The sequence below is a fragment of the Apteryx mantelli genome, unplaced genomic scaffold (genome assembly GCF_036417845.1).
Source record: "Apteryx mantelli isolate bAptMan1 unplaced genomic scaffold, bAptMan1.hap1 HAP1_SCAFFOLD_34, whole genome shotgun sequence".
NCBI classification, from domain to species: Eukaryota; Metazoa; Chordata; class Aves; order Apterygiformes; family Apterygidae; genus Apteryx; species Apteryx mantelli.
This window is the reverse complement of record NW_027118693.1, coordinates 2,455,003-2,526,157: the sequence shown is the minus strand read 5'-3', so window position 1 is coordinate 2,526,157 and position 71,155 is coordinate 2,455,003. Positions and strand designations below refer to the sequence as shown.

The 71,155-nt window shown below is 47.6% G+C and overlaps 4 protein-coding genes across 4 annotated transcripts; 2 read left to right on the top strand and 2 right to left on the bottom strand.

Moving 5' to 3' along the window:
- Positions 1–17,138: 17,138 nt before the first annotated feature.
- Positions 17,139–18,113, bottom strand: LOC136996323 (olfactory receptor 6M1-like). The gene has a single exon (XM_067317253.1). The coding sequence runs from the start codon at positions 18,111–18,113 to the stop codon at positions 17,139–17,141; it is 975 nt and encodes a 324-aa protein (XP_067173354.1).
- A 7,789-nt stretch (positions 18,114–25,902) lies between these two features.
- LOC136996322 (olfactory receptor 6M1-like) lies at positions 25,903–27,039 on the top strand. The gene has a single exon (XM_067317252.1). It carries the CDS (start codon positions 25,903–25,905, stop codon positions 27,037–27,039), a length of 1,137 nt encoding a protein of 378 aa, XP_067173353.1.
- Positions 27,040–44,981: 17,942 nt separating this feature from the next.
- LOC136996380 (olfactory receptor 6F1-like) lies at positions 44,982–45,869 on the bottom strand (the record flags this gene model as incomplete). The annotated part of the gene is made up of 1 exon (XM_067317304.1): positions 44,982–45,869. A coding segment is annotated over one exon (888 nt), but the record flags the coding sequence as incomplete, so codon positions are not given.
- Positions 45,870–60,418: 14,549 nt separating this feature from the next.
- Positions 60,419–61,306, top strand: LOC136996383 (olfactory receptor 6F1-like; the record flags this gene model as incomplete). Its single annotated transcript, XM_067317307.1, has 1 exon — positions 60,419–61,306. A coding segment is annotated over one exon (888 nt), but the record flags the coding sequence as incomplete, so codon positions are not given.
- Between the last annotated feature and the right edge of the window lie 9,849 nt (positions 61,307–71,155).

The following is a 71,155-nucleotide window of genomic DNA, read 5'->3' as shown; positions in this document are numbered from 1 at the left end:
ATGCTGCCCTGCTTTTCTCCTGGGACATCCTTGCTCCCCACAGAGCTTTTCCCCACGTGCGAATGTCCACGCTGGCCTGTCCAGCCCTGCCTGCACCCTTCCCTGGTGCTCCCCGCAGGACCCCACGCTGACACTGCTGCTCTGCAGCGTGAGCGAACTGTGGGGCCACAGGGGAACTCCTGACTCGGCACTGGCCATGCTGCTCAGGTGGCAAGCAGGCCCAACCACACAGGGATCACCACCACTGACACCGCTGGCATGTGCCTGTGCTCATGGACAGTGCTCAGAGTGACCCCAAGGTGTCTGCAATGGCAGGAGATGTGTTTGGGTGGGCACTAACTCCAGCCTGTGGTGTTTCACGGAGGGTGCACGAATCCCTCTCCAGGCCCCCTTCCCGGTGCCTCCTGGCTCCCCACTGCCTCTCCGCGGGTTGCAGAGCCCTCCTTTCCCTGTGCATACCTGGATTTAGTGCTGTACATTCTGGTTACTCCACCATGGACTGTCTCTCATTTTGTAAGGCTCCACTCACTGCCCACCCACAGGCACACATTGTCCCTGGAGATCCCCTGAGCTCTCCTGGGGGCTCAGATTCCCCTCCAGAAGAGTGGCCGTCTGCCATCAGCACTGTCACCTGTGTGATAGCCCTGGGTGGGCAACTCAGAGACCATTCTCCATCTCCACTGGCACTGGTCACTGAGGAATGAGCCCCAAATCCAATCCGTGGTCCCTAACAGATCACTTGGAGACTCTGAGCTTGTCCTCCAGAGCCCATAGAGTTCACAAGCAGAACAGCAAGCCCTTTTGTGGTGCAATCCCTTGGGAGTATTCTTGACCCCCCCTTCTGAAGAAAGGCCAGACTTCAGGCACATCACAGAGGAGATCCCCTTTTATTATAGAAATGTTGCTCTGGAGGCCAGCTCTGGCATAAAGGTGCTCAAAGCCTGCTCCTGCCTGTCTTCACAGGAATGCACAGGGAAGCACAATGCTACCGCTACCACGTTAGGAGAGCGCTTAGCCCATATAGCCACACTAGAGCACAGCAGGATCAGGTGGAAATAGGGAGACTAGCCCTGAAAGGAAAAAGTCCTGCTGGCTTTGCTGCATGTGTCTCCAGGAAAGCTGCTGGTCCCATGCAAAGGCTGCAACCCAGAAATTCCTGCTGTGGCAGTGGGGGGATGGTCGTGAGGAGCACAGGCTCTGTCCCCACAAGCTGTGTCCGGACTCCCCTTCCCTCCTCTCCGTTCCTGCTCTGCTTTGAGTGTTGGAGCAGTGTAGAGGCAAGGGACCAACGCACAGTGACAGCTGGCTGCCAGCCTTGCAGAAGAGGGCAGTGGACTCACAGTGTGACTGTGGCCAGGGGAGCTGAGCTCTCCTAATGGACATGGGACCCATGGTCTCAGCCCACCTGTGCTCATCCGAGCCTGACTCTGTTCCCCTGAACTCCCTTGGTGTCAGTGCCAAAAGCGACACTGCAAAGGGAAACTCCCCTCATTGCACTGGGGGCATCTGAGGGAGCTCAGACTAGCGGCCTCCGAGGTTCCCCCATCTCTGCTGATGAAGGGGGAAGCCTGGCTTCCTGCTTCAACACGGTCTCTGCGTCAGATTCAGATGAGAGTTTCCTGAGGAGAGGTAGCATGAACCAAACAATTATTCTTTTAACAATGATGTAAAAGAGAAAAGTAGGAAAGAAAGACCAGAACACAGAGCCTTGATGCCAGATACCCTGCGAATGATGACTGGATGCATGTGGGACAGTTATGGGTGCTGACATTGTCCCGGTTGAATCAGTTTCTTCAGTGCACCCTTAAGCTCCTTGTTCCTCAAGCTGTAGATGAGTGGGTTCAGTGTTGGAGGCACCACCACGTACAGAACTCCAACCACCAGATCATGAGCTGGGGATAACATGGAAGGGGGCTTCAGATGGGCAAACACAACAGTGCTGACAAACAGGGAGACGACAGCAAGGTGAGGGAGGCACATGGAAAAGGCTTTGTGCCGTCCCTGCTCAGAGGGGATCCTCAGCACGACTGTGAGGATCTGCACATAGGACAGAAGAATGAAAACAAAACATCCAAAGGTTAAACAAACACTAAACACAAGAAGTCCAATTTCCCTGAGGTAGGAGTCTGAGCAGGAGAGCTTGAGGATCTGGGGAATTTCACAGAAGAACTGCTCCACCGCATTGCCTTGGCAGAGTGGTATGGAAAATGTGTTTCCAGTGTGCAGCACAGCATTGAGAAAACCACTGGCCCAGACAACTGCTATCATTTTGACACAAGCTCTGCTGCCCATGAGGGTCTCGTAGTGCAGGGGTTTGCAGATGGCAACAAAGCGATCATAGGCCATGACTGTGAGAAGATAATATTCCGTTGAGAACAAAAAGAGAAACAGAAAGACCTGGGCAGCACATCCTGAGTAGGAAATGGCCCTGGTGTCCCTCAGGGAATTGGCCATGGATTTGGGGACAGTGGTGGAGATGGAGCAAAGGTCCAGAACAGAGAGGTTGAGGAGGAAGAAGTACATAGGGGTGTGGAGGTGGTGGTCACAGGCGACAGCAGTGATGATGAGGCCGTTGCCCAGGAGGGCAGCCAGGTAGATGCCCAGGAAGAGCGAGAAGTGCAAGAGCTGCAGCTCCCATGTGTCCACAAACGCCCGGAGCAGGAACTCAGTGGGGGAGCTGCTGTTGGACATTTGCTCCCTCAGGGCCCATGGGAACTATTCAAGGAAGAGGAGACAGTGAGAAGACAGGAGACAGTTTTGTATGAGCAAAACTTTTGCGCAGAACCTCCCCCCCCAAGCATACACATTATCTACCCTCATCTTGCCAGGAGCATCACTGAGCTCCATGGCTTGAGCTCCCCTCTGTGCTGCCTCAGTTTGCCATGAGGAGCAGGGGCCTCTTCCCATGGGCTCCAGAGGGGGCAGTCCTGACCCACAGCAGTGGGAACATGGGAGCATGGGTGACTAAACTTTCAAAGTCACAGTTTTAGTCAGATTTCTTCCACTCATAATGTTGAAGGGCTTTCCAGCATCTTCACTCTCCGTTCTAGACAATGTGTGCTCTTCAATAGCTTTAAGGATTCTTTTGTTTTCTTTTAGATTCCCCTGACATCCCTGAGGAGGATTCTCGGAGACAGAGATCCTCAGCACTGCAGCTGCACTTAGAGTGAATAGCTGTGATTCCTGAGAGGCCAAAGGCTTCACTCTGTCTTTAGTGCAGAGCGAGGAGAGCTGGCGTGTCCATCAGTCTTGTTCCCAGCTGCCCTGTGCTTGCACCTCTGAGGCGGAGGACATTTGCACTCATGTTACCATAAAAAGAATTGACACTGCTGAGAGCAGAGGAATCGAGTTTCAAAATGCAGATCACCAAGCCCAGGAGCCTTTCTCAGAGTATCTGAGGAAGGTCTCAGTACTCCCCTTTTAGCCAGGAAGACATCGGGGTCATTCCACCTGCCCACATGCAGCATTTTCACAGCCTTAGCATCTAGGTGGCTTCTGCATGGGGCACCTTGATAACACGCAGATGCAATGGGAGAGCTGTGCCCTTCTGGAGGGCAACTTGAAGCTCAGCCAGACACCCCCGAGAAACAGTCAGACATCCTAAAGATGGGGTGTCCTGAAGAGAGAGTTGGCTCCTTCCCAGCCCCCAAATGGCATTGCCCGGAGCCCCACAGTTTAGAGGGGCACTTGGGCACTTCAATGCCAAGGACATGTCTGCATGGCAGCACCTGCAGGATTGGTGTCTGAATTGCATCTGAAATGCCCCTGCCCAGAGAGTCCAAGGGGAAGGACAAGGGCAGCATGGACAGGTGGGGAAACACACAGCAATAGCATGATATTTCTTCTAAAGGAAGAAGGGACATGGAGAGACAGGGGACACTCAGGAGTTTCTCCTCTCCGGATGTCCATCTGCGAGGAAACAGCCCATGCCCTGGACCCCACAGCCTTGAGGGCTGTGCTGGGAGAGGAGATGAGACATTGGAGCTTGTAGTTTCCTCTCATTCTTTGACCGTGACTCTGTTGCCTGGAGCTGTGCCTGCAGGGAGCTCTTTCTCTGTCCCATATGTCATGTCAGTGCTCACAGACCCCATCCCACCCACTGGGTGCTCAGCTCTGCCCTGCAGACACCTCCCGGGGGCAGGGCACTGCCCAGGGGCACCTCGGTGTTTGCAGGGGCTAAGGAGCATCTGAGAGAAACCTTGATGAAGCTGCAAAGGTGATGCTGGTTCTGTCTGTAGGCTGAGGGGTGCATGAAGGGATTTGTTCCTCTCTCACTGTCACTATTTTGCAGTCTCAATCCCCCGTTTAAACCTGACAGATCCCAACAAAGAGAATAAAACTGAAAGCAGAGACTCCTGATTCCCTTTCAGGTATGCCTGTCTCGACCTTCCTTTTGGAAAGCCCCCTCCAGAAATGTTCTCAGGGTGAGCCAGAGCTGAGAGCAGGCCTGACCCATGCAGCACCCTCTCAACAGGAGAATGAACATGTCCTGCTGGCAGTCAATCATCCCACCCAGAGCTTCTCCCCACAGCACCGTGGGGAGTTCCCTGGGCAGGCTGAGTGCTGACCCTCGCAGGAGGCAGAGTCACTGTCCCGGACACACAGCACTCTGGGGTGCAGAGACACTGCTCTGAGTTACAGCCCTGAGCAGACCTGTGTGCACACCTCTGCTTCACACTCCTGCAGCATCCCTGGGAGAAGGTAGCAGGACGCCGTTTCCCTCTGACGGAGTGGCTGGGAATCCCTGCTCTAAAGCATCTCCTGCCCCACACAGGAGGGACTGGGATACCCATCCTGACTGACCCTATCAGCCATGGGATGTGCTAGCTTTAGAGAAAACCTCAGGATGCCTCAGCTGCATTGCCCTGCAGCCAGAGACTTACTGTGTTAGGGGCTGTGAAGATTTCTCCTCCAGTGAGCTCTCAGCCGTCTACCCACTCCTGATTGCCTTGAACTTCTGTCTCACTCATCTTGCTCATCTTCTTCATCTCATCTTGGCACTTGCAGGTAGTGCCTGGAGCCCTGCTGCTCTTTGCAGAAGAACTGCTCCTGGACAGAGCTGTCTCTCAGCAGTGCTGCCAGGTTGCCAGGAGCTCCCTCTGTCCCAGGAGCCTGGCCCCCCTTGGGAACAGTGGCCCAGCTGAAGATGTGACTTAATTTGTCCTTTGTACTCCCTCCTCCTGGGAAATGTTCTTTGAGGAAGACTAAAATAAGCACTGATGATCTCTCTAAACACTGAAGACAGACCAATTCCAGCACTTCAGTTTGTCTCATCAGAGGACGTTTATCTGCAAGAGGTCGCAGTGTCTCACTCTGGAAGCCCCTATTCCCATCTCTTAACTGGGCAGGACATGTGGCCGGGGACAAGAAGGGAATTCATTTTCCCTAAGGAAGTCTGGACATGTAGGAAAAGCAGCATCCTTCATGTGAGACGTTTACGGACAGCCTTCCTCCTCACCTCCCCAGCCCTGCCATTTCCCTCATCAGACACCGGCGGCTTAGAGCGCACCTTTTCCACCCACGTCTGTAGCTGAATGCTACAGCTCCTATGTACTGATTCCCACCTGCTTTCCTTAGAGAAATAGTTGTAGACACAGGAGGATTTTTCTTAACTGCAAATAAACAAATACAACAGGTGATAGAATTTAATAAAATACAAAATACACTCCCCAACTATATGTTAAGGCCAAGCTGCCTCCAGTAAGGTCAACTTTCCACAAGAAAAACTTTCCGAGATGTTTTTGACAGATGGATAGGAAAGGAGAGATGGAAACACAACTAAGGAGTTGGCTAAAGAGACAATACGACTCCTGAAAGACGAGGCAAGCTTCAGACCCTCTGAAGCTCAGAGCAGCAACCAGAGAGTTGAGAGGTATCTGAATGGCTAAAGAGTAAAGGGGGGAGGAGGAAAACTGGGCAGCTATGGAAAGTGCCTAAGTCCAGACAGTCTGATGCAAAGATGCCTTTAGAAATGATCAGCTGAATCAGGACATGTGCAAATATGTGAAAGATTACTAAGACCACATCCACAGCGTAACGGACAGAGCAGTGGTAACGCAGGCTGAGGGGGACAGATCAACATTTCTTCTCCTGAGATTAATACTCTTCCTGAAAATTTCCACTATTTCATCATGGGAAAACATTGACATTGACATTAGTCAATCATTTTTGCTGATGAAAGTGTGTTCATATTTTTGGAATGTTGAAAACAGTTCTTCACCTTTCCAGGCCTGGCTCAGGTGTCTACCCAAAAAACACCCAGCAGCACTTGGAGAGGCCCCGGTGTCTCTGAGGTACCTGCCTGGGCCTGACAACTCTCACGGGGGACCTGTGGGACACCAGAGCCCCTCAGGGCTGCAGAAGGAAGCTGGGCAGGGGGGACCAGGGCACCTACAATGGCACCAGACGTCCATGACCCTGTGACAGCATCCCACCCCAATTCTGAAAATCACTTTCCTTAACAAAGACCACCAAAATCACCTCTAAAGACCAGTATATTAAGAAACAAAATACACCACCAGCAACAACAACAACAACAAAAACATAATCAAGGAGGGCTATAAGAACAAAGAATGTTAAAAACTGAAAAGTGTGACTAAACATTTCCTTGTTTACATCCTTTTTAAAATTTCTTTCTTGTTTCATTTTTATTGACATTTTCTAAACATTTTTGCTATAATCAGGCCCACACCATTAAAAAGAAATACTTTTATGTCTCGCACAGAGCTTAGTGGCCCAAACCACTGCCTGCCTGGGACAGTCCATGCAACTCCTCACTCTTTGGGCAGAGACATTCCTGCTCTGAGGTGTCGAGCTCTCTCGACTGATAGGGGGAAGCAGGGCAACCAGCTTCAATGAAACACTCTGTTTTTGGATGGCCACATTTGCACAAATCTCAGCACACCTGTGTTGTGGTGATGTCTTAAAGGAGTCCCTAAACATCGAGGTGCACTCCCTTTGCATTCCCTGCACAGTAAATGAAGTGCAACTCCATTTGAGGTGACAACAGGGATGAGACAGGTCTCACCCGATGCCAGAGCCCTTCAGTGCAGCTGTCTCTGTCTAATGCAGTTGTCTGGACTTCCCTTTTAGTCAAGGGAGAGAAAGAAGGTTTCTTCCTGAGAGGTCTTGAGAGACTTCTCTTGGTGACCAGCTAACGCTTCAGAAAGGTTCCTGCAGGTCCTGGGTCACATTTCCCAGCACTACATGGGAACACAGGTACCCCTGGGCATTTCGGGCAGCAATAGCCCCTCTATGTGGGCAAAGGAATAAAGGCCTGAAAACCTATCCAAAAAATATCTCCATACAAAAATGGAAAAGAAATTATATATTCCTTTCCAGAAGTTCAGATATTTTTTTCAGTTCTAATGAAGCTTTTCTTTCTTTTTTAGTGGCAAGACCATGTGCATGAATTATAGTATTTGCTCCCTGAATTGCATATATATATGCAAATATATATATATGCATATATATATATACCTTTCTTCCCAACACTCTGAATGGCGAAACTTTGTTCTGAGGAAGTACTATTTTTAAACTGACATATTTCCTATCTCTTCTTCTGCCTCTCTGTCCTTTCTTCTTCCTCTGCCTATGCTGCCTTTACCGAGATCTCCCAGGAAAGATTCACAGAATCACAGCACTTAGGGTGGATGAGACCTCGGGAGGTCACCTAGTCCCACCCCACGCTCAAAGCAGAGGGAACTGGACGAGGTTGCTCTGGGGCTCCCCTCAATTGCGCATTGTCTACAAACGTGCTGAGAGTGTGCTCCATCCTATGGCATTAATGTAGAAGTTAGAGAGCGTTGCCCTAGGCGTTGATCACTGAGGGATGTTGCTAGTAACTGGCCACCATTGGACCTTGTGCCACCGATCACAGCATTTTTGCCACAGATCACAGGGCATGGGTTTTCTCCTCCTGGCTTGCTCCCATACCACATGGGCTCTTCTTCTGGAATTTCTCATGGCCTATGAGCTCCTGAAACACAACTGATCTCACAAAAATGTCCCCACCCATCAGCCTCCCGCTGGCCTTTCAGCTGACCAGACACAACAGACCTCATAAGCACCTGCCAAGCCAGGGGGCCTGCTGCTCATCTTTCTCCTTCTCTTAGGGAAATGACATCAGCATGCTCTTGCTTCCATCCAGTCACATACTCAGAAATGACCTCACAATCACCATGTGAGCCATGTGCCTGCTGCTGGCCTGTCAGCGGCGGAGATAGAAGTGATCTCACAGTCACCATCCAAGCCCTGCAACTGTTTCTGGCCTCTCAGCCGCTCAGTTCTAAATGACCTCACCATCAACATCCCAGCCCTGTGCCTCTTGGTGGTTTATCAGGTCTTCAGGCAGAAGTGACCTCACAACCAATTGCCCCAAGCATTAGCCAAGTGCTGGCCTATCAGCTGCTCAGCCAGAGGCGATCATCTTACAATCATCTCCCAAGCCCACACGGCTGCTGATGGCCTTTCAGCTTCTCTGATGGAGAAGGTTTGTGTTCTTGCTTGGGAGGTCACTTCTGTCTCAGCCTCTGAGAGGCTAGCAGCAGGCTCCTGGCTGGGGCATGTGCATGCAAGGTCACGCCTGCCTTAGCAGCTGATAGACCAGCAGCAGGCCCATGGCTTGGGTGCTGGTGGTGCTACTTGTCTCTGAGCAGCTGAACCTGGGGGTTTAGTTAGGTCATCCTGGCAGGAGATCCTGGCAAGAGTTTCACAAACTGCAGGCCTCAGCCAACCTAGTGACACATTGCGAAATGTGCTCAGCTGAGATGGACAGCTGACCTGCCAGGTTAGAAACAACTCCCTCAGAGAAGAGAGGAGCATGTGCAAAGGTGAGGACCATAACTCTGGGGGGAGCCTTGCAGAGTTATCTGCATAAAACCGCTTCAACTTTGCAAGCTGATCCTCAGCTATGACCCTACAAGTATTTCTTGCTGACTTAGAGGAAAGTGCTTGAGCATCAGGCAAGTATTTTCAGGGTCCAAAAGCAATGTTGGGATTTGCTTTGTTTTCAGCTCAGTAATAAGCTCTGAGGCCTTGCAACCTCACTCACTGTAGTATGCGCATCTGGGAGAAGTGGTTGTAAGAGGCCAATTCTTTCCTGAAGAAATACTTTGTCTTGGGAAGTTTTCCTTATTTGCCCATTTGGAAAGGTAATGACTGTGGCATTGCCACTCACAAGAGTTCCTCTGAGCGCTCCATCATGACAAGACCGTTTCCTTGTTAACTATGTTAGAGAAAAATATCTCACCGTGTCAAGACTGTTCTCTGTGGTCTGCTCCTGGATGTCAGCCGCTGGCTGTCTTGTGTTGGTGCCCAGGGCAGTGCGCAGCGTGCAGGTTGCAGCAGAGATGCCCAAGGAGGGAGCCCTTTGGCAGGGAGAGATCAGGACCCTGTCTGCCCACCCCGCCCCCCCAGCCCCTTATTTCACTGCACTGGGGAGTTACTTGGATGGTTAAGTGCTAAGTGGGGGATACTACTGCCTTACAAGCAAAGAGTTTCTAGAATACTGCCATATTAGAAGAAAGGAGTGTCCACACCAATCATGTTTATTGCTAGTACCCCCCAATAAGCCTTTATTAACAGGGGAGAGAGGCAACTGCTATGCCTCTCGTCTAAGAAAACTTGGGATTTGACAGATCTCAGAAGGTTATCTTCAATAAACTCCTCCAAGGAACCCTTCCTGAAAGGTGACCTGTTATGATCTAAATCATTTAAGCTGCATATTTATATGTGTTTCACAAGACATCTGGAATGTCTTCTATCTTTGGTTAAGCATCAGCTCACGGGACAGGAAGGCCCAAATCAAATACGGGCTGGAAATCATGGAGAATATATGTTAAAAAAAAAAAAAAAAAAAAAAGACAAAGCATTCTGTAAACACTAAAATGTATTTTGTTGCTCTTTGCATTTCCTACCACCTGTGAATTACCTTTGATATTAGCTTCCATGTGTTTTCTTTCTTAGATAGACTATATTTCAGATGCAGAAGATGGTACTTCTGAGTGCTTGTTTTTATGGTCTCCAGTTTTAGTTGTATAAAGGAGTTACCATTAAAGAGAAATGCATGGTTTATTTTGTTTTTTTTTTTGCTTCATACGCTGTCATTCTAAAAGTAGTACAGACTTGCACTAACTTTGGTTAGTATACCATAGTAATCAGAGATGTAGCCTTTCCATTTTTCATTTCTTTTTGTCAAAAAGGGTGTATTCAGTACTACAGAGTGCATTTATGACTACTTTAGAAAAGACCCATCTGTTTCCTTTCTGAAGTATATTTGAAAAATTAGAAGTGGTGAATGAATATTTGGGATGGCAATATCTGGGACTGTGACGACCTCCCTGGTTTGGAGTCAGACCCGGAGCATGAGGGGGAGGCAGCTGCCCGGCCAGTGGCAGAGCAGCGGTTTACCAGACTGCATGCAGTCAGCTTGAAGGGAACCACAACTACTAGTGATTTTAAAGCATCGGAGCTGCAGGATAAGCAGGGGCGCTACAGGCAGCAGCCCCGTGAAGGGTTACTAGAGTGGCTGTTAAGGTTGTGGGATGCTGGGTCAGATGTGGTTTATTTTATTAGAGGGGAACTTGATAAGACGGGGGCTTTGTGCCAGGTTGCCAGGCTGCGCAACACCCTCCGCACCCTGCAGCAGCAAAACCGGAAATTTTTCCCTCCCTAATGGAGCGGGTGCTGGGCATGGTGCGGTGAACCTGGCTGACTGCTGTGGACATCGATGACGGGCTCACCAGGTGGACTGCTATCGCAGCAGGAATAAACCAACTGCGGCAATTAGGAATGCTGTCTGGAATTTACTCCTCTGAGTTTACCAGACCAGATCAGATCCCCATGAGCAAAACCATCTGGACTAGGATGCTGCAAACTGCCCCACCCCATCTTAAAGCAATGGTGCTACCTGTGATTGGTGGGGGGGCAGGTATGGTGGGGGAAGTTGCAGCGCTTCCATCTCAGTTAGCAGAGGTGTCCTCCATTAGCAGAGATAGGAAGTCGGGAAAGTGTGGACGTGAAAAAGAAAGAAAGGGTGAGTCGTGGCACTATGTCCCAAGACCTGCTGCAAGCTGGCGTGCCATGGGGGGAGGTGGACAGAAAACCCAGTGCAGAGCTGCTCCAGCGGTGGCTGCAGCTGCAGCCTGAGCAGCGCACGCAGCCCCCGGCGGTGGGGGAGCACGGCGAGCAGCCCGGAGAGCGCAGTGGGGGACCCGCGACACCCACTGCCCTGCCAGCAGCGTGCACAGAGGGGCAGCTGCCAGCGGCACAAAAACAGGCCAGGCAGCGTTGCCCCCCTTGTACCCGCTCAGCTCCACAGTGGTTGCACACCAAAAAGCATTATAGCCACAGAGGACAAAAGCCTTTCTATGTCTGGCAAATTGATTATATTGGACCTTTACCGGAGAGCCAGTGGCACAGATATGTCCTGAGCTCTGTAGATACCTGCTCTGGTCTATTGTACACCCACTCCTGCGCCGCAGCTACCCAGGCTCACAGCATTAAGGCATTAGAAGGCTTGATAGGGTTATATGGCTCCCAGGTGGAAGTCCAAAGTGATCAGGGCACTCATTTCACAGGGAATGACATTCAAAATTGGGCTGGAGAGAGAGGAATAGCCTGGACATATCACATACCCTGCCATCCGCAAGGGGCAGGATTGATAGAGCGAATGAACGGGCTGCTCAAAGAGCAGCTGTGCAAACTGTCCCCTCCTGGTACCCTCACAGGTTGGAGCAAAACATTTGTCAGGCAACTGCCTGCCTCAATGACCGCCCAGCGCGTGCCTCTACCCCATATGCTCATGTCCAGGGGGAATCCAAGGAGGGGCCGCGTGTGCTTAGAGTGCAACGGCTGCACCCCCGAGCCTGCCTCCCCAGGCAAGCCATGCCCCGCAGTGCAGGCTTGGGTCTGCGACTGTCGCACAAAGAAAGAACCCTAGAATCGGAAAGCTGTCATCTTGTGAGTTTGGTGTTGGCCATCACCATACCTCAAAGGTATTAGGGTCACGTGGTGCCCTGTACTAGTTTAGCTCTCCAGGAGGGGGGGGCATCAAGGCAGGAGTCATCTACTCAAACCACCTTGAGGAGGTGAAGGTTGCGATCCATTACACCTGATCCCAACCCCTGCGATGTACACAGGGAGACCAAACAGCCCAACTGATATGTGAGCAGATAGGGGTCCCCACTATCCAGGGAACAGATTCCTTGCAGCCCAGCAACCAGGTGGTTTTGAGTCTACAGGGCGTGCTGTGTGGGTGCATGATCTGGCTAAATCTGAACAGCCGGAAGGGAAAATTATTGCTGATGGGCCAGGAGACACCCACCCGGGACTAATTAAAGGGGAAAGTGTCCCAGTCTATTTCCCCTCTAGGAGACTCTCGCTCAGACAACCGTGACCTGATGAATATGCCGGATGGAGCCGCGACATTGCTGCTCTCCATCCTAATCCTGTATGCTGATGGCAGTTGGGACACCGACAGAACTGTGGTGAGCGCATCAAACCCAACATCCACAAGATAAAGAGCCTACTTCAAGGACTACACGATGTAAAGTCCAAAGAATCAGTGTGGGACACCCCCTGGCAGCGACTGTCATCAGGGCTGTCAAATTAAGGACTATGGGGAAAATGCATTATGCTCCTGGTCTTCTGGGCTGATCACTTTTGTGTTCATACAGGTTATAATTTACTGTATGTATGTATATTCGCTATGATTTAGTTGCTTGTACATCTTAGCTGTTTAGTTAGGCTAATACCAGAAAGGCAAGTCTGAACCTTGTCCGCACGCTGATGGCACCAGTACCACATCTCTGTCAGTCAAGGGGTGGAGTGTAGTGAGAAGACCTGCAGAAGACCTGGCGAGGAGTCAGTGACTGGCAGAGTAGGTGGTAGCAGGCCCAGCGTGTGAAACTGCACACTGCCCAAATTCCCATCGGGGCCAGGCATGCACATTCCGTTTTGTCAACAACGTCTAGCTGCTTCCCGCACAGCAGTTTCTCAAGGTTAGCACAGCTGAGATAAGGAAATAGTTTTAGGAGATTTAAGGGGCCCTTATGAACAAGTTGAGTCCCACCCATGCGTCCCACCCGTGCGTCCTGCCTGTGCATCCGACTCGTACCTCCAGCAGCCTCCTGCCGGCGACCCCTCCTCGTGGTTCCTGGGTCTCCCTGTGCAGCCTGGAGCGCAAGTCCTTTATTAAATCTGTCCTGTTTAACTCCTTATGAACCTTGAGTGTCTCTCTCTGCTGGTATCCGACCTTCTTTTGGCCGCCTTGCAGTCACAGCATCTGATGACTTACAAGAGACCTGTGCCATTCTGGAGCAGCAGCTGGGGGGCAGGCAGGATCCCTGAAACACCTCCGATGGTGCTAAATGTCAATGGGGAGGCAACTGAAACTGGCGTTCCCATTGCAGACTTGTGGGGAGGTGCATCGAAATCTGTGCTAGTCTCGAACCCACCTAAGGTGTCTGCACTCCCACCACAGTGATCAGTGGAGAACTAGTCAGTGCGGTCAGTGGAGACTGGGGTGCAATTCCCACATCGAAGCAGACATTTGTTCAGAGGAATGTAGAAACTACTTACAACTGAATGAGACCATCCTTTATTATGAAAGAATCTTAAATGCCTACCAGCAACTGAGTTGTCACATATGGTCATCTAGAGATGCTCGTTCAAGGCTTCTTTTCAGTATTTCCGACTGCGTAAAGCTTTATCTCCATCTGCCTGCTACAGGCAATTTTCAACGGAAACGGCCTGATGAGAATTCATGGTTTGGCTCATTTAAGCCGTGGAGAATTGTAATGATGGAGGATCCGATTCTTCTTTTTATCTCCAAACATGTACTCAGACTGCCCGCGCACAGCTGGATCTACCTGGCAGCTCACAAGGAAATGGCTTCCTCCCTCTGCTAAATGAGTAGAAGGGATTCGGGATGGTTCTGAAAGCTCACTTTTCTCCTTGTTTCTCTTGGCAAACAGAAATGGGGAATTTTGGAAAGTTCCATTAAAAAAAGAAAACTCTTTAAAACTATTATTGTAGTGAAATTCTTTTTTTTATTTTTTTTTGAGAAAACATACCAAACCAAACAGTGAAAAAAACCTTTCAATTTCCAAGTTTACAGATAAACATACAGAAGTGAAATGAGGAAAACCTAACTTTTACTCATTCCAACTATTTTCCCACAGGGGAAAATCAGCTCTTTGATGCTGGAAGACAGAAAGTGGGAATAAGAATTCATGTTTATTTTTTTGTACCAAGTGAAAAAAAAATTCTCAGGAAGAACTGGTGTTAAGTGACGCTGGTTGTTACACACAGGTAGATTGGGTTGGATTTATGTAACAACTTAGCGACTTCCTTAGGTTTCAGCTCAACAAATTCTACTCATCAAAAAGATAAATGTCTTAAGCTGAACTGGTCACCCTAGAAACGCCTTTTCCTTCTCGCTGACAGTATAGGAGCCCTGGATAACCTGTTCAGCTACAGTGATAGCTACTTGAAGTGAAGTGAATGTTTTCAAATCTGGTGAAAGGAGATCTCAAGTGAAGTGAAAGCATGCACTGGATGACATCAGGGTATCAGGTATGTGAACAGCTGTTGACAAACCATCTGGATCCATTAATTTCAGAAGCAAATCGTCCTGTTTCCGGCAGGGATGCAATGGAGAAAAGTGTCTTTGATCATCATAGAGTTATGGTTTTCTTCATAATTCAGCAGTCTCCAGAGTGCTTTCACTCTGCTTCATGATAACAGCTTTCCAGCTAGGATGATTATCAATTAAGTAGCTTTCTATGTGTATACATTCATGAACGCAAGCATATACACTCCCAGACCACTAGCCCAAACTGCAATTACACCTACTGCATAAGTTCGAATAAAGAAGTCAAACATATTATGATCAGGATCAGCCTGAAAAATGTTTTCCTCAATCCTCAAAATTGTTCCTACATATGTATGAAACTTTTGTCATGTTTTCTAAATAGCAATGAATAGTGGCATATTCCAAGGGAGAGAGATGGAGTGAAGACAGGAAAGCATTCAATTTTTTCTTACTTCATCTTTTGACTAGAAGGACCACAGTTAGAGCCTAAAATGTTCTGTTCTTCCTCTCTGCTTATGGTGAGTAATTTTAAAGCATCATCACCTTAACCCTGGGCATCCCAAAGACATACACAGTAGCCTATGAAGCACACTCTGAGCCTATGAGGTGGAAGATAGGACAGCAGGCCAGAGGTTTTTCTCTACAAGGTAGATAAGGCTGCTATGCAATGGTGCTAGCTTGATCCAGAGAACAGCTGGACATTTTGGATAGGATTCAGCCCAATGTAGGTGCCTTGTACCATTTCTGTACCGCAGGGTGTTGCACCCAAAAGAGCATGGGACTCTGTGGAACCTGCACGCAATCTGCCAGCCTCGTGCAGATATCTCGAAGAAGCCAGGGAATCTCAAACAGCATAAAGCATTTCTGTGTGCAATGCAATCTTACCTCAATAAAATATATTGCTGCTTCTCTCTTACGAGTGAAGTGCATCACTCCTCACTCATCCGCGACATCAGTGCTGTCCCTAATTAATAACAACCCTCAACTAAATGTTATTACCTGGTTGCAGCATCATATGGAATGGTTATCTCCTCTCGGTATAACCCCGCTCAACATTGGTTGGGCAGTCTGAGCAAATTTTGAAGGGCAGGATTTACGTTATCTACCTTTGGGTGTTTACCACATGGGCGTCAACCTGGGAGGGAGGCGCCTAAGCTCTGATGACAGTCCTGGATGGACTTAGGTGGGCTTTTGTTTTCTAAGCACAGGTGCCTATTGTTGTTGGAGATTCCCCAAATATTCCCCTGGTCTTCAGCTAGGTGTTCCAGAACAGCGTGGGTCTCCCAAGGCCCAGCATCATCTCTGTCAGCTCCATATGATATCTCAGGTGTCCCAGGGCATCTCCAATGGCAACAGACATCTGTGGCTAAATGAATCATGCCCTTTAATGATAAGTGGACACCTACATTTTAGGTTTATTACTTTTGAACTAAGCCTCTGTTCAGAGCCTTGCTGGAGGCTTTTCAAGTGTCACAGAATCGCAGAATCATAAAATAGTTGAGGCTGGAAAGGACCTCCGGAGATCATCTGGTCCAACCCCCCCCTACTCAAAGCAATGTCAGCTAGAGCAGGTTGCTCAGAACATTGTCCAGTTGGGTGTTGAATATCTCCAAAGATGGAGACTCCACAACCTCTCTGGGAATCCTGTTCCAATGTTCAGCCACCCACATAGTAAAGAAGTGCTTTCTTGTGTTCAAGTGGAATTTCCTGTGCTTCAGTCTGTGCTCATTGCCTCTTGTCACTGCTCCTGTCACTGGGCACCACTGAGAAGGGTCTGGCTCCGTCGTCTTTGCACCTTCTTTATTCTTTACAGATACTCATAAACATGGATACGATTGCCTCTGAGCCTTCTCTTCTCCAAGCTAAAGAGTCCCAGCTCTCTCAGCCTCTCCTTGTATGTCAGATGCTCCAGAACCTTAACCATCTTTGTGGCCATTCTCGGGACTTGCTCCAATATGCCCATGTCTCTCTTGTAGTGGGGAGCCCAGAACTGGACACAGCACTCCAGGCGTGGTCTCATCAGTGCTGAGTAGAGGGGAAGGGTCACCTCCCTGGACTTGCTGGCGATGCTCTTCCTAATGCAGCCCAGGATGCTGTCGGTGTTCTGTTAGTGCACCTAACAGAGGCAGGCAACAGACACAGCAGCTTGCGCAGCAGTTTGTGCAGCAGGGCACAGAGAAGGGGACCGTCACCTTTGCCCAGAACAGGATACACACCCTCAGCTATGGTAGCAATGTGCCACAGGGCACAGTGCCCCGTAGCCTTTGGAGCTCCAGGAGGAGGATGCAGCTCGGCAGGTCTTGGGCTGCAGGGAGTGCCTGGGGCCTCTTGCTGAGGCTTGGGCAGTGAGAGATGGTTTTCTAGCCTGCAGGAGATGTGTGCTCATTGAGGGGCTGTGCTGCCAAGCTAAGGAGTTGTGGGAGGAGGTCAGCAGCCTGGGCAGCATCAGAGATGATGAGTTTATGGATACTGTCAGCTGTTTCATTGCAAGAAAACAGTGTGTTCTGAGCACATACCTGTGAGTCTTCCAGCGGAGTCAACTTCAAACCCTCCGTGAATTCAGGCCAAGTCCGTGAGCTCCTACACACTTGCTGACTAAGTCCGTTAATGCCTCCTTGACCTTCTGGTTCCTAAGGCTGAATATGAAAGGATTCAGCATCGGAGTGAATGCAGTGGTGAGCAGAGATGCTACTTTGTTTAGGTTCATGGAGTTGGTTTGAGAGGGACGGACATAAATAAAGACTGAGGTGCCATAGCCGATAGTGACCACAGTAAAATGAGAGGCACAGGTGGAAAAAGCCTTCTGCTTGCCTGTGGCAGAAGGGGTGCGGATAATGGCACAGATGATATAGAAGTAGGAGAAGACAGTCAGCAGCAGGGAACCTAGCAGAATGGGCAGTGAAATGATGAAATCAATAAACTCCAGCAGCCGGATGTCAGCACAAGCCAGGTGCAGCAGAGGGGCACTATCACAGAAGAAATGGTTGATGGTGTTGGGACCACAGAATGGCAGCTGAAGCTTCATCACTGTGGGGACCAAAATGGAGAAAAATCCACACAGCCAGGATGCCACTACCAGCCACATACAGACCTTCTTTCTCATGATGTTGCTATAGTGCAGTGGGGAGCATATGGCCACATAACGGTCGTAGGACATGACAGCGAGCAGGACATACTCTGTGGTGCCCAGAAGGAAATAAAAGTAGCTCTGAGCCAGGCAACCATAAAAGGAAATTGTCTTCCTCTCCGAGAGGAAGTTTTCCATCATTTTGGGCACCACAGTCACAGTGATGAGAATTTCAATGATGGAAAGGTTGCGAAGGAAAAAGTACATGGGTGATTGTAAACGGTAGTCAGAGCAGGTTAACACGATGATAACAGAGTTTCCAACCACTGTCACCAGAAAGACAATGAAGAACAACATGAACAAGGTGACTTGTACTTCAAAGGGGTTCAGGAAGCCAATGAGGATGAATTCTGTCACACGTGTCCTGTTTCCAAAGTATGTATCTGTCATGCTCCTAATTTTCAAGGAAGGAGAAGAAAATAAGGGAGCTGGTGCATTTTAGGAGGTGCTGAAAAGTCAACTCTGAATTGCAGTGGAGAACACTGTTTTGAAGGAGTAAATAACTTATGATAATAAGAGGGTGGAACAGTAAGATGTGAGTGGAGAAGACTGAAGAGGATGCTGAAGATAGAAACACAGGGAGACAAAAAAGAAGAGCCTGGGAATCCCTTGCCTTAACATAGATGCCCCAAGTTAGATGCCATCCTAGACTTTACCCTCAGTGGAGGGAAAGTGGGACTTCCTGACAAGCATTCAGGTTATCTTAAAAGAGGTGACTAAGACCAGTCAGATGAACCCTCCTAACTTTTAAATGGGCAAAGCTGGGTGAACAGAATGCCACCCTAACCTAAATCCCAGGGTCTAGTCAGGATCAGAACCTCCTGCACTCAACTCAGATCTAGCATGAATCAGGGGTAGCTAATAAAGTAAAAAAGCATTGCCAAAACACAAATAGATTTGCATCCATTTTTGATCCAAAAATAAGGGACAAATCCAGGCTTATGGAGAAGCAAGTTACATTCAGGAACAGCTGCTTCCCAGAGAGAAGTACCAGAAAACAGCAGTGTCCCTTCATGGGGACCGTCAGAAATACTTACTTTTCAGTTACCGGATTTTTCCAGACACCATCTCCAACGTCTCTGTGCTGGCTTCATTTTACTTTCACAAATGAGAGCGGTGTCCTAGTCAGAGAGCTCATCTCCACATCTTAGGAACACCTGAGAAAAGAATTCATCGGTGGGAGTCATTGCTTGTGGGTCACTGTAATCCCTTTAACTTGCACTGAGTATCTTTCCTTTTCTCTGTACCACTACTATGTGGACATTTGAGGGAAATTTTCAAAGACAGGGACACCAGGAAACCTCTGAGAGCAAGCAATCTAATCTCTTCATCACCCTGCTGATGGCAATTTCAGTCTTCACCTATTTCCCCATTCACAGACATCATAAATATGTGGCGAAAAGTGCAAATGACCTTTTAAGATAAACCAGCTCAAAAAGGTAGCAAATTCAAGCAGTTCAATAACCACAGAGTCAGCGAGAGTTTTGCCTGTCAGTCTCCTTGTTCAACGCAGAGCAAGGAAGTTTAGCTGTGCAGGTGGCAGCCAGGCGTTTCTATGGCTTGCTGAATGTATTTGCAGACAAACTGATGAGCATGTTGCACAGCCTGGTCCTGAAAGGATAACCACTGGCATTTCTCTTGGGGAAGGAGAGTAAAGTTTGCAAAGTTTTATTAGCAGAATTATCCACGGGCAAGCGGCCACAAATTGAATAGTATTGGGTGTGCTCTAGCAGTTAGGCAACTGGAAGTAAAACTCAGCATGTTTTGGTGCACTGACAGAATTAGTAGCAGAATCCATTTGAATTCATTATAGACTGGTGACAACCAGTTGTGGGGAAGATGGTAGAGAAGAAGTAAGACGAGGATAAATTTGCTGATGGACAAATTGTCACATGTCAGAAGATGCTTCTGCCCAACAGCAAAAGGCTGAGAAGGAGGAAAATAGCTGACATCATTAGAACAAAGGAAATTGGAACAGGAGTATAACATGATTTTGTAGTGTCAGGGGTTCCTGGTCTTTTAGGGTCAAAACCTCCCCAGCTTCTCCATGTTTTCTAAAGACCTCACAAATTCAGGAACTATTTAGTGATAACTCAGGCATTCATACTTGCACTTGAATCACAATTCTATCCTCACTGTTGGACTCTAGCCAAGAACAAGCCAGAGGCCTTTCAGGCAGGAAGACTTGGGGAACACGAGGGCCTGGTTCACTCATGACCTCTACAGGCAGTAGGGAAACCAATTGCTCAGCCCACTCAGCTCTACAGGCTAAATTTCCAAACTGTAGTGATTAAAACAGGTAGTGTAGATAATGCTGCATAGATCACCTGTGATGGCATGAAGAAATACTTTGTGATTCATCTCACCTGTAGGGTAGGTTCACAGGCAGTGCTTTAAGATCATCTGCTGTGGGACTTGTGTCACCTAACTTGAGAAGAAAGGTTTGACTGTCTGAACCCAGGTGCCCACTTGCATTGGAGATGATTTGGAGCATCCCACTCGGCTTCCAGGTAGCGCGTCACACTGGCACAGGATTCCCGTAGCTTCTGAGTCATTTCTGACAGCTTTAGAGATGTCTCCAGTACCCTGCGGCATTGTCTAGAGGTGTCTAGAACAGAGTCAGACATCTATGCCTGGGCACCTGGCTCCCACCCAGAGCTTCCCGCTTCCCTCAATAATTCATGGACACAGGACCCTTCCAAAAGAAAAGTATTCCATCCTCGTGTCTGTGCCCAGAACTGATGGATGGGTCACTTCCGAATTATGACAGTTTCTTCTGCTACCATGAGAGAGATACCAAAAGACTTGCTTAGATGATATCACATCTGCCCTCTCAAAGCGTTTAGCCCCTTGGCTTCTCCTGGGGTCTGGGGCCTCCATGGTCTCCACTAAGCGCATAATGGCTCAGTCCCAAGTTTCTCTTGGAGTGAACTGGTTTGTTCCATCCAAGAAGAAAACCTTGGGGCAGCTGTGGGTAAAGTGTACTCCACTTATGAAGTGGGTGCCTTCACACTACTAAATGCAACACTGCTGCACGCTGCAGAGAGCAATCTCTACCCTCTAAGTCAAGTAGTGCAGACCAACAGGATCCAGTGCTGAGGCCAGCCCCCTCCAGAGCAGACTGGCTGCGCCCACACTACAGAGCAGTAGTGCTCTGGGTCCTCCCTGGGACCGCTGTACTGACTGTTTGGCCCTAGGATATAGCCATGCTTGTGTGTGTGTGTGTGTGTGTGTGTGTGTGTGTGTGTGTGTGTGTGTGTGTTTTGCCATTCAGAATGTCTTAGCAGTCTAATCCGAGAATCATTACCAGTCCAGATCTAACTATTACAGACAGAGAAATATAATACAGAAATAATACCAATACAGTTAAAACTGTTAGACACACACTTTTCAGTTTCTACCACTTTTCCTGGTGTTACGTTCACCCTTCCCCTGCTACCCTGAGTCCTAAGGTTGGCAGTTTCACTCTGGTGTTGTTGGTGGGTTGTTGCGGTGAGTTGTCAGCATCTGGAGTCCTTCACCGAGAGGAAGATGATGTTCAGGTTGGTGCTTTCTTCTTCCTCACTCTAGTATCCACTTGGGGTCATTTTCACGTGTTTGCTAACACACTTTTTACGCCTTGCTCTTTCTTCATTGCTCTCTCTCTCCACGTTATCTCTGAAAGTACCACATACGGTACCTTCTACTTATGTTCGATACTGTTGCTTTGTTCTCTTTGTTGGCCTAAAACCAGTTGTGTCCTGCTCCAGGTGCGCGTTTCTTACACCGACCACTGGTGAGTGGTCTGTAGCTGCGGGGTCTCCAGCGCCAAGCTGTGCCCCGTCTCTTGCCATCCCATGCCGGTACTCCTCTACACCGCATCCTGTGTCTGCACTTCTCAAGGCTTCTGCTATTGCACCAGGCCTGCATTTCTCTCTACTGCATCATTATGTGGGAGCTGTAAATATCGCATTCCACACAGAACAACTGCTTGTTATTGCTGTAAGAACTGAAGTAAGCTAAAACTTTTCTTTTAAAAAGCTGCAGGCAGGTCAAGAAAAGTTCGGGCAGAGCAGGCCTGAGAAGCTGCAGTCCTGAGGCCTTGCAAACTCAGTACAAAAACTCAAACTCATATTACATGGCTATAGGGTAAGAAAGGACCTAAATGGCTTGACAGTGAAAAATTACCTTCTCTACATCACCATCTAATGAGGCCCGACCAAAAGAAACTTGTCTGGGTTGCACAGGCCCCATGTGTGACCCAATACAGACGTTGCTGGGTTTTTGTGATCTGTAAATTTCTGCTACATTTTTAAAAGGCTTTGACATAGCAGGACACAGAAGGCAGTGGCAAAGTATTCACACAATCTTTAGAATCTAATTTAATGGAAAAAAAAATCCCCATCTTTCCCTTTCTTTTGCACTGACTTTCCACTAACACAGGTAAAGTTGGAAATATATTTCCCTCAATGAATTCCAACAAATGAACAATAACATTTTCTTTTGCAATTCATTCATCAGTTCCTACTAATAAGTAGTATGAATAATTGGTCACAAAGTAAATTAAGAGAATCCGAAAAATAAAGCATTTTGAAGATGATGAAGTTCCAGTAAGCTAGCTGCATTTTTTTTTAATTCATATTCATTAGAAGTCTGACAGTCTCCTTGATAATACAGTTGTATCAAGAAATGCTTCCTGAACTGTTTGGCCAGAAGGGGTTTCTTTCTTGAACTCAGCTGTGGTTCTTCAGAAGCAACCTGGGTTACAAGGGCCGTTTGATGATTCTCTTACTTGTTCATTTGCATACAGCTGTCTCTTTACCCTGACACCTTAGCCCACTTCAGCTCATCTCACCTCTCCTCCAGCTTGTCCTAAAATAGACACCAAAAATTGGCTAGAGGAACTGCTTATAGACACACATATTTCTGTATGTTAACTACTGAACAGGTGAGAGCTACTTGCTCAGGGGGAAAGATCTGCGTTGTAGGCAGCTCAGGGCAGGCAAGGCATGTCAGCCCAAAAAGGCAAAGTCCAAATCAATACTGTAATGTACCTCCACGAAACAGAAGGTGGCTGGAGGGCAGCATCTCAGCTCTATAGATCCTTGAGATTTTGGGAAACTCCCTCATCGGAAGCAATTTTGGGCATGTCTAGCCAAAGGCAGAGAAGTTCCAAGATTTCAAGGCTCTCAGGAAGATTTTTCTTCAACAGCTAGATTTTAAAATGCCCCTTTGGAAATGGGCCCTGACCTATTTTAGTTATTTGCGGTAGAGTGAAGTGATTTACGCCCTGTGACTGCCAATTTTTCTCCTATGACTGCAAAGGAAATATGGATTAGGAGTTCAAGTGAAGATGCCCGGACTATAATTTCATCTGCAATGAGGCAAAATTAATCTCAAGCTTTGATTTGTCCTAGCTCTTTCCTAAATAATTTTGAAAGGTGACTTTAAGACATTGCAGACTTACTCGCATAGACAGACTACTGTTTGGCCTCGTTCCTTGTGTGGCTTTTATCACTCAGACAAGCAGATAAATAGAACAGTGATGAGTGGATAACTATCGTTGCTCAGTAGGGGTTGTCTGTATCTTGTAGTGAAGCATCTGAAGTGGGATTCATCTGTGCAGAATTAGTTATCTATGCTTTGAATGTCTCCATCCGAGCCAGTCAGCTAGGGTGGGATTCCTCTTGTAAGTTATCCAAGGTAAGTTGTTTACTTTAGGAGCTAATCAGTTGGTCTTCAGACTCCACAGACTGCATGGACTAAGACGCTGATTCAGTTGCCCGCACACAGGCATCAGGTAATACTTGCAACGTCCTAGGTGCTTTGTAAAGCACAGTAGCTATGACACAGGACCAATAGAAGATCTGTCCTCTCTGTAGAGTGGTGGCTGGATGCCAAACAGGACACCAAACAGCATCTCCAATTGCACTGGAAGCCCATGTGTGCAACGCTGGGTTGAATCCTACACCTCCCTTGATTCTGAGAAGACTTGAGAGAAATTGCTCAGCTTTAGACACCCAGATTCAACACACCCAGGGAGTACATTTTCAATCTCAATATTTGTGTTTAATTCCATCTGAGATTCCCTGCACAGTAACGTTCCTGGCTTCTGGGTGACACTCTGGAAGAGCATGCATGTTTGCTAGATTCTCTGTCATAACTGCTAGCCACAGAAAACTTCTTGGATACCCTAGAAGATTTCATATGGCACTAGGCTCCTCTGTTTAGCACCTGAATTGTTGCCCTCAAGCAAGGTGAGGTGATCTCCTTCCTAGACTTCCTTTATAGCCGTTGAATGTGCATCTCCTTGGTTTGCTCAAGGAACCTGTGTCCCCAGGGCTTCCCTCTGAAAATCATCGCACCATTGAAATAGTGGTTGGAAGGGACCTCCAGATGTCTCTAGCCCAACCTCCCACCCTCTCTGGGTGACTTGCTCCAGTGCTTCATAACCCTCCAAATTAATAACTCGTTTTTTCCTGAGGTCCTCTCTGAACCTTCCAAGCTGCAGCTTGTGGGCATTGCCCCTTACTGTTGTGTATGCCAGTACAAGACGATTTGGGGCCTGTCATCTTTGTGACTGGCACTCAACTACTGCTAACTTGATGTGAGGCTTGTTTATCTAAATCTCCCAGGATTTTTTTTTTTTTTTCAAAGTGAAGCCTCTGAAGGGTAAATTCTTAGAAAGGATCCAATTACTTTTCTTTCTGGCATTTCTCAGACCACCTATCAAGTACTAGTGGTCTTTGTGAAATGCACCTTCTTCATTACAAGTTAAAAAAAAAACTTTTGCCTTTCTGCCACACACTGGCTTTCTGGAACTCCTTCCCTGGGACGTTTCATCTTTCTAAATTGTTTTGCATGTTGAACAGTCTCATTCTGATAAGAATCATCCACGGTTTATGCTGAGCAAGGAAATCATTGCTCAGTTGTCATTACACTGATTTCAGCTTAGCCAAGTCTGCAGGATATCCATCATTCTTCCAACAACTGGAGTGTGAATGCCTTCTTATTCTAAGACTATGATTCCTATTGGTCAATGCACCATGCACTTTTTTACTTGTATACGTCCTGTTGGTGGCTGTGCAATAAGTAACTGAGCTACATAGCTGTCCCTCTGGTCTTATGACATAGAGCAGGAATGTAGAATCCTTTCTCTCTCTCTCTCTCTCTCTCTCTCTCTCTCCCTCTCTCTCCCCAATTTTCCTCTTGGTTGTCACAGCTGAGACTCTCATCAGGAAGTCAGACACAACTTTCTTCAGCAAGGAAGCAAAAAGAAATATATGAGGTGTCACTCATGCAGAAGGTAAGATCAAAGACACAGCTATAGGAACAATGGTATTGACACTGAACATGCTACTTATTGCCATTTGAGCATGCATGGAAACAAAATTCAGGTGCAGAAAATGCTGGGTGAGAGGAGTCTATCTTGTGTTCTGATTTGATGGTAATTTTGAATGACGGTTACAGAGAAATTGAGGCAGCTTTGCAGCAAAGACCTACCTCTGTCACCTTTGTATATGAAACAAAGAGCAAAGGCGAAGCTTGGTGGCACCAAACTGTGGTGGCTGTTTCACAAAGGTTGTCATCTTCCACTCCTCAACCGTCAATGGAGAGAGGCAGACTGCAATGGTCTGAATCACCTTTTAGGGATGGCTCCTCTTTTAGGGATGGCTTCCTCTCCTGTTTGATTAGACAGGCAGCTGGGATGGGATATATTGCCTCTCTAGAAAGGTTACTGCCAAAACAGACCAAATGTAGGCCTTTCTTTTTGGACAAGATGAATGGATGAATGGCTCTTTAGGTGCTATTGAATGTACCCTGTAGGTGGGCATCTGCAGGCTTCGGTTGCTGACACATTGGGATCTCCAGCCATTGAAGACTTTAGCCTTATGGGGATGTCTGAGACATCACCAATGGCACTGGATGCCTATTTATGAGCAACTCAATCAAGCACCTTCAGCTGGGCATGAAGAATCTCTCTTCAAAAGACAGATGGCTTAGGCTGAACCGGTCATTCCAGGACTCTTCTATAGTTGTGGAGGGCTAGGCAGCATCAAAAAAATGGTACTGGCTGACTAACTCAGAAAGAAACATTTCTATTGCAGATATCCAAGTTAGGTGGGATGAATTCGACCCTGAATAGCTATGTGTCGGGACTTAACTTCTCTTTAAAATCAGGATGTCCAAAACTTACTAGATGTCATCTGAGAAAATATTCAAAACTCTACATTACTCTGGTGTTCTTTCCCACAACGGAGACTGCACAGAGATGGAGAATGGCACATCTGTGACAGAGTTCATCTTAGCACGATTTCCTAATGTCCATGAGGTGGAGATCCTCCTCTTGGTTGTGTTCCTGCTTATTTATTTAGTGACTGTCTTGGGAAACACTCTTATCATTGTCCTGGTATACACTGATGGCCATCTCCATTCTCCCATGTATTACTTCCTCAGTTATCTGTCTTTCAGAGAGATCTCCATGACTTCCTCTGTGGTTCCTAAAATGCTGGCAAACTTCCTGTCAGAGAAGAAAACCATTTCCTTTGATGGCTGCTTTAGTCAGCTCTTCTTCTCTTTCCTCATGGGCACAACTGAGTCCATCCTCTTTGCTGTCACGTCCTACGACACATATGTGGCTGTATGCAACCCACTAAGGCATCCCAGCATCATGACAAGCAAGGTATGCAGTACACTTGTTTTGGGCTGCTGGGCGGGTGCCTTTGTCATGATTCTGTCGTCTCTGGTTCTGGCAGCCCGGCTGCCATACTGTGGTGCCAATGTAATCGACCACTACTTCTGTGACAGTGCTCCATTATTACACCTTGCTTGTGCAGACATCCAGCTTATTGAGTGGATTGATTTTGTGGTGTTCTGGGTCCTGCTCCTTGGCTCTTTGGCACTGACTGTGCTCTCCTGTGCCTACATTGATTCCAACATATTCCGGATGCCGTCAGCACAGGGCAGGCAGAAAGCATTTGCAACTTGTGCTTCTCATTTCACTGTTGTTTCCTTGGGTTTTGGCATCTCCATCTTTGTCTATGCCAGGCCTTCCCACATGACCTCTGTGCATCTCAACAAAAGCCTCCCTGTTGTCTCCAGTATTGTGGCGCCTCTTGTAAACCCATTCATATTTAGCCTGAGGAAGGAGCAAATGAAAGAGGCCTTGAAAAATGCTTTGCACAAAGGCCTGGTGATGACTAAGAGGGCAGGAAAGCCACGAGCATCATCATGGCTGGTACTTAGTCTTGAAAAATCTGAGCGGGACCTTTCTGTTCACAAGGATAAACTAGCCAGCTTAGATGAGACTCCTTGGATGAGATTCAGTGGTGCTTAGAGTATGATTCAGGTAAGCAGCCAGGTGGTATCTATGTGAGGATGAGGTGAAGCATTCTCTCAGCTCCATTCTCTGTACCGGTAAGGGACTAAATGCAGCCAGAGTCACGTGGGGCTAGTGCCATTTGAGATGCCACAGAACATCCTAGCTGACCTCCAGCAGCCCTTCTAGAAAGGGACAAGTGTCCCAAAGGCCCCTTGTCACAACTGCCAAGACGTCTTGGGCTCCTTAGGGCATCTCAAATAGCAGAAGACACCTGCGTGTGGACAACTGAATCCAGTTCTCTAAAGAACTGGGGTGTTTTGGATTCATCTCACCTGTCTTTATTGACTGCAATGGATATGTATTTGAGCTTACCATGAGCTATTGCTAGAGTGAGTGGAAGGAAAGATATTTCCACACAGCCATTCAGCATGGCATGGGATAGGTATGTTGACCTGGCCTTTGGAAGTGGTGAATTCTGTCTGTGGACTGTAGACTCAGCCTGGCTGAGTCTCCTGCACACATCAGGTGTGTCTTAGGCTACACTGCTGCTTTTGTGACATCTTCCAGGGGCTGAATCAGAGTTTCTAATCGAGTGATGCTGACTGGTTTGCATCCATTCTGTCTGCAGAGTGTGAATTCTGGCATCTTCTTGTCTGCCCCCTGATTTTCCCATGAAGGGAACTAATTGGCTCACTCCAGAGAAGGTGCAAGCTAAGGGACCCTGGGGAGAAGCATGAAGTGAAACACATCAACAACATGGAAGCATCATGAAGTTGCCTAAATCTATTAGATTTGACCCTCTCCTAAAGTTGGTTTTTTTTCCCCCCCTTTTTTCCCATCAGTTAAATGTTATGATTTGGTTTATGATGTGAACTGTATGAATTGTCTCTGTGAAAGTAGCTGTGGATTAGGCTTTCTTAAGTGTGCAGGTGATTGGTGAGTTTAAAAAACAAAGTAGAATAATCTGCCTTCACAGTACCTTGTAGCATTAGAAGAAACAGATTGGTTGGGCTTTATATATTAAAGTATTTTTGCAATTTTTATATATATAGAGAGATAAGGTAATTAACAACCCTCTTGCCCTTCTCCCACCTTTCCTTTTTTTTTTTTTTTTTTCCAAACCTCTTGGGAAAGCTTTAACTGAAAGAGGAATGTATGATTTCAAAGAGATGATTCATTATTACATTTCTCCAAATGTCTGTGTTGTCATTGAAAATAAAAGCTATGGTTTCCTCAGAATGCTGCATCATTATTTATTAAGTGCCCATATTGTATCTTTAGTGTCATAACTGTATTATTACTTGGGAGATTCCAGTGTTTAAACACAGCATGCTTGAAATGAGGTGTGCCACATGAAACACAAAGTTGCTGAGGACAAAAAGTCTGTTGAAATAAAACCAGAGTCAATGACTTCATTGATCTTTTTCTTTTTTGTGGGTGCCGTCCTTCTGACAAAATAAAAAGGTTCCTAGCAATTTCTGTCCTTGAAAATGATCAGCTTTTTCCAAGAGCTCACAATTCCCCAAAGGTCTCGTTTTACTGATTTTTGCTGTTTTTGTTGAGAGATGGTCTGGTAAAATCAACCTGTGAAGACCTTTATTTTCGGTCACTGCAAACTCCTACTTATTACTAGCATCTATGTATTATTCCACCTTGTTTCTCTTGATGTTTTCTTCTTCTCTTCAGTTATCTCATTCTTTGTTCCTTGCCTTAACTTTAGCTCTGTCACCGTGCACCTGTAATGAGCAGATGCTTTGTACTTCATGGTGCATTAACACTGAAGAATGTTGCTTTCGGTATCAATTGGTGCACTCATCTTACTTCAGTCACCTAATAGACAGCCATACGGCCTAAGGTGCTCTGCAGAAGCCCCAGGGAGGTGGAATCTCAGAGGGATCCTGACCCTAGGAACAGCATGACTTATGCCCCAGTAGCTCTATCTCTCTCCACTGATTGCAGAGAGACTGGATGACCAGTTCAGGCTTGAAACTGTTTAAATTAGTTATATGAAAAAGCAGAAGATAAAGTGAAAAGATTTTCATGTCTATCTTGTCTGAGGTGCAAGAAGAGGCAATTTTCCATGTTTAAGTAGCATTGACTTCTCTAAGACTTGGCCTCATAAACAAAAAGACTGCCTCTTACACACTTTGCCTTGCAAGAGTAAAGGAAGTAGTCATAAATCTGTCATTAAAATGTTAAGAATACAGGTGGAAATAAAGTTCATCAGGCAATCCAGGAGATGCCAGTAGCCATGATAAAATCCGGTCTTTCAGAATGAATGGGTAACGTCAGGCTGCATGATTTGTTGATAGCTATTAGTTTTGCTAGATACAAACAGTAAATAAAATGAGGGTTTTTTTTTTCCTGAAATGCTCCTCAAAAAACCCAAGCAATTAACATCTGGATCAGATTCCATTATACTTATTTTACCCTTCTCATCTAAACCGTGGTCACTCTAGAGTCAAGTGGAGAGAGGTATGCTTCGCTAAATGGAGAGCCTTCCATTGCTAAGACACTGTCTAAACTGCCTGGATTCATCATCTTCTGCAGATGCCATTCTTTTTCCCCTGACTATGAAGGGGCAGCAGACAGCAACACTGATATGAACAGTTGCACTGCAGCAATGGGATTCAGCTCCAGACAGCCAAGTTGAAGTGTCTGCAATGCAAGCAGTCTGAGCTCCCATTAAATTCAGTAGTGATCTGGCCAACAGTGACCCTGCAGTTTGCAGAGCAATTTTGCTGAACGAATGTAGGGAAATGGTTAGATGATGAAGCATGGGCATGTACTGCCATTTTTTAATATTCTAGAATATCTTAGATGTCTACATGGGGATGGAAGGAAAGACAGCAGACACTTCTGGCTCAGAACCAGGTGATTACATCTTCTTAGGTGCTTCAAAGGTGCCTATATTTAAGTAGTTGACCTCCATTGACTATAATGGAATCTTCTATGTGCCATGCACTGGTGCTCCACAAAGAATGAAAGTCTTGAGGTCCATTGAGCAGGCCCTAGAGCCATTCAGTAGCCTCATGTTCCCAGCCTGAGTCAGTGCCTTCTAGAGGGAAGAGATCTCAGTCCTCTTCCTTCACCTGCCCTCCAAGCCAGAACAACTGCTGTCTGTGACCTCTTTTCAAGCCATTCTTCTAAATTATTTTACAACTTCCCCTCCACAGAGCTTTTCCCTACTTTTTGGATTTCCAAATCCTTATCAGCAGTAAAACTTCCTTGGCTTTGTATGTTCTGCCGTTGGATGGCTTACCTTCTGGCATGTGCTCTTGCCTGGAGCTTTTGGGGATCTCACAAGAGATCATGCTATTGGGGAAAGAGGTGATGATCTAGGGTGTAAGTTGAGAAGGCAGGAATAATTTTCCTTTTTTTCTTTTTTTTTTTTTCATGCCTCAGTAACTGTGTCTGTTTGTTTGATCAAAGGGAGAGACTAGATGAATTTCTGCCCTGATGCTAGGGGAAAGGGGAAGAAGGAGTTTGTCTAGCCTTCCGCTTCCACCTTGTGTGGAACAAGTCAAGGTGGAATGATTCTACAGAAGACTCAAGGAGCTCTCTGGACCAAGAAAAACAGAACTAGGAGCACTCCCTTACCTAACTTGGGATGGCTACCATAGAGCTGTCTCTCCCTGAGCTTCCTTTGTAGTCAGTGAAGAGAAACAGCTACTGTTGGCTACAAGTCATGTGAGCTCACCTAGCCCATTAGCTTAAGGTGAGGTGTATCCCTCTAGAAATGACTCTCAGAGTGTGAAGGCAGGCTAAGAAAGGAGCTCCGTTGGATGGTACCTCTTGCAGGCATCCAGTGGTATTCCAGATGCCCTGGGCATGTGCATATCATGTAGAGGAAACCTGTGCCCTTCTGAACACCTACACCTATCAAGTCATAGAGCTTCTTGTGTCAAAGTCACCTCAGCTTCACCTCAGTCACCTCAGCTCCCTCCCACGTTAATGACAGGCGACCAGCATCTTCACATCGCCACAGGGGGACTCATCCTGCCTGTTTTAGGAGCCCATCTTAGAAGAGCATCTGCCATTCTCTGCTGTGGCTGATTTTGACTACCAGGGAAGTCTCCATCTGAGACCATCTGAGATTTGGATCATAAAAGATTGTTGAAGTGAATTGCAGGGGACTCACTCGTGAACATAGATTAAATTTGAGGATACTCAAGGAAATAGGTTTCTTATTTTGGAGGTCATTGGGTCCAACACCCCCCTCAAAGAAAAGCAAGCTATGTGGCTCATACTTTTTCCCCCTAGCTATCACCTTGAACTCTGTCATATCTCAGGTTCTTTTCTCTCTCCTACCACTTTCAACCACAGTAGTTTCCAGACTTCCCTCTCTTTGTCATCCCCCAGCAACCTGTGCACATCATTAAAAAGAGCATCTTGCTCCCAGGCTCAGCTCACCCTGGGATGCAGGAGGTGACTGAAGTCCAGTTCTTCAGGAAATGGGGAATGGTTGCTTCATACAGGAATATCAGTGCTCACATATTTCATCGTTGATCAGGGAGAAGCTTGCACTGTACCTGCTGGTACTCATTCTTTCTCTCTGAAAGGAAGATAGCACCCGCCCAAGGACACTCAAGCCAAGCCCATCACTGTCCTGAGTGGGCTCTGTGTGATCCATCACTCCCGTTGTCGGGGAGTCAGAGTGTGTCAAGAGCTCACTATGTTTCTGCTTGAGAGCCCATCTCATACTGCTGCTCAAAGTCCCCACTTTCAATCCCCATAGCAAGTTATTGTGGGGAGAAAAAGGAATCTTGGAATGATGAAACCACTTCCAGGGCATCCAACACATCAGTTCTTGGAGGCTGAACTATCCTCTGCAAATGTTGCTCTTAAGTGTGTAACAGAGCCAGTATCACTGTGTTAAGACTTAGAGATCAACATTCAAATATCTGAAGTTAAGGTAGATGAATGCCACCCAGAGAATCTACACATTGGTTATAGTTATATGCTGGAGGAAATTCAGGGTATGCAGAATTTCATGATTGATTTCTGTCACTCTACACTTATGCCATACTCATCCCTCGGGGTATGGCACCTGACTCTTAGAGAAGCTTTCTGTATTATCAACACCCTCATCTTTTCATCTCCCACTGCAGCAGGATGGTATTGATTCAGTTACTAAAAAGAAAAAAAAATGCAGGCTTTCATCTATGAATTCAGATGAGGAAAAGCAAAGAAAGACTGAGGAGATCTTCAGAGGCCATGGTAAGCATGAACTGTGGGAGTAAAGCAAGGAGAAAGGATTAGGGATAGGAAAAGAAGAAAATATGAAGGCTCCCTTCATAAGATCTGTGTTAGCCAGTGGGAAGCAAATGAGTAATTAAAGTGTGCGTGTGTGTGTGTGTGTGTGTGTGTGTGTGTAGGAAATGATGCAAAGGGAAGAAGGGGGCAGTATGGTTTCTGCTTAAAGTACTGGGAAAATAAGACCCAGAAAATGTACCTTTCCTCTGCAGAAGGACCTACAACTTTTTAGAGGGGCTCAGACTATGAGATCGCCTTTCACAATTCCCCTCTGCAAGAAACCTCAGAGGAAAGGAGGGATGGGATTCATCTTCCCAAATGTAGACACGTCCAGTGGAAAGGCTTGATTCAGTTGCCCACTTATCACTGTCAATATGGAGAAGCCATATCTAGGACGCACAGAGGAATTCCATGCCTCAACTTAGTTGGGCAATGGGAGGGAAAACAGCCACTTCAGAGTAAGGTTTCTCCCACTTCAGAGCACGTACAACACACATGAGGACTGACCTGGCAAAAGAGATGAGGTGGGAACGCAGGGTGGTGGGAGGCTGGCTGAGAACAAAGGCTCAGAGGAAGATGAAGTCAGGCCCTGCCTCTGGTGACCAAATCGCAATCAGCTTCTGTTGATATACTTCTTATATGCTTGTGTCTCCACAGATAAGAGCTGTATCTCCTCAGAAGGCCAGCCCAGGTGCCGAAAGCTGCGTGAGGGACATGCTCTAGGCACGCACAGGAGGGAGGCTTTAGGGATAGGCTCATCTCAGCAGGGCAACAGGCCAATCCAGGAGCCTTCTCCGCTTGCTCTGATGGCCCAGGCTCCCTGGTCGGACCGTGGAAGGAGTGAGGTGCTGCATGGGGCTTGTGTTAGGCACCAGCCTCAGGATGGGCTGACTCACAGCCAGGCTTTCACTGATGGCCTCAACCACAGGCAGCAGTGCTGTTGGCCACACGTGAGCACTGGAAGCCCTTTCAGATGCCTGCACATTTCCCGTTTCTGCTTCCGTTGTCCCCCTCTTGCCTCAGTCCCTAGCAGACCTCTTCACTAGGCCCCAGCTCTGTGATCCCTGCCCACATCCATGTTCGGCGTGCCTGAGGCCATCCTGACCCATAGGAGGTGCATGCATGGGTGCAGTCAACTCTGTGGCACTGGCGATCTTCACTGAACGGAACAGTAACTAACAATACAGACCTCTCCTCTGGGAATATGTACAGCTGAGAGACAGGGCTACCATCTCAGGAACCCACAGACAGGAAAATACGTCAATGCTTGCCCCTGGAAGGAGCTCACATTACGGCTGAAATTCCTTTATGCTCTTCACAGAAAAAGAAAGCTCAGACATTTCAAGAGCTCCCGCTTCCAGCATGATAATGGGGTTTATTTTAAAGAAAGAAGACAGCCAGGGATATTCTTTGCACTCTTCTACACCAGGCCTATATTCCCCTAAGACATTTATTCCCTTCTCCCCCTTCCCATTCCACAAACTTCTCCATATGCTACACTTTGAAAGCTACACCTGATACACAGAACATGCATTTCCAAGTCTGCCATGCTAGGTCAGTTCATTCCTGGTGGATCACAACTAGTATGAGCTCTGTGTGGAGGCCACAGTTTTCCTGAGTGCCTTTCCAAGAGCCCCCTTGATCTCCCTGTTCTGCAGGCTGTAGATGAGTGGACTGACCACGGGTGTGAGGATGGTGTAGAAAAATGGGACAGCATTTTATTGAGCTGTCTCAGCAGAGCTGTTCTGGGCATCATATAGACAATGGTGAGGGTCCCGTGGAAAACAGTGACCATGGTGAGGTGAGAGGAGCAGGTGGAGAAAGCCTTCTGCCTCCTCATGCTGGTGGGGATCCTCAGGATAACAGCTCTGATGCAGACACAGGATGCCAGAGTGAATAGCAAAAGGAAGACTACATCCAGAAAGCCGATTACGAAAGTAACCAGCGTAGGCACTGTGGTGTCACTGCAGGAGAGCGCTAGCAAAGGGGTAAAATCACAGAAGAAGTGATCAATGACACTGGGGCCACAGAACTGTAACTGAGAAAATAACCACGTCACTGTTGTAGACATTAGTAATCGGGCTAGCCAAGACCCAGACGCCAGCTGGAGACACACCTTCCAGTTCATGAGGCTTGCACAGAGCAGGGGTTGGCATATGGCCAAGTACCGATCACAGGGACATGGTGGCCAGCAGGTCATACTCAGTAGCTGCAAAACAGCCAAAGAAATAGAACTGTGTCATGTAGCCATGAGCAGAAATGGTTCTGTCCCCAGTCAGGAATCTGGCCAGCAGCCCGGGCAGAATGGTGGAGGTGTAGAAGATTTCCACACTGGAGAAATTCCCCAAGAAGAAGTACCTGGGGGTATGCAGATGCCTGCGTGCCACCACTAGCACAACAATGAGGATGTTCCCAAACATGGTCACCAGGTGGATCATGCGAGAGAGGAGGAAGAGAGGCATCGGAAGCTTGGGGACATTACCCGGTCCCAGCAGGAGGAACTCCACTGGAGATGTCCAATTGCCCCATTCTTCTTTCTCCTTGTAGTGCTGCAGGTCCTTCTTGTCAAACCCACTTGGCAGGAGGGGAACCGCAGAGAAAGAGCATGCGCTTCTGTGTTTGTGGTAAAAAGGTTGACAGAGACAACATGAGATTTGCACTCATCTGACCGAATTCACATTTGGTTTAGGGGCTTCATTCCTAGTGAAAGGACAGGAACAGGTTCTTGTGGAGGGCAAAACTGCTCATCCTAGGGGAACCTCCTCTGATGAGACAGATGAGCTGCTCCATTGAGGTGCCTATTTCACTGTGTGGATTAAAAAGGAATGTACATTTGCTCATATTTAGCCTACTATGCCTGAAGTTATTCCTGGTAATACCCAGCATAGCTGTTGGCCAAATCCTTCTGCTCTCGAGCAACAGGCAGATGTGCCAGAGAGAAAAAGCCCCATCATGCAAAAATAGCCTTTAGGGGAACACATCACACCAAAGGTTGCTTCTTCTCACAGAAGAAGGATGCACACTGAACGGAGTTAGTGGTCTCAACTCCCTGAAACATGTGCTTTCTGAGGAGATGATTCTGCACTGGACAGTCCATCTCTTTCTGTTGACAAAGAGTGGTCAGGAGTTACTAGCTCAGTCTTGGAAGGGACTGTAAATGGACTGTTAGAGAGGATACTTACAAGCAGTTGTGTAACTTGGGAGAGAAGGGAGGGGGAAAAGTGAATGCCAGAGAAGGGGTACCTGAGCCATCCAAGCAACGTGAGGAAGAGAACCGTTGTATGGGGAAGAAGGGAAAAGGAGAGGGAAGTTCATTTCCTGCACATCTTTTCCTCCTCGGTTTTAATTTCTGAGAGCATTTGAGCTGTCACCTGCAGCAGCAGCAGCAGCACAGCACCTGGACCTCAGCATTTCCAGCTGAGCTCTCAGGGCTCCCTGTTCAGCATTGTGATGAGGGCGGATGAGTGCCCCGAGGGTGAGTGGGGACTGAGGTAGTGTGGAAGCACGGTCAAGCACATGCTTATGGTAAACCCCTGACACACGCCTGAGTAGCTGCCCAGGGAAAGTCCATGGCTGCAAGACAGAGCTCTTTGCCCACTCCTCCTCTGCCCTTTCATAACACTGGGGTCAGATAAAATGATGTCCCTGGTGATTCCCTGCTGCAAACTTTAGACCTTGTACAGTGCGTTGGAGAAGGCTGAAGCAGCCATCTAGACAGTCCAGGGAGCTCCTGGGATGGATGAGTCAGTGATTCACCCCGCCTATAGGGGAATGAATTGTTGCCAAAGGTGCTTGCATAGGGAGGGTGTCCCAGATTCACTGCTGCCTGTGGATCACATCCTTGGTGGATGGCTGAGAGTCAACTGTGAGAGAGCTGGGAGACTGAGACTGATCCCTAAAACAAAAGCAAGATGGAGAGAGAGAGAAAGATTCAGAGAGGCAGGAAATTAAGGCACATGTACAGGCACAGTGGTCCCATACACTCTGCCCAAACTCTTCTTTCTCTCAGCTGAAGTGTGTGAGTGCCCATCAGCTGATGCCCTGCAGCAACCACACAGCTCTCACTCTGCACCACAGCCATGCTCCCTGTATCTCTGTTCAGCAGTGTCAAGGACTAAGAGAGGGAAAGAGTGAGCTGGAGTAAGAAGACATGAAGGAAAGGCCTGGAGTGAGGCACATGTCTCCCTCCCTGGTTGTCACTGCGCAAAGGGCCGCTGGCACGTTAACAACACCCAGATCTGCCTCAGCACATATAGCTGCTGCCTGTAATCCTCAGCATGGTGTGGTGACCTTTCCTCCAATGGTAACTGAGAATGAAAGGCAAGGCCTGGGTCTCCCCCTCGGCCTTTTCCCCACTACATCCCCCTCTTTCCTAGTCTGTCTGCAGACCCTGAGCCAAGGCTCATTCCTTGCTCTGCCCTTGCACTCGTCTTTCAACATCTCCTGCTGTGAGTCTTCAGCAGCACCTGAATGTCACCTGCTCTGCAGTGTCTCTGGTGTTTATGGCACAAGTGAGTCTCCTGAAGGTCCTTGCTGCAGCTCAGCTTCTCTTTGTGCTGCAGAAAGTGAGCCCTGGGTAACTGAAGCCCTGTGGGGATGAAAGCTCTGAGCTGCCCTCGCCCACACCTCTATGGCCTTTCAGCATGCTCTTAGGAAGAGTGAGCACGAGCCAGGGGAATGAGCACTGGTCTCTTCAAACTCATGGAGCAGAACTAGAGTGAGACAGGTGCCACAGCTTCTCCTTGCACACTCCATGAGCGGTCAGTGGGCAGAAAAGCAGAGTCAGCAGGTGTTTGGAGACTTGCAATGGGGGATGCCATGCCTCACCCTCAGAGGTGCCAGGCTCTGCCCTCTGAGGAGAGAGGAAAGCCAGACCTTTCCCAGAGGCAAAGGTACCTGACTTGCTGGGAGCCAGAGGAAGCCAAGTTACTGCTACAGACTCGCACACAGGATTCCTTTTTCCTACATGGGAGGTGCACAGCGTTCTCCTCTGCCCCTGCTTTAGGTCAAGGGGAGCAGGAGGGCATGATTCCTCTCAGCTCTCTTTGACTTGCACCTCGTGACAAGGAGACTCCTCTGCCTCTCCACTGAGTGTGAAAGGGAGAGAGGAACCCTGGGAGGTCATCCACGCTGCGCAGCTGCTCGGAGCATGGTGTGTAGTGAAGTCAGACCAGGAGGCTCTGGGCGTGTTCTGTGGCGTCTTGAAAACCTCCAAGAGGGGACACTCCATAGCCTGTCTGGGCAATGTGTTCCAACACCTGACTCTCCTCGTGGTCATTTTTTCCTTTATGTCCAGTCAGAATGGAGTGGCTTCACGGCTCTCTAATTCTGCCAGCTGAAAGTCTGCGGAAGGATCTCTCTTGCCCAAGTATAGATGTCTTTAATATAATAGCTACATCTGACCTTATCATCGAGCCTCTCTTCTGATTCCCCAGGAAGAAAAGGCAGAATTTAGGAGGCATGACTTATCCTACTTCATGTGGGCAGCTGAAACCACTCTAGAAGTATCTGCTCCCTTTGTGGACCATCATCTTTCCTCCAGATGAAGACATGGTCTCCTTGGCCAACAGGAAACATTATGAAGAGAGTGATTTCCCAGAAGTGCTCTGCACAAATGAAAGAGAAAGCAATGGATTTCCTTAAGGAAGGCTCTCTCCATGGACCCCAGAGGAAGTACAGAAGAGCAGCTTAGACTTTGCAGCTTTCTCCAAGGTGTATACAATTGTCTGTGACTGATTGCACCTCCTCCATTCTTTAGCTATTTGCAGTTATCACTTCTGTTTCTCATTCCCTGTCACAGCTGCCATTCTAGCTGTAGAAAGGGGGCTTAACATGCATTCACCCAGGACAAATCAGGTCCAGTTTGCCTTCATGTAGTGCTTGGATAGAGCAGAGAAATATATAAGAACTCAATTTTGCAAAAGCAAAAGCTTGTGCCAAATTGTTCCTTTCTTGCTCAGAAATGCCCCAGCTCCCATCTCATCCTGGACATCATCTTATTCTAGGTCCACATCTGGTTAACATAGTGCAAACTGCCAACAAAAAAGAGACAGTTTAGTCCTCTTCCTCAGTGTGTTATTGGGAGTTTGATCTCATTGCAGTTCCACGCTTGTGTTGGAGCTCCATGTTGTTTTCTGTTCATACGGGACACTTGAAGAACAAGGATGCAACTCCAGAAGTGGCTGATAGGTCCTGCCTCTGCCTTCTGCCTGCTCCACAGTGTAAGCCTTGGCAAGTAACTCAGTGCTCTCTCAGGTGTCAGCTGTGTGGCATTCAGAATAGCCTGAAATGGCTGCACTGCAAAAGAATGGGAGTATCAAGTATGGGGGTGTGGGATATTAAGGTCCTGCTACCCCCAGGAATAAGGAAATACGAATACGGAGATATGCAGGAGAATATTTTTCCACCTAATTTCAGTTGTCAGAGCATCTAGTTCAAGCTCAGGTCTAAATCTTAGCTCTGAGCTTAAGCTAAGCTAAGATCCAAGCTGAGACCTAAACTCTAAATCAGGCAGCTAATTGCCCTGCACTAGCCCCCGGCTGTACAAAAGCTTTGAAGATTTCATCTATTTTAAGCTTTGTTCTCTTAATTATACCATCTAGACCAGGATTATGTCTGGCAAGTTAATCATTGATGCTTTGCTGTGGGGCTAGTAAGATTGTTCCTGCTATCCACCAGGATGGAGAGGGGCAGTGAACAGCCTCTCTGTGAAGGATAGTGCCATGCCATACCCAGCAGCGCGGTTCCAAAGGTAGTTTATCTTTGATGTTAATCCAGCTGTGCAGGTACTGTACTTCTGTCAGCCCCAGCTCTCACTTGCCTGAGTGCTCCAGGGTCCTCACCTGCTCTGTGGCAAAGTCTGAGTTGGGTTTGGTGGCAAACCCTGGTGCTGGCATTGCTAAGCAGTACGATGTGAAAAACACTGTCCTCTATCCTCTTTTTCCCCCACTCCATCCCCCAAAATTAGGCGTGCACACTTGGGAGGCTTCTATGCAACTGTTCAATTTATGGACCAGCCATAGCATTTTACCAGCAGCTGTTTCTTTCTTCCTTTACAGCAATGATCGTCTCAATTTTGTAGATTTTGTTCTCTTCAGGGTTCATTTTTGAAGTTCTTCTGGGTAAAATGTCCCCTTGACTGCTTCCTGACTGTAGTCTATTAAACAGTACACTGGTATCCGACCCCTTCTCACAGCTCTTGCCATACAGCTCACAAGCTACGTTTCCTTACTGCACCCCATCCCTGCCCTTCCCTGCTAGCTGGGGAGGGGGCTCCGTGGGAGGAAGTTCCTGTGCCTATGGCAGAATCTGAAACCCTCACAGCAAAGCATTTTCTCCAGCTCTCAAGTCTTGTTTCTTTTGCTTTGCTTTGCTTTTTTGCAGGGGGTGAGCTGGGGTGGGGAGAGGGGTTGGATGGAAAAAGTGTTCTCTATCCTTGAAAAATGAAGACCCCAGGAAGAGATTCTGCCTTGGCTAAACGGAGATATTTTAAGTGCAGGCAGCCACAGCTTGATGTACCCTGGCCATCAATGAAGAGAATAAGTTGATTTTCCAATGGGATGCAAATCAACCTAAGGAAGATGCCTCGGAGGAGATTCAGTTCAGAGAGCTAGACACCTGACTGTGGGTGTTCTTGTGCAGGTACCTCCACATGAGCTGCGTAGTTGATCTCACATGGAAATGTACTCAGTTCATAGGGCTGGGGAGTAATTCCACCGACCAGCCTTCAACTGCTTAAGCAGCTGTCTAGTGCCATTTTACATGTCCTAGGATATCCAGCCTGTTTTCTAGCTGTTGCAGCAGGTGGCTGCCAGTTTCTTGCATGCCCTGGTTTCACTTACCAGCCCCGTGCAGATAACTTTACACACTACAGAGCATCCCAAGTGCCCACTTTATGAGCCAGGAGAAGAAGGAGCTGAAGACTAAAACTTTTGGTGGTGAGTGGAAGTTCAGGGATAAAAAGGGCAGGTGTTACATAGTGTGGCTTGTGATTTCTGATTGAGAGGCACCACTCAAACAGTGGGATCTGGGGGATGCGGAGCAGTTTTCGGATACCATGAGGTTCCTTGTGAAGACATTGGGTACCAACAGATGGGGTCAGATTGCAGGGGGCCTGCAGGCTACGCCTGAGGAGTATCAGGAAGACTGAAGTTGCAAGGATTATATTTCATCCCTGAGAGGCACTGCTTGAGGACGGAGGATGATGTGGGGAGAGTTATGCAGGGCTGGGGCTGCAGGGATGTGTAGACTGCATTGAAGCAAAGCATTAAAACTCTGTGAGTGCATGCGTGTCAAAAATGGAAGAGGCACCCCACATCAAAGGTGCTTCTTGAGGGAAGAACCTCTGTCCCTTTCCTTTGTCTTCCTGCAAGTGGTGCCTCTGATGGTCTGGTCTAATCAGTGCTTGGGGAGGGACATGGACTTCTGGCAGCTCTATCTCTAACAGCCCTCAGCAAGCCCCATTAAACCTCCAAGGCACTTTAGTCCTGTGATTTCACTTCACGCTGGGCAACTTTCCCCTGGGAGTTTGTAAGACTGTGGGAACCCTAATGAGCTTCTCATTGCATCTAATCCACAGGGTGGCTAGTAGGAGAAATTAAGAGTTTTGTTAAGCACAAAAGTTTTGAATGAGCACATGATGTATTCTGGTTTCATTTGTTTCTCATGTTTAAGCCTAACAAAGTTACACTAGCGTGTTTCAAATGAACTTCATGAATGTCCATTTCCAGTGGCCATCTAGTGCTATCCTATGGAATAGACGTGGGACGGTGGGACATCTGTTACCAAAAGCAGCCTTCTAGGGTGCACTAATGTCCCAGAATTTCAGACCTTCCTCTTCCCACTGGTTCTAGTTATCTGCATTATGACCTTCCTGGGGAATATCCACATTGTTATGCTGGTGATTGCTGAGCAGCATTCCCATGCCTTTCAATTCTGCCAGGCATGGGATGTGTTAGTACCCTATTCACTATTTTGATGACCCCTTCTACCAGAGAAAGACAGAGGGCTTTCTCAGCCATCTCCTTCCACCTCATTGTAGTAAAAATTTCTACAGCACCCTAATCATTGTGTATCTCTTACCAAAACCCAACACCCTGCCAACCCCTAGCAAAGGTCTTTCTGTCTTTTACACAGCCCTCACTCTTCTAATCAAGATGCTCAGGTTGCCATTGATAATCCCATCCCCAACCAGTTCTTTTTTATCTTTCATATCATGACAGAAAAGATGCATTTAACCATGCATGCCTGCATCTGTCTGAATGTGCGTCTTCAGCCCAAGAGAGATGGTTAGTGATCTGCATGAAGTAGACATATTCAGGAGATAGATCCCAAAACTGAGCAGCCTGTTGTCACCTGATCTGAGAAAGAACAAACTGAGTTTTAATACTTTCCTGTTCTAATATAGCTTTGGAACAACTCCTGTGTTTAGGATAGCTGGGAAGCAGGTACATGAATTATATTCACAATTATGGCAAAAAAAATCAGTGCCAGATGTGTAGTAATGTTTACAGGATTAAAGAAGTCACTACCATGGCATGAAGAGGTAGTTTTGAAAATTTTAATTCTAGCTTCCTCTCTCAACAGTTGTCCCTTCATGGCCATTCCCTTTCCACCCCTTAGTTCCTTTTCCAGAATACGCTTCCGTCTTGAACTTGCGTAGTGTTGAAATATGCAGTCAGGTCCATGTCTTCCAGGGAGCAGAAAGGGAAGAGGGCACCCATGCTGCTACAAGCTGCTTATCTGTAGATTGTTCTTTTGTGCTTATCACACAACAAACTGGGGGGCTGGAATCATACTGACACAGGGGAAACTCTCTTCCCAAGCTTGTAGGGTGTATTATCAAAAGATCATATGGAGTCCCTCCGTGAAAACAGTGACTTGGCAGAAGTCTGGTAGGGTGGCCTTTGCACACATAAGAGTTGAGCTGTCTTAGTTTGTGTTAATCATTTGGCCTCCCTTTATACTTGGGAACAGGAATAGGCATCTGTAGAAAATTATTTATCTCACTTGAGCTGGTTTATAATTTAGGAGGAAACTAAAGAGGAATATCATCATATTTCTGTTAGAAGGAAGCAAAAATGTTTGAAAGTTTTGTGCGGAAAGAAGACCTACCCTGTTGGATGGCAGCATGGGCAGAGTCTTCCGGAAAGAAAGTAATGGAATACAAATGATTTCTGGCCTACGTTCTCTCATGCAGATCTTAGAAACTTACTTTGGGCACTTACTTTCTCCTGTCACATTCATGGAGCATGTTACTGACGCCTTTACAGGAGTAGGCAACACAAGAGCTTCAGGGCCACCCTCTCGCTGGCTGGGGTGAATGCAACTTCTGTTGTCAGTACTTTCAGAAGGAACATAGCATTTTAGATCTAAGAAAGGGTTTGCAGTAGACCAGAATATTTCTGTGTTCATTTAGCAAAGTCCTCAAGGTCCACCTTTTTTTTATTTATTTACTTATTTCATTTTCAATTTACCCACTAATCCATTATTCATGCAGCTCAGGTGTCAGGGAGGTGGATAGCTATTTAGGCGACCTTTATCCACAGAAGAAAGTCTGTTATTTACTGTACACATCCATTACAGGAAGCAGACCCTGTTGTCAGGAAATGCTGCTCATATTGCTTAACTTCTGGGCCTCCTGGGTGTCTGCTGGCCCACGTAGTGCGCCTGCAGCCTAGAGACACAGGCATGTCATTTTTGTGTGCATTTCCTCCATTCAAGGTACATGAAATCAAGTGAGGGCTGTTGATCACCGCTGACAAAACATGTGCTTTGTTTTGTTTTGTAGTGTGGCAGTGAGGATATGTGCTGCATGCCTTAGGGCATAAAATACAGTTCGACGTCTGCACAGAGCAGAGGAAGCAACACCCAGCACAGTCTTGTTTGTACCCCTTGCAAGGGGCAGCTCTTGCAGTGACCTGCTCCTTCAATGGAAGAAGCAAATTCCTGAATGAACTGTCCCCACAACTGCACCTGGACTTTTCCCTGGTGTGAATAAGGTGAACAGTCTGGAGGCCATGCCATCAGAGCAAAGCAAGCACCTAAGATATTGGAGTAGAGGTAGCAGTGGACAAACAGTGAGGTTCTGTTATTTCTATGCTGTAACCAGAGGTGTGGCTCTCACACAGATAGTCAAACTGTAGCTTTCTATCCAGAAAGATCAGAGACATTAGTGCCAGAGTGACTTTGAGGGGGATTTTTCACAATAAGATGCCTAAGATAACTAAGTTAAAGTACTATCTGTGATTCCAAAGTCTCTTCACTGAAGATGTCTTGGTGGGATTCTTTGCCAACTTAAAGGGGATGGGAGTCATCCAACTAACTACCTTCAAAATTTCCATGCTAGGCATTTAAGACTAAACTCATCCATCTTGTGCTTCTGTACTATTGGGAGTGAGTGATTTAAATAATAAAAATGTCTCTCAGATAGAATGATAATGTCATATTTTTATTTAAAATGGATAAACAAATACTGCTTTTGATTCTCATTCCAAAACAAGATATTTGTCTTGCAAATCGTGAGTGAAAATGAATCCATGAAAATTACAAAATGGCAATACCATGACAAGGATTAGAGAAAAGGAATTTTTTCTTTGGTTTTGTTTGGTGAAGGGGTTGGAGAGAACTTAAGGTCTAGATCTAATCCTTGGGGCTGCAGAGGATGCACCTCACTGAGCTAGAGTCCCTCACCTGTGCAAATTATAACACATTGCCCAGTGTGTGGTTCAGCGCACCTGGCATTTCCTATGAAAAAGTTGAGCTTCCAATTCTATGCTCAGTATAGTTCCTCTGAAATGCTATGGACAATTAGCGTAAGAGGAGATGATATAATCCTCTAGACTGCTGATTCTTCCCCACAATCAAAGGAGGGCAGGCAATGCACTCAGCTTAGGGCATTTAAGTTACAAATGTTTGTAAGTGGACAAACTAATTCTACTGCGTGAATCTGTTCTATCAGATGCAGTATTGGCTCTAACAGTATTGTATCATAAGGACTGGGCATTTATTTTATTAAGCTTGACCTGTGGACAATTGCATTGTTACTCAACAATTAAATTACTGACCAATATTCTGGATTTTGTTGCAGCTTAAAAGAGAGCTGATGTTAGGTGGGTAATTTAGACTTTTTTTTGTCTATGTTCTTGTCCTTACCAGGAGGTTAATGGGGAGAAGCAAGTGCCACTTAGCAGAGAAGTAAAGCCATTATTGTTCTCTTTTTATTTGTTCCACCTGTTTTCTGTCTCTTTCTAAAGGCAAAGAGGTTCAACAAAGTTCTGCCACCAAAATAAACAGGGGAAACCAGATTGTGTGACAAGGAGAAGCTGCATCCAAACTTGGGGAAGGTGAACCGTCTTGAGACTTTGGTGTGCCAAGGAAGGAGGAACTCCTCAGCTTGCTGCTTTCTGTCTCAGTTTCCACACTTAGAAAACACCATCACCAGGGTATTCACCAGGGTTTGTAAAGTGCTTTTAGACCATTTGAAAGGCATCCCTATCTGAGGATTAGGTCTTATCATGGTGATATGTTTCAGGAGAGAAACTGGTGTGATTTCATGAAAGTTCACACTGCTAAGAAAGAAAGGTGCAATTTCAGCAAATGAATCCTAATCATTTGTTCCACCCCCCCCTCCCTTTTCCCTCCACTTACAAAATCTCTCCTCAGAAGGAAAAACATTTCCTGGAGATTATCACACTTCTCTTCAAGCCCACCTTGAGAGCCTTCTTCATCTGCTCGTTCCTCAGGCTGAAAATGAAGGGGCTCATCAGAGGAGTTACCACTGTGTTGATCAGGGCCACCATTTTGTAATAGGAAGTGTGGTGACTTGAAGGCTGCACATACTGGAAGATGCAGCTACCATAGCCCAAGATGACAATGGTGAAGTGAGAGGAGCATGTAGAAAATGCCTTGTTCCGTGACGAAGCTGAGGGCAACCTAAGGATGGTGTTAATGATGTACAGGTAGGACATTGCTGTCATGACCAGTGAGCCAAAGAGGATGATGAAAGCGTTCACGAAATTTATCAGCTCCACAGTCCGTGTGTCTGCACAGGACAACTTGATCAAAAGCACACCGTCACAGAAGAAGTGGTCAATATGATTGGCATTGCAGAAGGACAGCCTGGCAACTAGGACAGTGGGGACAATGGTGGCCAGGAAGCCTGCAGTCCATGACCCCAACAGGAGCTGAACACAAAGCTGACTGTTCATGAGCATGGGGTACTGAAGAGGGTAGCATATGGCCACATAACGGTCGTAGGACATGACAGCCAGAAGGACAAATTCAATGACACCCAGGAAGGTGCAGAAATAGAACTGAGTTAAGCAAGCTGGGTAGGAGATGGCTTTGCTGCCCATCAACAAGCTTGCTACTGTTTTGGGTATGATGGATGTAGCAAAGAAGATCTCCAAAGAGGAGAGGTTGCAGAGGAAAAAGTACATAGGTCTGTGGAGGTCTCGGTCAGAAAGAATGAGGGCAATGATCAGCAGGTTTCCAACTAAGATCACCAGGTAGGAAGCCAGGAAAGTGATTGCTATTAGGTACTCCTGATGGTGGAGGGAGGGGAAGCCCAAGAGAAGGAACTCTGTGACAGTCGTATGGTTCAACATATCTGCAACAACTGAGCTGCAGTGAGTAAGAGAAGACGGTGAGTGGAGGAAACAATTCCTCAGAAGGTTAGAGGGAGCGGAGACAGGTAGAGAAATGTAGTGTAATGAAAGAGATGCATGCGGTTACTCACAAAAAGTCTGTAAGGAAAACAGAGAAGAGAGGAGAGGCAAGGAGAAACAACATAGAGCAAGGAGACACCATTTCAAACAGTAACAACAAACTTAGTTTCTAGGTTAGAGTAGGAATCCACTATTAACAACATGTAAGTTTTTACATTTAAGCTCCTCACTCAAGTGTCCTTTTATAGCCAATGGAGAAAAAAATAGACATTTCTCAGTCATTCTTTCTCTAGTCTATCTTAAATCTGTATTTTAGGATGAGAGAAAATCCATCCTGGAGAAAGATAAAAACATCTCTTTAAAGCGACATTAACTTTTTGCTTAGGTAAGGAATGGAGAGAAAGCAGAAAGAGGATGGTGATAAAGGAGGAGGCCACTGGGAAATAAAGGTAATGGGAGGGACAAAGCCAAAAAAAGGGAAGACAAATATTCTATGATTAAAACTGTGGTCTTTCCCTCCAAGCTTGAACTATTCCCTATAGAGCAGAAATCTTTACAAAGAGACTCTTCTTCAGTTGCAGCAATCTTTCTTGCTGAGAAATGGTTTTGATAAAACATTCTGGCCACCAGAAGGAAAAATAAAAATGAATACAAGCAATAGAAAGGAGAGAGGAAAAAAAGAAAATCCTAGAAGACAAAAAGATATGTAGAGAAATTCATCAGTTGGGGATAAGAAAAAAAAAAGCCCTACCTTGCAAAACAAATAAACAAGCAAACAAACAGAACTGCAGAAGACTTTTTTTTTGTGTGTGTGTGTGTGAACACTGGAAAGATGAAGCTTGGTTTGACATTGAGTCGGTCCTGAATTCATTACCTGAGGTCTTGAAGATGTTGAATTCTCTATGCAGTCCTCTCAGGACAGTCTACCCCTATGTAGACCATCTCCTTTCCATCCTGCCGCTTTTGCTCACAGAACTTGTATAAGCCCAAAAGAGAGAACAGGACTACTCTGTGCAGCTTAGCTGGACCTGGCCAACAAGCTAAAGCAGAGGAAGGGGCAGAGACCCAGGCACATAGACACAGACTGATCAGCAAGGTCTCATTGCCTGAGAAATATCACAGGCAAAGGGGGACAGTCACAGGCAGGCAGGCAGGCAGGCAGTCTAGGAACTCAACAACAACAACAACAACAACAACAACAATAAGAATCAAAGAAAAATGAGGTGAAATGCAGCAAAGCAGTTACTTACATTAATCTATGTGCAGGAAACACTGTCAAGGGGAAATAGAAGGCCAGCAGAATTTCTGCAGACCATCATCTCCTTCCCTCTCCTCCCACAACCTTGAGAGAACAATCTGGCATGTCTCATTTCAAGGTTCTTGTAGAGCCTCTTTGAGTCAGCTGCTAATGCCGTTTGTTCTGATGCACTGGGCTGCCAGACAGAAGCAAGCTCTGATTTTCTTTTTCCTTTCAAGTAAAACCACCCAAAGCCCTTTGGTATTCCCTGAAGAATCACGGTCCTCTGTGCTTTCCTGAGATGCTCCTCAGCAGAGTCGGTCTGAGAGGGTGACAGGACATTAATTAAAATGATAGCTGGTACCCAGGTGACCTAATCCCTGCAGAAATGTAGATCCATTTTGTGAGGCAGTCTGAGAGAAAAACACAAAATCTTTAAAAATGCTATCAAGAAATGTAATCTGTGAAAGCAGCTTCTGTGGAGCTACTGTCACACTCCCTGCCTTATCTTTCTAATGTTGGACATCGAAAGGATAGATTTTAAATGTTCAAGAGGTAGACACCTTAGGTTCCCCTGGGTTAGTCAGTGGAGTTTAGGACATGATTCAACTTTTCGCAGAATGGATTTCTAAAGGAGAGGAGAGGAACAGATTCCTCCTCTCTAAGGGCAGAGGGAGGCTTGAGTGACAGACTGACATCTAGGCATCTTCATTGCAGGCCTCTGGGAGTTCTTCAGGGGTGAGAAGTTGGTTTCTAAGGGCCACCTGACTATCTTCTACCCCTCCAAAAGGAAGTGTGAACCTGAGGGTTCAGAGTTATAACTGCCAACATAATGCAGACCTCTCTTACCATCTTAATGCATCTAAGTTAGGACTAGGCACCTCTGTTTTGACCTCTGAATTGTTCACCTAAAGTTCAGTGAGAGCAATCTCATCCGTGGTGACACTGAGCAAGGCTTTCCCTTTCCCTGAGTACAGGCGGGCTCTTAGTCCACCTCCTTTGTACTCAGTGGACAGCCCCAGCAGAGCACAAGCCTCTGCCCATAGGCTTGTTACTGAACTCCAGTGTTCCCAGGGGACTATTGGACCCTGTCTCTGTCTAAGCCGGGCTCTAGATCTCTTCTTGTTTCAACCCATTCCTTCATTTTCCAATACATCCAGGGGGTGCAGAGGAGTGGCTGGAGTAGCCCAGTGTCCCCTCAATTTCCTCACCAGTCTTTCAGGAAGCATGTCCCCATGTCATTGTGTTTCCAGCTGATGTATCACCTCGTGTAGGGTTGATGCACAGAGACATTTGGCCAGTCTTCCTGCATCTTGGGATCCATTTTGACCACAGCACTTTGCTTGCAAAGGGTTTGCGTGAAGGAATTCTGAAGAATGTGTGCTATGAGTGATTGTCCTTATGAAATATATCCACCTGTCTCTAGTGAGTGTGGTCATGTACACCAGTCAGGGTGGCATTTTATCCACACTCAGCATCCTTCTGTAACTGTAAGTTGAACAGAGAGCAGCTGTTCCTGGTGGGGGTCTCTGCTGGGCCAGTCTCCAATCACAGCTGGAGTAATGCTCCAGATGTGACCCCAGTTGTGGGAGCATTTGGCACCACCACAGCCATCCCCTGGGGTCAGGGCTGGTGCTGCTGGGTGGGGGGAAGCACCAGCCACTGCAGCTCGCAGCTCTGGGTGCGCAGGGGTGCACACAAGTGGTGCTGGGACCCCTCCTCCCCCATGGGGCCAAACCGGGGGGGACAAGGGGTCCAAAGGGCTCTGGGGAACGTGATGGGGAGACAGGAAGAGTGGAGGAGGCTTGGGAGAGCTGTTACTAGACAGAAGTGGGTGAGGAGCAGGAGGAGGGCCCGTGACACCCAAGGAAGTGACCAAGAGGTGGAGCTCGGTACTGAACTAATCAGCTAGGGTTTTCTTCATTTTGTTCACTGCCTGTAGAGCAAGTGTGAAGCTTTCATCATTGAGGCAACTGCTGTCCTTGTGCTTCAAATGATTTCTGTGCCTCTTAGCTTTGAGCATGAATCGTCTTTCAAGCAGAAGCTGGAAGCTTGACTTCCTGCTGCTCTGTGTACCTGGAGGCTGGCTCCAAGGTCTTCCAGGCCATGTGTCTCTGCAGCAGGGGCTGGGGCTTGACCCAGAGAAAGTCATGGCATCTCCCTGGTCCCCCTTGGGAGAAGGAAACTGCAGAGACACTGGCCTGCCAAGAGGACTTTGCTGCCCAACTAGAAGACCATTTCCTGGAGGAGGATAACCGTATCAGGAGCTTACAAAGCTCTGTCCCATGCCATTGGCTTCAGGAGTGCACCCTCAGCAAGTTTGCTGATGATACAGCACTGGGAGGAGTGGCTGATACACCAGATGGTTGCCCTGCCATTCAGAGTGATCTTGACAGGCTGGAGAAAAGGGCAGAGAGAAACCTCATGGAGTTCAGGAAAGGAAAATGCCAAGTCCTTCACCTAGGGAAGAATGACCCCATGCACCAGTACAGCCTGGGTGCCCCCCAGCTGGAGAGCAGCTCTGCAGAGAAGGACCTGGGGGTCCTGGTGAACACCAAGTTGACCGTGAGCCAGCAATGTGCCCTTGCAGCAAAAGCCAATGGTATCCTGGGCTACCTTAGGAAGAGCATTGGCAGCAGGTCGAGGGAGGTGATCCTCCCCCTCTACTCAGCACTGGTGAGACCACTTCTGGACTGGTGTGTCTAGTTCTGGGCTCCCCAGTACAGGAGACACGTGGACATATTGGAGCAAGTCCAGCAAAGGGCCACAAAGGTGATTAAGGGACTGGAGCATGTCTCATATGTGGAAAGTCTGAGAGAGCTGGAATTGTTTAGCCTGGAGAAGAAAAGGCTCAGAAAAGGCTCTTATCAAGGTTTATAAGCATCTGACAGGAGGGAGTAAAGAAGGTGGAGCCAGAATCTTCTCCGTGGTGCCCCGTGGCAGGACGAGAGGCCCTTGGAAGGAGGCGCTCCATTCCCAGAGGGTACACCTCTGAGATAATGTGGTCTGAAGGCAACCTGCGCAGGAGCAGGGACACCCTGCATGAGTCAAGAACTGTGGTCCGAGAGCATTTGCTCCATGACACGTTGCTCACCAAAGTGAGGCTGAACAGCCTGTAGCTCCCTGGTTTGTCCTTGTGGCCTTTTCTGAGGATGGGCACAACAGCTCTTTTTCAGCTCACTGGGACCTCCCCTCATCTCCACAACCTTTCAGAAATGATAGAGAGCAGCCTTGCTACGACAGCAGCCAGCTTTCTCAATGCCCTCTGATGCCACCCATCCAGTCCCTTAGACTTGTATGGGTTGAGTTCTTGCAAGTAATCCCTCGCTCAGACCTCATCCACTGCTGGTCACTTTTCCCCTCTGGAGTTCTGTCTCTAGGTGCTACGACCCAGGAGACCTTCTTGGTGAAGACTGAAGCCAAGAATGCATTGAGTTCCTCAGACCTATCTACATCTGCTACTACTAGATTCCCTGCCCCATTCAGCAGTGAGCCCACATTTTCCTTTGCATTCTTTTACTGCAGCTGAAGCAGTAGCAGCTCTTCTACATGCTCTTGACATCCCTGCAAGTGTCAATCCCACGGGAGCTTTGGCTTCCCTAACACCATCCCTACTTCACTGGACAATATTTCTGAATTCCTCCTTTGCAGTTTCTCCCTCCTTCCCATTCCCATATGCTGCCTTATTGCACTGGAGCTCAGGCATGAGTTCCCTCTTCAGCCAAGCTGGTCTCCTGAGATGTCTACTAGTTTAACTGAGTATCAGGATGGACCATTCTTGTGCTTGGTGGATGCTGTCCTAAAAGACCTGCTGGCTCTCCCGAGCTACCCTGCCCTTCAGAGTTGCCTCCCCTTGTCTGTCCCATGGAAGAGCTCCATACATGTGAGCTGCACCTTCACACAAAGGGCACCCCCCTCCTCATCTTCTGCCTTGGTCTCTCCTGAAGAACTTGTACCCTACTATCGCAGCCCTCCAGTCACGCGAGTGAACCCACCACATCTCAGTTATTCCAACCATGTGGCAGCCCTGTGACAGCTTGTGTGTCTCCAGTGCCTCCTGCTGTGCCCCAAGCTGCATGCACTTGTGTCTGTTTGGGCTGCAGAGCCTCAGCTGTGGCACAAAGCACAGATTGGTCATGGGGAAACCTGTGACCAAGGGCCAAGGACACTGTGTGTGCAATGGCTCTACTTCAGAGCAGAGACATGCTGGCATAGATAGCAGGTGGCAACGTAGTGGTGAAAGGAGGTTCCCACTGAGATGGCAAACTGTCTAGTACCCAAGGCCATGGCGAAACAGGGCTGGGCCGTGCAGGAATGGCAGGAGAGGGGGTTGCTGCCCAAGCTGAATCTGCAGCACCTTGGGGCCTGTGGCAGAGGTGAACCAATCTCCAAAAGGACAAGGTGCCAATGAAGAAGTCCCTGAGCTGGGACAGCCTGCAGCGACATGAGTGGAGACCTTGGTGTTATGTGCCTCCCATCTATGCAGCATGCTTGGATGTAGATGGTACAGACTTTGCCCAAATGCAGTGGTGGGATTCAGTTATTCGGGCAAAGGTAGGAAACCCGAGGTGCCCTGGGACACTTCCTGAGCAAACACTCCAAAAGGGCATGGTTTTCCTCTAGGTCCCATGCTGGATCTGCTAGAAACGTGCGGTTGTGCTGGACACCCCAGGCATCAGACAGGGCACTGCAGGCCTAATATTATGTCACTGAATCGAGTGTCTGCACTGAAATACATCAGCTGTTTATAATGGAGGGATCTGCATGTTTCTCAGGTTCAGAGTGAGGGGACATCTAGCACTGTGAGGCTTCTACTGTTCAGATGACCAAGGAAATTCCCCACCTGGCCCCCACCTGATGCTCTAGAAGGATAGAGGTCTCATAGTTGCTCCATCAGAGCAAGCAGACACTGGAACATGCCTTGGACCACCTCTGTCTCTTCAAATTTCACCAAGTGTTAGTGGGTCACCAGCTGACTCCCACCCTTCATCTCCACTTATTATAGTGGGAGCTTAGCCAAGGAGCTTGTATGCAGACATCTCTGTTGTGCTCACTTCAGCTTTGGCAAGGAGGATCAAGGGGTCTGCTAGGACCTTCTGAAAGTGCCTTCACCCATCCCTTTGTCTATAGATAGCACCAGCTTCCCCTTTGCTGGCCTCATCAGGGTTTGTCTGACCTGCTCCTTAGCACCTGCAAACTTGGGGATGTTCCTGGACAGTGCCCTGCTGCTGGCAGGTTTCTGCAGGGCCAAACTGAGAAAACCGAGGAAGGCATCGGTGTTGCAGGGACTGACCATGACTTGCTCAAATCCATCCTCCCATGATGTTTCTGTTAGCAGTTCCCTCTCCTTCCCTGCCCACCTCTACTGCCTAGAGCTGTCCCTGCTGGGAGCTGTTTCTCTGTCCCAATGTCTTTTTGCGGTTGCTGCTCACAGACCCCATTCCAACCTCTGTGTGCCCACTTCTGCCCTACAGAGACCTCCCACAGGCAGGGCACTGCCCAGAGGCATCTCCATGCTTTCAGGTGCTAAGGAGCAGGTCAGACAAACCCTGATGAGGCCAGCAAAGGGGAAGCTGGTGTTGTCTATAGACAAAGGGATGGGTGAAGGCACTTTCAGAAGATCCTAGCAGACCCCTTGACTGCTCACTGAAACTGTTAATAAGTCTCAGTCCCTTGTCCAAAGCTCACAGCTCCCTTTCCATTTTCTCCTTGCCAGGCGGTAGGAAACTAAAAGCACCATCTCAGGAAACTGGCTTCTCCTTCAGGAAAACCCTGCATTTGCCTTCCTCTTGAAAAGTCCCCTCTGAAAGTCCTGTGCAAGAGCTGGAGCTGTGAGCAGTCCTGACCCACGCAGCACTCTCTCAGCAGGAGAATGAACCTGCCCTGCTGGGGGTCCATCCTCCTACCCAGAGCTGCTCCCTGCAGCACTGTGGGGAGTTGTCCAGGCAGGCTGAGTGCTGACCCTTGCAGGTGGCAGAGTCACTGCCCTGGGCACACAGCACCCTGGGGCGCAGGGACACTGCTCTGAATTACAGCCCTGGGCAGACCTGTGTGCACACCCTGGCTTCACCCCCCTGCAGCGTCCCTGGGAGAAGGCAGCTGGATGCCCTGTCCCAGTGATGGTGTGGGAGGGAATCCCTGCTATGAATGATCTCCTCCTCCTCAACCCTGGAGAAGCCAGGAGAGTGACCCTGCCAGGAATCTCAGGAGTGTTGTCCTTCAGCCAGAGACTTACCATGCAAAGGGCTGTGAAGATTTCTCCCACAAATGAGCTCTCCTCTGCCTTCCCGCTCCAGACTGCCTTTCACATCTCTCGGTCTTGTCTCATCGCATGTCAGAAAGAGCAGGCAGTGCCCGGAGCCCTGCCGCTCTTTGCAGAGGAGCTGCTCCTGGACGCAGCTATCTCTTGGCAGTGCTGCCCCGTTGCCATGAACTCCCTGCATCCAGGAACCCGGCCACGCTCAGGAGCTGAGGCCCAGCAGAAGGTGTGATTTTCTCTGTCCCTTGTGCTCCCTGCTCCTGGGAAATGTTCACTGAGGCAGACCAAAATAATCATCCATGATCCCTCTCTAAACAATGGAGAGAGACCAGTTAGAGTATTGCAGTTTGTCTCATCAGAGGATGGTTATCTAGGAGAGTTGGAAATGTCCCACTCTAGATGCCCCTATTCCCATCTCTTAGCTAGGCAGGACACCTCGGCAGGGGCAAGACAGGAGTTCATTTTCCCACACTTCAGGTATTGATCAGATGAGTCAATCTAGGCATCTCCTGCTGGTTTAAAGCCCCTGGGATGGAGTGGGACTCAGATCCCTCCCATGAGCTCTGCAAAAACACTGGAGGTGGGATCCTCCGTGCCAAAGCTGAAGTGAGCACAACAGAGATGTCTGCATACAAGCTCCTTGGCTAAGCTCCCACTATAATAAGTGGAGATGAAGGGTGGGAGTCAGCTGGTGACCCACTAACACTTGGTGAAATTTGAAGAGACAGAGGTGGTCCAAGGCATGTTCCAGTGTCTGCTTGCTCTGATGGAGCAACTATGAGACCTCTATCCTTCTAGAGCATCAGGTGGGGGCCAGGTGGGGAATTTCCTTGGTCATCTGAACAGTAGAAGCCTCACAGTGCTAGATGTCCCCTCACTCTGAACCTGAGAAACATGCAGATCCCTCCATTATAAACAGCTGATGTATTTCAGTGCAGACACTCGATTCAGTGACATAATATTAGGCCTGCAGTGCCCTGTCTGATGCCTGGGGTGTCCAGCACAACCGCACGTTTCTAGCAGATCCAGCATGGGACCTAGAGGAAAACCATGCCCTTTTGGAGTGTTTGCTCAGGAAGTGTCCCAGGGCACCTCGGGTTTCCTACCTTTGCCCGAATAACTGAATCCCACCACTGCATTTGGGCAAAGTCTGTACCATCTACATCCAAGCATGCTGCATAGATGGGAGGCACATAACACCAAGGTCTCCACTCATGTCGCTGCAGGCTGTCCCAGCTCAGGGACTTCTTCATTGGCACCTTGTCCTTTTGGAGATTGGTTCACCTCTGCCACAGGCCCCAAGGTGCTGCAGATTCAGCTTGGGCAGCAACCCCCTCTCCTGCCATTCCTGCACGGCCCAGCCCTGTTTCGCCATGGCCTTGGGTACTAGACAGTTTGCCATCTCAGTGGGAACCTCCTTTCACCACTACGTTGCCACCTGCTATCTATGCCAGCATGTCTCTGCTCTGAAGTAGAGCCATTGCACACACAGTGTCCTTGGCCCTTGGTCACAGGTTTCCCCATGACCAATCTGTGCTTTGTGCCACAGCTGAGGCTCTGCAGCCCAAACAGACACAAGTGCATGCAGCTTGGGGCACAGCAGGAGGCACTGGAGACACACAAGCTGTCACAGGGCTGCCACATGGTTGGAATAACTGAGATGTGGTGGGTTCACTCGCGTGACTGGAGGGCTGCGATAGTAGGGTACAAGTTCTTCAGGAGAGACCAAGGCAGAAGATGAGGAGGGGGGTGCCCTTTGTGTGAAGGTGCAGCTCAGATGTATGGAGCTCTTCCATGGGACAGACAAGGGGAGGCAACTCTGAAGGGCAGGGTAGCTCGGGAGAGCCAGCAGGTCTTTTAGGACAGCATCCACCAAGCACAAGAATGGTCCATCCTGATACTCAGTTAAACTAGTAGACATCTCAGGAGACCAGCTTGGCTGAAGAGGGAACTCATGCCTGAGCTCCAGTGCAATAAGGCAGCATATGGGAATGGGAAGGAGGGAGAAACTGCAAAGGAGGAATTCAGAAATATTGTCCAGTGAAGTAGGGATGGTGTTAGGGAAGCCAAAGCTCCCGTGGGATTGACACTTGCAGGGATGTCAAGAGCATGTAGAAGAGCTGCTACTGCTTCAGCTGCAGTAAAAGAATGCAAAGGAAAATGTGGGCTCACTGCTGAATGGGGCAGGGAATCTAGTAGTAGCAGATGTAGATAGGTCTGAGGAACTCAATGCATTCTTGGCTTCAGTCTTCACCAAGAAGGTCTCCTGGGTCGTAGCACCTAGAGACAGAACTCCAGAGGGGAAAAGTGACCAGCAGTGGATGAGGTCTGAGCGAGGGATTACTTGCAAGAACTCAACCCATACAAGTCTAAGGGACTGGATGGGTGGCATCAGAGGGCATTGAGAAAGCTGGCTGCTGTCGTAGCAAGGCTGCTCTCTATCATTTCTGAAAGGTTGTGGAGATGAGGGGAGGTCCCAGTGAGCTGAAAAAGAGCTGTTGTGCCCATCCTCAGAAAAGGCCACAAGGACAAACCAGGGAGCTACAGGCTGTTCAGCCTCACTTTGGTGAGCAACGTGTCATGGAGCAAATGCTCTCGGACCACAGTTCTTGACTCATGCAGGGTGTCCCTGCTCCTGCGCAGGTTGCCTTCAGACCACATTATCTCAGAGGTGTACCCTCTGGGAATGGAGCGCCTCCTTCCAAGGGCCTCTCGTCCTGCCACGGGGCACCACGGAGAAGATTCTGGCTCCACCTTCTTTACTCCCTCCTGTCAGATGCTTATAAACCTTGATAAGAGCCTTTTCTGAGCCTTTTCTTCTCCAGGCTAAACAATTCCAGCTCTCTCAGACTTTCCACATATGAGACATGCTCCAGTCCCTTAATCACCTTTGTGGCCCTTTGCTGGACTTGCTCCAATATGTCCACGTGTCTCCTGTACTGGGGAGCCCAGAACTAGACACACCAGTCCAGAAGTGGTCTCACCAGTGCTGAGTAGAGGGGGAGGATCACCTCCCTCGACCTGCTGCCAATGCTCTTCCTAAGGTAGCCCAGGATACCATTGGCTTTTGCTGCAAGGGCACATTGCTGGCTCACGGTCAACTTGGTGTTCACCAGGACCCCCAGGTCCTTCTCTGCAGAGCTGCTCTCCAGCTGGGGGGCACCCAGGCTGTACTGGTGCATGGGGTCATTCTTCCCTAGGTGAAGGACTTGGCATTTTCCTTTCCTGAACTCCATGAGGTTTCTCTCTGCCCTTTTCTCCAGCCTGTCAAGATCACTCTGAATGGCAGGGCAACCATCTGGTGTATCAGCCACTCCTCCCAGTGCTGTATCATCAGCAAACTTGCTGAGGGTGCACTCCTGAAGCCAATGGCATGGGACAGAGCTTTGTAAGCTCCTGATACGGTTATCCTCCTCCAGGAAATGGTCTTCTAGTTGGGCAGCAAAGTCCTCTTGGCAGGCCAGTGTCTCTGCAGTTTCCTTCTCCCAAGGGGGACCAGAGAGATGCCATGACTTTCTCTGGGTCAAGCCCCAGCCCCTGCTGCAGAGACACATGGCCTGGAAGACCTTGGAGCCAGCCTCCAGGTACACAGAGCAGCAGGAAGTCAAGCTTCCAGCTTCTGCTTGAAAGACGATTCATGCTCAAAGCTAAGAGGCACAGAAATCATTTGAAGCACAAGGACAGCAGTTGCCTCAATGATGAAAGCTTCACACTTGCTCTACAGGCAGTGAACAAAATGAAGAAAACCCTAGCTGATTAGTTCAGTACCGAGCTCCACCTCTTGGTCACTTCCTTGGGTGTCACGGGCCCTCCTCCTGCTCCTCACCCACTTCTGTCTAGTAACAGCTCTCCCAAGCCTCCTCCACTCTTCCTGTCTCCCCATCACGTTCCCCAGAGCCCTTTGGACCCCTTGTCCCCCCCGGTTTGGCCCCATGGGGGAGGAGGGGTCCCAGCACCACTTGTGTGCACCCCTGCGCACCCAGAGCTGCGAGCTGCAGTGGCTGGTGCTTCCCCCCACCCAGCAGCACCAGCCCTGACCCCAGGGGATGGCTGTGGTGGTGCCAAATGCTCCCACAACTGGGGTCACATCTGGAGCATTACTCCAGCTGTGATTGGAGACTGGCCCAGCAGAGACCCCCACCAGGAACAGCTGCTCTCTGTTCAACTTACAGTTACAGAAGGATGCTGAGTGTGGATAAAATGCCACCCTGACTGGTGTACATGACCACACTCACTAGAGACAGGTGGATATATTTCATAAGGACAATCACTCATAGCACACATTCTTCAGAATTCCTTCACGCAAACCCTTTGCAAGCAAAGTGCTGTGGTCAAAATGGATCCCAAGATGCAGGAAGACTGGCCAAATGTCTCTGTGCATCAACCCTACACGAGGTGATACATCAGCTGGAAACACAATGACATGGGGACATGCTTCCTGAAAGACTGGTGAGGAAATTGAGGGGACACTGGGCTACTCCAGCCACTCCTCTGCACCCCCTGGATGTATTGGAAAATGAAGGAATGGGTTGAAACAAGAAGAGATCTAGAGCCCGGCTTAGACAGAGACAGGGTCCAATAGTCCCCTGGGAACACTGGAGTTCAGTAACAAGCCTATGGGCAGAGGCTTGTGCTCTGCTGGGGCTGTCCACTGAGTACAAAGGAGGTGGACTAAGAGCCCGCCTGTACTCAGGGAAAGGGAAAGCCTTGCTCAGTGTCACCACGGATGAGATTGCTCTCACTGAACTTTAGGTGAACAATTCAGAGGTCAAAACAGAGGTGCCTAGTCCTAACTTAGATGCATTAAGATGGTAAGAGAGGTCTGCATTATGTTGGCAGTTATAACTCTGAACCCTCAGGTTCACACTTCCTTTTGGAGGGGTAGAAGATAGTCAGGTGGCCCTTAGAAACCAACTTCTCACCCCTGAAGAACTCCCAGAGGCCTGCAATGAAGATGCCTAGATGTCAGTCTGTCACTCAAGCCTCCCTCTGCCCTTAGAGAGGAGGAATCTGTTCCTCTCCTCTCCTTTAGAAATCCATTCTGCGAAAAGTTGAATCATGTCCTAAACTCCACTGACTAACCCAGGGGAACCTAAGGTGTCTACCTCTTGAACATTTAAAATCTATCCTTTCGATGTCCAACATTAGAAAGATAAGGCAGGGAGTGTGACAGTAGCTCCACAGAAGCTGCTTTCACAGATTACATTTCTTGATAGCATTTTTAAAGATTTTGTGTTTTTCTCTCAGACTGCCTCACAAAATGGATCTACATTTCTGCAGGGATTAGGTCACCTGGGTACCAGCTATCATTTTAATTAATGTCCTGTCACCCTCTCAGACCGACTCTGCTGAGGAGCATCTCAGGAAAGCACAGAGGACCGTGATTCTTCAGGGAATACCAAAGGGCTTTGGGTGGTTTTACTTGAAAGGAAAAAGAAAATCAGAGCTTGCTTCTGTCTGGCAGCCCAGTGCATCAGAACAAACGGCATTAGCAGCTGACTCAAAGAGGCTCTACAAGAACCTTGAAATGAGACATGCCAGATTGTTCTCTCAAGGTTGTGGGAGGAGAGGGAAGGAGATGATGGTCTGCAGAAATTCTGCTGGCCTTCTATTTCCCCTTGACAGTGTTTCCTGCACATAGATTAATGTAAGTAACTGCTTTGCTGCATTTCACCTCATTTTTCTTTGATTCTTATTGTTGTTGTTGTTGTTGTTGTTGTTGTTGAGTTCCTAGACTGCCTGCCTGCCTGCCTGCCTGTGACTGTCCCCCTTTGCCTGTGATATTTCTCAGGCAATGAGACCTTGCTGATCAGTCTGTGTCTATGTGCCTGGGTCTCTGCCCCTTCCTCTGCTTTAGCTTGTTGGCCAGGTCCAGCTAAGCTGCACAGAGTAGTCCTGTTCTCTCTTTTGGGCTTATACAAGTTCTGTGAGCAAAAGCGGCAGGATGGAAAGGAGATGGTCTACATAGGGGTAGACTGTCCTGAGAGGACTGCATAGAGAATTCAACATCTTCAAGACCTCAGGTAATGAATTCAGGACCGACTCAATGTCAAACCAAGCTTCATCTTTCCAGTGTTCACACACACACACACAAAAAAAAAGTCTTCTGCAGTTCTGTTTGTTTGCTTGTTTATTTGTTTTGCAAGGTAGGGCTTTTTTTTTTCTTATCCCCAACTGATGAATTTCTCTACATATCTTTTTGTCTTCTAGGATTTTCTTTTTTTCCTCTCTCCTTTCTATTGCTTGTATTCATTTTTATTTTTCCTTCTGGTGGCCAGAATGTTTTATCAAAACCATTTCTCAGCAAGAAAGATTGCTGCAACTGAAGAAGAGTCTCTTTGTAAAGATTTCTGCTCTATAGGGAATAGTTCAAGCTTGGAGGGAAAGACCACAGTTTTAATCATAGAATATTTGTCTTCCCTTTTTTTGGCTTTGTCCCTCCCATTACCTTTATTTCCCAGTGGCCTCCTCCTTTATCACCATCCTCTTTCTGCTTTCTCTCCATTCCTTACCTAAGCAAAAAGTTAATGTCGCTTTAAAGAGATGTTTTTATCTTTCTCCAGGATGGATTTTCTCTCATCCTAAAATACAGATTTAAGATAGACTAGAGAAAGAATGACTGAGAAATGTCTATTTTTTTCTCCATTGGCTATAAAAGGACACTTGAGTGAGGAGCTTAAATGTAAAAACTTACATGTTGTTAATAGTGGATTCCTACTCTAACCTAGAAACTAAGTTTGTTGTTACTGTTTGAAATGGTGTCTCCTTGCTCTATGTTGTTTCTCCTTGCCTCTCCTCTCTTCTCTGTTTTCCTTACAGACTTTTTGTGAGTAACCGCATGCATCTCTTTCATTACACTACATTTCTCTACCTGTCTCCGCTCCCTCTAACCTTCTGAGGAATTGTTTCCTCCACTCACCGTCTTCTCTTACTCACTGCAGCTCAGTTGTTGCAGATATGTTGAACCATACGACTGTCACAGAGTTCCTTCTCTTGGGCTTCCCCTCCCTCCACCATCAGGAGTACCTAATAGCAATCACTTTCCTGGCTTCCTACCTGGTGATCTTAGTTGGAAACCTGCTGATCATTGCCCTCATTCTTTCTGACCGAGACCTCCACAGACCTATGTACTTTTTCCTCTGCAACCTCTCCTCTTTGGAGATCTTCTTTGCTACATCCATCATACCCAAAACAGTAGCAAGCTTGTTGATGGGCAGCAAAGCCATCTCCTACCCAGCTTGCTTAACTCAGTTCTATTTCTGCACCTTCCTGGGTGTCATTGAATTTGTCCTTCTGGCTGTCATGTCCTACGACCGTTATGTGGCCATATGCTACCCTCTTCAGTACCCCATGCTCATGAACAGTCAGCTTTGTGTTCAGCTCCTGTTGGGGTCATGGACTGCAGGCTTCCTGGCCACCATTGTCCCCACTGTCCTAGTTGCCAGGCTGTCCTTCTGCAATGCCAATCATATTGACCACTTCTTCTGTGACGGTGTGCTTTTGATCAAGTTGTCCTGTGCAGACACACGGACTGTGGAGCTGATAAATTTCGTGAACGCTTTCATCATCCTCTTTGGCTCACTGGTCATGACAGCAATGTCCTACCTGTACATCATTAACACCATCCTTAGGTTGCCCTCAGCTTCGTCACGGAACAAGGCATTTTCTACATGCTCCTCTCACTTCACCATTGTCATCTTGGGCTATGGTAGCTGCATCTTCCAGTATGTGCAGCCTTCAAGTCACCACACTTCCTATTACAAAATGGTGGCCCTGATCAACACAGTGGTAACTCCTCTGATGAGCCCCTTCATTTTCAGCCTGAGGAACGAGCAGATGAAGAAGGCTCTCAAGGTGGGCTTGAAGAGAAGTGTGATAATCTCCAGGAAATGTTTTTCCTTCTGAGGAGAGATTTTGTAAGTGGAGGGAAAAGGGAGGGGGGGGTGGAACAAATGATTAGGATTCATTTGCTGAAATTGCACCTTTCTTTCTTAGCAGTGTGAACTTTCATGAAATCACACCAGTTTCTCTCCTGAAACATATCACCATGATAAGACCTAATCCTCAGATAGGGATGCCTTTCAAATGGTCTAAAAGCACTTTACAAACCCTGGTGAATACCCTGGTGATGGTGTTTTCTAAGTGTGGAAACTGAGACAGAAAGCAGCAAGCTGAGGAGTTCCTCCTTCCTTGGCACACCAAAGTCTCAAGACGGTTCACCTTCCCCAAGTTTGGATGCAGCTTCTCCTTGTCACACAATCTGGTTTCCCCTGTTTATTTTGGTGGCAGAACTTTGTTGAACCTCTTTGCCTTTAGAAAGAGACAGAAAACAGGTGGAACAAATAAAAAGAGAACAATAATGGCTTTACTTCTCTGCTAAGTGGCACTTGCTTCTCCCCATTAACCTCCTGGTAAGGACAAGAACATAGACAAAAAAAAGTCTAAATTACCCACCTAACATCAGCTCTCTTTTAAGCTGCAACAAAATCCAGAATATTGGTCAGTAATTTAATTGTTGAGTAACAATGCAATTGTCCACAGGTCAAGCTTAATAAAATAAATGCCCAGTCCTTATGATACAATACTGTTAGAGCCAATACTGCATCTGATAGAACAGATTCACGCAGTAGAATTAGTTTGTCCACTTACAAACATTTGTAACTTAAATGCCCTAAGCTGAGTGCATTGCCTGCCCTCCTTTGATTGTGGGGAAGAATCAGCAGTCTAGAGGATTATATCATCTCCTCTTACGCTAATTGTCCATAGCATTTCAGAGGAACTATACTGAGCATAGAATTGGAAGCTCAACTTTTTCATAGGAAATGCCAGGTGCGCTGAACCACACACTGGGCAATGTGTTATAATTTGCACAGGTGAGGGACTCTAGCTCAGTGAGGTGCATCCTCTGCAGCCCCAAGGATTAGATCTAGACCTTAAGTTCTCTCCAACCCCTTCACCAAACAAAACCAAAGAAAAAATTCCTTTTCTCTAATCCTTGTCATGGTATTGCCATTTTGTAATTTTCATGGATTCATTTTCACTCACGATTTGCAAGACAAATATCTTGTTTTGGAATGAGAATCAAAAGCAGTATTTGTTTATCCATTTTAAATAAAAATATGACATTATCATTCTATCTGAGAGACATTTTTATTATTTAAATCACTCACTCCCAATAGTACAGAAGCACAAGATGGATGAGTTTAGTCTTAAATGCCTAGCATGGAAATTTTGAAGGTAGTTAGTTGGATGACTCCCATCCCCTTTAAGTTGGCAAAGAATCCCACCAAGACATCTTCAGTGAAGAGACTTTGGAATCACAGATAGTACTTTAACTTAGTTATCTTAGGCATCTTATTGTGAAAAATCCCCCTCAAAGTCACTCTGGCACTAATGTCTCTGATCTTTCTGGATAGAAAGCTACAGTTTGACTATCTGTGTGAGAGCCACACCTCTGGTTACAGCATAGAAATAACAGAACCTCACTGTTTGTCCACTGCTACCTCTACTCCAATATCTTAGGTGCTTGCTTTGCTCTGATGGCATGGCCTCCAGACTGTTCACCTTATTCACACCAGGGAAAAGTCCAGGTGCAGTTGTGGGGACAGTTCATTCAGGAATTTGCTTCTTCCATTGAAGGAGCAGGTCACTGCAAGAGCTGCCCCTTGCAAGGGGTACAAACAAGACTGTGCTGGGTGTTGCTTCCTCTGCTCTGTGCAGACGTCGAACTGTATTTTATGCCCTAAGGCATGCAGCACATATCCTCACTGCCACACTACAAAACAAAACAAAGCACATGTTTTGTCAGCGGTGATCAACAGCCCTCACTTGATTTCATGTACCTTGAATGGAGGAAATGCACACAAAAATGACATGCCTGTGTCTCTAGGCTGCAGGCGCACTACGTGGGCCAGCAGACACCCAGGAGGCCCAGAAGTTAAGCAATATGAGCAGCATTTCCTGACAACAGGGTCTGCTTCCTGTAATGGATGTGTACAGTAAATAACAGACTTTCTTCTGTGGATAAAGGTCGCCTAAATAGCTATCCACCTCCCTGACACCTGAGCTGCATGAATAATGGATTAGTGGGTAAATTGAAAATGAAATAAGTAAATAAATAAAAAAAAGGTGGACCTTGAGGACTTTGCTAAATGAACACAGAAATATTCTGGTCTACTGCAAACCCTTTCTTAGATCTAAAATGCTATGTTCCTTCTGAAAGTACTGACAACAGAAGTTGCATTCACCCCAGCCAGCGAGAGGGTGGCCCTGAAGCTCTTGTGTTGCCTACTCCTGTAAAGGCGTCAGTAACATGCTCCATGAATGTGACAGGAGAAAGTAAGTGCCCAAAGTAAGTTTCTAAGATCTGCATGAGAGAACGTAGGCCAGAAATCATTTGTATTCCATTACTTTCTTTCCGGAAGACTCTGCCCATGCTGCCATCCAACAGGGTAGGTCTTCTTTCCGCACAAAACTTTCAAACATTTTTGCTTCCTTCTAACAGAAATATGATGATATTCCTCTTTAGTTTCCTCCTAAATTATAAACCAGCTCAAGTGAGATAAATAATTTTCTACAGATGCCTATTCCTGTTCCCAAGTATAAAGGGAGGCCAAATGATTAACACAAACTAAGACAGCTCAACTCTTATGTGTGCAAAGGCCACCCTACCAGACTTCTGCCAAGTCACTGTTTTCACGGAGGGACTCCATATGATCTTTTGATAATACACCCTACAAGCTTGGGAAGAGAGTTTCCCCTGTGTCAGTATGATTCCAGCCCCCCAGTTTGTTGTGTGATAAGCACAAAAGAACAATCTACAGATAAGCAGCTTGTAGCAGCATGGGTGCCCTCTTCCCTTTCTGCTCCCTGGAAGACATGGACCTGACTGCATATTTCAACACTACGCAAGTTCAAGACGGAAGCGTATTCTGGAAAAGGAACTAAGGGGTGGAAAGGGAATGGCCATGAAGGGACAACTGTTGAGAGAGGAAGCTAGAATTAAAATTTTCAAAACTACCTCTTCATGCCATGGTAGTGACTTCTTTAATCCTGTAAACATTACTACACATCTGGCACTGATTTTTTTTGCCATAATTGTGAATATAATTCATGTACCTGCTTCCCAGCTATCCTAAACACAGGAGTTGTTCCAAAGCTATATTAGAACAGGAAAGTATTAAAACTCAGTTTGTTCTTTCTCAGATCAGGTGACAACAGGCTGCTCAGTTTTGGGATCTATCTCCTGAATATGTCTACTTCATGCAGATCACTAACCATCTCTCTTGGGCTGAAGACGCACATTCAGACAGATGCAGGCATGCATGGTTAAATGCATCTTTTCTGTCATGATATGAAAGATAAAAAAGAACTGGTTGGGGATGGGATTATCAATGGCAACCTGAGCATCTTGATTAGAAGAGTGAGGGCTGTGTAAAAGACAGAAAGACCTTTGCTAGGGGTTGGCAGGGTGTTGGGTTTTGGTAAGAGATACACAATGATTAGGGTGCTGTAGAAATTTTTACTACAATGAGGTGGAAGGAGATGGCTGAGAAAGCCCTCTGTCTTTCTCTGGTAGAAGGGGTCATCAAAATAGTGAATAGGGTACTAACACATCCCATGCCTGGCAGAATTGAAAGGCATGGGAATGCTGCTCAGCAATCACCAGCATAACAATGTGGATATTCCCCAGGAAGGTCATAATGCAGATAACTAGAACCAGTGGGAAGAGGAAGGTCTGAAATTCTGGGACATTAGTGCACCCTAGAAGGCTGCTTTTGGTAACAGATGTCCCACCGTCCCACGTCTATTCCATAGGATAGCACTAGATGGCCACTGGAAATGGACATTCATGAAGTTCATTTGAAACACGCTAGTGTAACTTTGTTAGGCTTAAACATGAGAAACAAATGAAACCAGAATACATCATGTGCTCATTCAAAACTTTTGTGCTTAACAAAACTCTTAATTTCTCCTACTAGCCACCCTGTGGATTAGATGCAATGAGAAGCTCATTAGGGTTCCCACAGTCTTACAAACTCCCAGGGGAAAGTTGCCCAGCGTGAAGTGAAATCACAGGACTAAAGTGCCTTGGAGGTTTAATGGGGCTTGCTGAGGGCTGTTAGAGATAGAGCTGCCAGAAGTCCATGTCCCTCCCCAAGCACTGATTAGACCAGACCATCAGAGGCACCACTTGCAGGAAGACAAAGGAAAGGGACAGAGGTTCTTCCCTCAAGAAGCACCTTTGATGTGGGGTGCCTCTTCCATTTTTGACACGCATGCACTCACAGAGTTTTAATGCTTTGCTTCAATGCAGTCTACACATCCCTGCAGCCCCAGCCCTGCATAACTCTCCCCACATCATCCTCCGTCCTCAAGCAGTGCCTCTCAGGGATGAAATATAATCCTTGCAACTTCAGTCTTCCTGATACTCCTCAGGCGTAGCCTGCAGGCCCCCTGCAATCTGACCCCATCTGTTGGTACCCAATGTCTTCACAAGGAACCTCATGGTATCCGAAAACTGCTCCGCATCCCCCAGATCCCACTGTTTGAGTGGTGCCTCTCAATCAGAAATCACAAGCCACACTATGTAACACCTGCCCTTTTTATCCCTGAACTTCCACTCACCACCAAAAGTTTTAGTCTTCAGCTCCTTCTTCTCCTGGCTCATAAAGTGGGCACTTGGGATGCTCTGTAGTGTGTAAAGTTATCTGCACGGGGCTGGTAAGTGAAACCAGGGCATGCAAGAAACTGGCAGCCACCTGCTGCAACAGCTAGAAAACAGGCTGGATATCCTAGGACATGTAAAATGGCACTAGACAGCTGCTTAAGCAGTTGAAGGCTGGTCGGTGGAATTACTCCCCAGCCCTATGAACTGAGTACATTTCCATGTGAGATCAACTACGCAGCTCATGTGGAGGTACCTGCACAAGAACACCCACAGTCAGGTGTCTAGCTCTCTGAACTGAATCTCCTCCGAGGCATCTTCCTTAGGTTGATTTGCATCCCATTGGAAAATCAACTTATTCTCTTCATTGATGGCCAGGGTACATCAAGCTGTGGCTGCCTGCACTTAAAATATCTCCGTTTAGCCAAGGCAGAATCTCTTCCTGGGGTCTTCATTTTTCAAGGATAGAGAACACTTTTTCCATCCAACCCCTCTCCCCACCCCAGCTCACCCCCTGCAAAAAAGCAAAGCAAAGCAAAAGAAACAAGACTTGAGAGCTGGAGAAAATGCTTTGCTGTGAGGGTTTCAGATTCTGCCATAGGCACAGGAACTTCCTCCCACGGAGCCCCCTCCCCAGCTAGCAGGGAAGGGCAGGGATGGGGTGCAGTAAGGAAACGTAGCTTGTGAGCTGTATGGCAAGAGCTGTGAGAAGGGGTCGGATACCAGTGTACTGTTTAATAGACTACAGTCAGGAAGCAGTCAAGGGGACATTTTACCCAGAAGAACTTCAAAAATGAACCCTGAAGAGAACAAAATCTACAAAATTGAGACGATCATTGCTGTAAAGGAAGAAAGAAACAGCTGCTGGTAAAATGCTATGGCTGGTCCATAAATTGAACAGTTGCATAGAAGCCTCCCAAGTGTGCACGCCTAATTTTGGGGGATGGAGTGGGGGAAAAAGAGGATAGAGGACAGTGTTTTTCACATCGTACTGCTTAGCAATGCCAGCACCAGGGTTTGCCACCAAACCCAACTCAGACTTTGCCACAGAGCAGGTGAGGACCCTGGAGCACTCAGGCAAGTGAGAGCTGGGGCTGACAGAAGTACAGTACCTGCACAGCTGGATTAACATCAAAGATAAACTACCTTTGGAACCGCGCTGCTGGGTATGGCATGGCACTATCCTTCACAGAGAGGCTGTTCACTGCCCCTCTCCATCCTGGTGGATAGCAGGAACAATCTTACTAGCCCCACAGCAAAGCATCAATGATTAACTTGCCAGACATAATCCTGGTCTAGATGGTATAATTAAGAGAACAAAGCTTAAAATAGATGAAATCTTCAAAGCTTTTGTACAGCCGGGGGCTAGTGCAGGGCAATTAGCTGCCTGATTTAGAGTTTAGGTCTCAGCTTGGATCTTAGCTTAGCTTAAGCTCAGAGCTAAGATTTAGACCTGAGCTTGAACTAGATGCTCTGACAACTGAAATTAGGTGGAAAAATATTCTCCTGCATATCTCCGTATTCGTATTTCCTTATTCCTGGGGGTAGCAGGACCTTAATATCCCACACCCCCATACTTGATACTCCCATTCTTTTGCAGTGCAGCCATTTCAGGCTATTCTGAATGCCACACAGCTGACACCTGAGAGAGCACTGAGTTACTTGCCAAGGCTTACACTGTGGAGCAGGCAGAAGGCAGAGGCAGGACCTATCAGCCACTTCTGGAGTTGCATCCTTGTTCTTCAAGTGTCCCGTATGAACAGAAAACAACATGGAGCTCCAACACAAGCGTGGAACTGCAATGAGATCAAACTCCCAATAACACACTGAGGAAGAGGACTAAACTGTCTCTTTTTTGTTGGCAGTTTGCACTATGTTAACCAGATGTGGACCTAGAATAAGATGATGTCCAGGATGAGATGGGAGCTGGGGCATTTCTGAGCAAGAAAGGAACAATTTGGCACAAGCTTTTGCTTTTGCAAAATTGAGTTCTTATATATTTCTCTGCTCTATCCAAGCACTACATGAAGGCAAACTGGACCTGATTTGTCCTGGGTGAATGCATGTTAAGCCCCCTTTCTACAGCTAGAATGGCAGCTGTGACAGGGAATGAGAAACAGAAGTGATAACTGCAAATAGCTAAAGAATGGAGGAGGTGCAATCAGTCACAGACAATTGTATACACCTTGGAGAAAGCTGCAAAGTCTAAGCTGCTCTTCTGTACTTCCTCTGGGGTCCATGGAGAGAGCCTTCCTTAAGGAAATCCATTGCTTTCTCTTTCATTTGTGCAGAGCACTTCTGGGAAATCACTCTCTTCATAATGTTTCCTGTTGGCCAAGGAGACCATGTCTTCATCTGGAGGAAAGATGATGGTCCACAAAGGGAGCAGATACTTCTAGAGTGGTTTCAGCTGCCCACATGAAGTAGGATAAGTCATGCCTCCTAAATTCTGCCTTTTCTTCCTGGGGAATCAGAAGAGAGGCTCGATGATAAGGTCAGATGTAGCTATTATATTAAAGACATCTATACTTGGGCAAGAGAGATCCTTCCGCAGACTTTCAGCTGGCAGAATTAGAGAGCCGTGAAGCCACTCCATTCTGACTGGACATAAAGGAAAAAATGACCACGAGGAGAGTCAGGTGTTGGAACACATTGCCCAGACAGGCTATGGAGTGTCCCCTCTTGGAGGTTTTCAAGACGCCACAGAACACGCCCAGAGCCTCCTGGTCTGACTTCACTACACACCATGCTCCGAGCAGCTGCGCAGCGTGGATGACCTCCCAGGGTTCCTCTCTCCCTTTCACACTCAGTGGAGAGGCAGAGGAGTCTCCTTGTCACGAGGTGCAAGTCAAAGAGAGCTGAGAGGAATCATGCCCTCCTGCTCCCCTTGACCTAAAGCAGGGGCAGAGGAGAACGCTGTGCACCTCCCATGTAGGAAAGAGGAATCCTGTGTGCGAGTCTGTAGCAGTAACTTGGCTTCCTCTGGCTCCCAGCAAGTCAGGTACCTTTGCCTCTGGGAAAGGTCTGGCTTTCCTCTCTCCTCAGAGGGCAGAGCCTGGCACCTCTGAGGGTGAGGCATGGCATCCCCCATTGCAAGTCTCCAAACACCTGCTGACTCTGCTTTTCTGCCCACTGACCGCTCATGGAGTGTGCAAGGAGAAGCTGTGGCACCTGTCTCACTCTAGTTCTGCTCCATGAGTTTGAAGAGACCAGTGCTCATTCCCCTGGCTCGTGCTCACTCTTCCTAAGAGCATGCTGAAAGGCCATAGAGGTGTGGGCGAGGGCAGCTCAGAGCTTTCATCCCCACAGGGCTTCAGTTACCCAGGGCTCACTTTCTGCAGCACAAAGAGAAGCTGAGCTGCAGCAAGGACCTTCAGGAGACTCACTTGTGCCATAAACACCAGAGACACTGCAGAGCAGGTGACATTCAGGTGCTGCTGAAGACTCACAGCAGGAGATGTTGAAAGACGAGTGCAAGGGCAGAGCAAGGAATGAGCCTTGGCTCAGGGTCTGCAGACAGACTAGGAAAGAGGGGGATGTAGTGGGGAAAAGGCCGAGGGGGAGACCCAGGCCTTGCCTTTCATTCTCAGTTACCATTGGAGGAAAGGTCACCACACCATGCTGAGGATTACAGGCAGCAGCTATATGTGCTGAGGCAGATCTGGGTGTTGTTAACGTGCCAGCGGCCCTTTGCGCAGTGACAACCAGGGAGGGAGACATGTGCCTCACTCCAGGCCTTTCCTTCATGTCTTCTTACTCCAGCTCACTCTTTCCCTCTCTTAGTCCTTGACACTGCTGAACAGAGATACAGGGAGCATGGCTGTGGTGCAGAGTGAGAGCTGTGTGGTTGCTGCAGGGCATCAGCTGATGGGCACTCACACACTTCAGCTGAGAGAAAGAAGAGTTTGGGCAGAGTGTATGGGACCACTGTGCCTGTACATGTGCCTTAATTTCCTGCCTCTCTGAATCTTTCTCTCTCTCTCCATCTTGCTTTTGTTTTAGGGATCAGTCTCAGTCTCCCAGCTCTCTCACAGTTGACTCTCAGCCATCCACCAAGGATGTGATCCACAGGCAGCAGTGAATCTGGGACACCCTCCCTATGCAAGCACCTTTGGCAACAATTCATTCCCCTATAGGCGGGGTGAATCACTGACTCATCCATCCCAGGAGCTCCCTGGACTGTCTAGATGGCTGCTTCAGCCTTCTCCAACGCACTGTACAAGGTCTAAAGTTTGCAGCAGGGAATCACCAGGGACATCATTTTATCTGACCCCAGTGTTATGAAAGGGCAGAGGAGGAGTGGGCAAAGAGCTCTGTCTTGCAGCCATGGACTTTCCCTGGGCAGCTACTCAGGCGTGTGTCAGGGGTTTACCATAAGCATGTGCTTGACCGTGCTTCCACACTACCTCAGTCCCCACTCACCCTCGGGGCACTCATCCGCCCTCATCACAATGCTGAACAGGGAGCCCTGAGAGCTCAGCTGGAAATGCTGAGGTCCAGGTGCTGTGCTGCTGCTGCTGCTGCAGGTGACAGCTCAAATGCTCTCAGAAATTAAAACCGAGGAGGAAAAGATGTGCAGGAAATGAACTTCCCTCTCCTTTTCCCTTCTTCCCCATACAACGGTTCTCTTCCTCACGTTGCTTGGATGGCTCAGGTACCCCTTCTCTGGCATTCACTTTTCCCCCTCCCTTCTCTCCCAAGTTACACAACTGCTTGTAAGTATCCTCTCTAACAGTCCATTTACAGTCCCTTCCAAGACTGAGCTAGTAACTCCTGACCACTCTTTGTCAACAGAAAGAGATGGACTGTCCAGTGCAGAATCATCTCCTCAGAAAGCACATGTTTCAGGGAGTTGAGACCACTAACTCCGTTCAGTGTGCATCCTTCTTCTGTGAGAAGAAGCAACCTTTGGTGTGATGTGTTCCCCTAAAGGCTATTTTTGCATGATGGGGCTTTTTCTCTCTGGCACATCTGCCTGTTGCTCGAGAGCAGAAGGATTTGGCCAACAGCTATGCTGGGTATTACCAGGAATAACTTCAGGCATA

Coding starts and splice junctions, on each gene's coding strand:
- LOC136996323 (XM_067317253.1), bottom strand. CDS start 18,113: ATGACAGATACATACTTTGGAAACAGGACACGTGTGACAGAATTCATC.
- LOC136996322 (XM_067317252.1), top strand. CDS start 25,903: ATGTCATCTGAGAAAATATTCAAAACTCTACATTACTCTGGTGTTCTT.